The 72089-nt window shown below is 33.0% G+C and overlaps 3 protein-coding genes and 1 non-coding gene across 4 annotated transcripts; 1 reads left to right on the top strand and 3 right to left on the bottom strand.

Annotated features, from left to right (window-relative positions):
- Positions 1-29789: 29789 nt before the first annotated feature.
- Positions 29790-31252, bottom strand: LOC130942064 (uncharacterized). Its single transcript, XM_057870743.1, has 3 exons — positions 31018-31252; positions 30278-30915; positions 29790-30166 (listed from the first exon to the last, which is right to left on the bottom strand). The coding sequence occupies exons 1-3, from the start codon at positions 31250-31252 to the stop codon at positions 29978-29980; spliced, it is 1062 nt and encodes a 353-aa protein (XP_057726726.1). The 3' UTR covers positions 29790-29977.
- Positions 31253-32894: 1642 nt separating this feature from the next.
- On the bottom strand, positions 32895-35688 carry LOC130940372 (beta-hexosaminidase 2). The gene is made up of 2 exons (XM_057868485.1): positions 34811-35688; positions 32895-34019 (listed from the first exon to the last, which is right to left on the bottom strand). The coding sequence occupies exons 1-2, from the start codon at positions 35640-35642 to the stop codon at positions 33079-33081; spliced, it is 1773 nt and encodes a 590-aa protein (XP_057724468.1). The 5' UTR covers positions 35643-35688; the 3' UTR covers positions 32895-33078.
- Positions 35689-57262: 21574 nt separating this feature from the next.
- On the bottom strand, positions 57263-58684 carry LOC130939821 (hydroquinone glucosyltransferase-like). The gene has a single exon (XM_057867894.1). The coding sequence runs from the start codon at positions 58682-58684 to the stop codon at positions 57263-57265; it is 1422 nt and encodes a 473-aa protein (XP_057723877.1).
- A 3689-nt stretch (positions 58685-62373) lies between these two features.
- On the top strand, positions 62374-62446 carry TRNAR-CCU (transfer RNA arginine (anticodon CCU)). Its single transcript has one exon. It is a non-coding gene; the product is annotated as a tRNA-Arg (tRNA).
- Positions 62447-72089: the final 9643 nt, after the last annotated feature.

Raw genomic sequence — 72089 nt, 5'->3', positions numbered from 1 at the left:
AGAAATTAGCTCTGGGTGTGATGAATTATGTTTTCTCCTGGTCGGGCTCGTACATCGGGATTTGATTATATCCCGAGTAGGCATCCATGAACGATAAGTATTGATACCCCGAGCTTGAATCCACTAGGGTATCAATATTTGGTAGGGGATAAGGGTCCTTAGGACATACCTTATTTAAGTCGGTGTAGTCGACACACATTTTCCATTTGCCATTCTGTTTTTTGACTAGCACTACATTGGCTAGCCATGTTGGGTACTTGACTTCTCTGATGAAGCCAGCTTCCAGGAGTTCCTGTACTTGTTCTTCTACTATTAGGGCTCGTTCTGGGCCGAGCTTGAGTCTTCTTTGTTGTACAGGTCGGGATCCTGGATAAACCGAGAGCTTGTGGGACATGAGCTCGGGGTCAATCCCAGGCATGTCAGAGGCCTTCCAGGCGAAGAGGTCGGAATTATCTCTTAGGAGCCTAGTCAACCCTTGTTTTAGAGTTTCCCCTAGGTTGGCTCCTATATGAGTGTTCTTCCCTTCCTCTTTACCAACCTGTATCTCCTCGGTTTTTCCTCCCGGTTGTGGTCGCAGCTCTTCTCTGGCCCTTGCGCCACCGAGCTCTATTGTGTTAACTTCTCTACCCTTTCCTCTTAGATTTAGGCTTTCATTGTAGCATTTCCTCGCCAATTTTTGGTCTCCCCTTACCGTTGCTATTCCCACTGAGGTCGGGAATTTCATGCAGAGGTGAGGAGTGGATACCACTGCTCCGAGTCGATTGAGGGTAGCTCTGCCGATTAAAGCATTATATGCTGACCCCACATCGATGATTATGAAGTCTATACTCAGAGTTTTTGATTTTTCCCCTTTTCCAAAAGTAGTGTGAATGGGCAAAAATCCTAGTGGTTTTATTGGCGTGTCCCCTAATCCATATAGGGTGTCGGGGTACGCTCTTAATTCTTTCTCATCTAACCCTAGCTTGTCGAAAGCGGGCTTAAAAAGGATGTCCGCCGAGCTTCCTTGGTCCACCAGGGTTCTGTGGAGATGGGCATTTGCTAGGATCATGGTTATCACTACTGGATCATCATGTCCAGGGATTATTCCTTGCCTATCTTCTTTTGTGAATGAAATGGTAGGGAGGTCGGATGACTCTTCTCCGACCTGATAAACTCTTTTGAGATGTCTTTTGCGAGAGGATTTGGTAAGTCCCCCTCCCGCGAACCCTCCTGAGATCATGTGGATATGTCTCTCTGGTGTCTGCGGTGGTGGGTCTCTTCTATCCATGTCGTCTCGCTTTCTCTTTCCGTGACCGTCCGACCTTTCTATGAGATATCTATCAAGCCGACCTTCTCTAGCCAGCTTTTCTATCACATTTTTAAGGTCGTAACAGTCGTTTGTGGAGTGACCATATATCTTATGGTACTCGCAGTAGTCGTTGCGGCTTCCCCCTTTTTTATTTTTAATGGGTCTAGGTGGTGGCAATCTCTCAGTGTTATAAATCTCTCTGTATACGTCCACTATAGAGACTTTCAGAGGGGTATAAGAGTGATATTTTCTTGGCCTTTCGAGACCGAGTTCTTCCTTTTTCTTGGTTTCCCTTTCCCTCTCTTTTGTTGAGGGAGGGGGCCCAGGTCGCCAACTCAGGTCTCTTAGTTTGGCGTTTTTCTCCATGTTGATGTACTTTTCAGCTCTTTCCTGTACATCACTTAGAGAAACGGGATGTCTTTTAGATATGGACTGCGAGAAGGGACCTTCTCTGAGGCCATTGACTAATCCCATTATGACTGCCTCTGTGGGCAGGTCTTGAATCTCCAAACATGCTTTGTTAAATCTTTCCATATAGGCTCGCAAAGATTCTCCGATCTCCTGTTTTATTCCCAGGAGGCTCGGTGCATGTTTCACTTTGTTTTTCTGGATTGAGAACCTCATCAAAAACTTCCTTGAGAGGTCTTCAAAACTAGTAACCGACCTCGGGGGGAGGCTATCGAACCACTTCATCGCTGCTTTCGATAGAGTGGTCGGGAAGGCTTTGCATCGTGTAGCGTCGGAAGCGTCAGCTAGGTACATCCGACTTTTGAAGTTACTCAGGTGATGCTTTGGATCCGTGGTCCCATCATAGAGGTCCATGTCAGGGCTTTTGAAGTTTCTCGGAACTTTAGCCCTCATGATGTCCTCGCTGAAGGGATCCTCCCCACCTAAGGGTGGTTCTTCTTGTTCGTCGCGGGAGTTGCGATTTTTGAGGGAGGATTCCAACTGTAAGAGCTTTCTTTCTAACTCTTTTCATCGTTCCATCTCCTCTTTTAGGCTCTTTTCAGTTTCCTTTTGTCGTTCTCGCTCCTGCTCTAATTGTTCCAGCGGCTGTGGACTAATCCCATGAGTTCGGTTACATGGGGTGATCCTTCTTTTTCTGACTCGCGCCCTTCTGAGGAGTTTACCTTCAGATTCTTTATTCCGGAAGTGCCTTCCCTGTGTTGATTATCGATTTCTTGGTGGAGGGTGAGGTCCACATCATTGTTGCCTGTGTCCAGATTCTCTTGTTCAGAGTCTGTCTCCACATGGCCTTCTTCGTGGGATCTATCTGCCATCGTTGGATGATCTCTCAGGTCCCCGGCAACGGCGCCAATGTTACGGTGGGTAACCGGAGATCGATGGACTGGATGGAATTGGATGGTCCAATCGTCCGCGGATGGTGGCTTCTGAGCTAGTCTGCACGTTGGAGCCTCCTTCCGACTTGTGCCCATGAATGAATGGGGGGTGGTACCTGCAAAGACACTCCGATGCCTAAGTTAACCAGGGTGTGAGCAGGTCTAGAGAGTATTGGGCTTAGAGATACCTGAGGGGTGTCAGTGTATTTATAGTGGTGAGCCAATAACCACCGTTGGAGTAGTGCCATATTTTTAGGATGCTAACCGGCCCTTTATCTTAGGGAGGTTAAGATATGGTTCGAAGAAGTGGTTAGAGAGATTTTAGGAGCGGTTACTCATTTGAATGAGTGTTTACCTGCCAGCTAATCTCGTCCCGACTTCTTGGGAGTAAGTCGGGTTTAACACCGACTTCTAAGTATGAAGGTTGGTGTTTAGTAAGACTCAATCCTCTGGACTAGGCCTTTTATTTGGACCTGGGCCTTTATTAGTGGGCCAGAGTAGGAACAACATCATTTCTCTTTTATAAAATTTAACTGACCCAAACCATGCATTAAGACCCAAAACATGCGGAAAAGGAACAAAAAAAATCTATTGGCCCAAGCCAATTCCACTCGGCTCGGCTTCTGCATACCACGCCACTATAACTTCTCAGCAACAGCTCACCTTTGGACATAAATGCCAATTTATTGCTCACCGAATGAATAATTTTTCATCCCGTTGACACCTCACCGTGAGTACTGCAAACCCTTTTCCACCAAATACCACGTGCCCCTAATCTTAACCATGCCACTATTTTATACTATATCTGAATGATTCAAGAATGCGAAACATCACGTTCCGCACAAACGCACTGCCATATGTGAACACTTTCCTATAGGATTACTTTCGGTTAGCTTAGTTTTAAAAAATATTTTTTATTTTTTTTTTAAAATTATATTTTAAGAAGTTCTATTTCGTATTTGTATAATTTTTAAAAAATATATTCAATTATCAAAATACTTTAGTTTTATTTGGATAAAGAAATATAAATATTTTAATTTATTTATTAGTTATATTTTAGGAAAGTGTTCACATATGGCAGTGCGTTTGTGCGGAACGTGATGTTCCGCATTCTTGAATCGTTCAGATATAGTATAAAATAGTGGCATGGTTAAGATTAGGGGCACGTGGTATTTGGTGGAAAAGGGTTTGCAGTACTCACGGTGAGGTGTCAACGGGATGAAAAATTATTCATTCGGTGAGCAATAAATTGGCATTTATGTCCAAAGGTGAACTGTTGCTGAGAAGTTATAGTGGCGTGGTATGCAGAAGCCGAGCCGAGTGGAATTGGCTTGGGCCAATAGATTTTTTTTGTTCCTTTTCCGCATGTTTTGGGTCTTAATGCATGGTTTGGGTCAGTTAAATTTTATAAAAGAGAAATGATGTGTTGCATGGTTCTAAAAATGGTGCTTCCCAAAAATTAGAATGTAAACATGGTTTTATTGTTGTTACTATTTAGAAAAAGAGTACGTAAAATTGGCTTAGCTAGTAAGTGTTTTTGTACTGTTATTGTTTATTGTCTTGTAATTAGTTCTTAAATAATTATTAGTGCTTAAATAATTAGGAATATTTAAAATAGAGAGTGATTAGTACACAGTAAAAAAATTATTTCGTTGAGTTACCATCAAAATTTGAAAGAGATGGGTGTTAGTATGAGCTATATTGAATAGTGTGAGCCCATAATAAAAATATTTTGTTATTTTATGTTAAAGCCAATTTTTTGTAATGTAATTGTATTATGATAAAATTTGTGAGTGACTTATATATGTAATATGCCTATATGCATGTTAAAAATTTGGTTAAAGTTATGAGAGAGAATTTTTTCTTATGAAAATAATGTTTTAAGTATTGTATGGAAAAAATAAATTTGAAACCTAAGTTCTGTCCGCAGACACACACCGTATAGAGTCCGTCACGCATCAATAACCCTCCGCTGGACCAGCATGATCCCCCTCTCACTCTATTTCACCATCTCTTATTTTGGTGCTGCACAAATATTAAAACATTTGTGTTACTGGGCAGAAAAATAGTTTGGGCCCAAGCCTCCAGAGTTGCTCTATCATTATCCTTTAAGAAGCCACTCACCAAGTCCAAAAAAAAACAAAAGGAGCCACTCACCTTTTGTGCATTTACAGCCGGTTATTAATGATATTTCATAGTCATTTTCAAGGTTATATTCGTCTTTTTGTCCTTCACTAACAAACAAAATTCAAGAGAGCTACTTGATCGTACACTGAATTTTATGTTCCGCACTTTTTGACCGGCACATGGGATAACTTTCCTATATTTTAATAAAAATTAAAAACAATAATTATAAATATATTCATACATGAATTTAATGACTATAATAAATATATTATTTGTATACTATTTATTAGATTTAATTTTAATTATTTAAATAACTATAAATATATTCTCATATAAAAATATCATTTTCATAGAATACTATATATATATATATATATATATATATATATATATATATATATATAAAAGCTTAATAAATATGGTGACATTTACATAAAGAGCTACCCTCAATTTAGGATAAAGATTGTGGATGGAAGTAGGTGGCTATTGTTCTTAGGGGAATTATAAAATACAGATGCCAATTTATAAAAATTTACAGAGATTTCTTCTGCATACATATTCTGTTGACATGTGGATATTTGTTTCCAAGAAAGGAACAGCTTGACAGGCTTTTTGTGAAGAATGTGGCTGACTTGGAACCTTGGGTGAGCAAACTGACATTATGTGAGAAGAGGTGTAATAGTGTGAGTGTAACTGCTTGTGTTGCACTCCATTTTTTCCAAGTGACCCATTTAAGTGTTATGGGCTTGTCTATGGTATTTTGATCTTCTCTATTTCTTTCTAATGGACTATTATGGTGTTATGATCTATCCTATTTATAGAAAAGCTGAAAAAGTTGAATTTAGTTAACACATATAAAAAGAAAGAGAAAAAAAAGTTGAATACACTTAAAATATTGAAATTCTTCTTCCTTTATATACTAAAGGTCGGTCAATTACTAACTAAACAAAAAAAAAAGTTAATACTCACATAATAGGATTTTAAGTTTAATATTTATAATTTTATATATACAAGATCTAAAATTACATATTCAAATAGTTTTAATAATAATTAAAAATATAAAATAAAATGGATAATAATTAAAAAAATAGAATAACTTTAAACTATTTTAGATTAATTTATTATTGTCTCTTAAAATTTTTTTTATCAATGAACAAAATTTTGTACGTGTATATGTTAAATAAATTGATTTATTGTGCAAGAATTAATAAGTTGACAAATAGCACGCCAAATACTACCGTTTCTATAAGCATTAACTTTATTTTGTTGTGAGATTTATCTGCTCATTTTAGCAGCAAGGTCAGTTCCTTGATTTTGAGAAGATTCATGATATTATGCGATACCAGTAGAGTACAAAGTTGATGTTGATTCAGAGAACAGCGAATTGTGCGACTGATTATTTGGCCAAATATACTATCAAAGAAGGTGTTTATCATGCTGAATGGCTGGTGCCGTAGAATGGTCTTCAATTACTTCTTCTTCAGGACATAATGCCTTAATTGTTCCGTGATTTTTTAACGGTGTTTTTTGTTTTTTTTTTCTTTTTTTAGTTACAGTCACAAAAAAAAATCAACTTCATTAGTCAGTTAAAATAAATTTTAAGTAATTATCTAAATCAGTTTCTAAAATTTTTAAAATTAGACACTTCAATCTCTTAAATTTTAAAATATTGATTCCAAACAAACTTAAAATATTCTCAAGTGAACAAGATATTTTTTTCTTAGTATAATTGCTAAATATGATAGTACAAACAACTTTTTTTCGACACCACCATTATGAATTATATAAAAACTATTACAATAATAATTATATATTTTATATTATTATTTCTTGTTTTAATAATAAAATAATTACTATTTTGTATAAAAAATAATTATTAAAAAATATTTTAACCAAATAGAATAAAGTGTATGTTATTTAACTCTAGCATAAATATAATCAATTTTTAAATTATTTGACTAATATATCTATTAAAAAGAACTTAATAATCTAAAACAATAAAAAATTATTGAAAATTTATTTATTTTTTGTTTTATATTTTTAAAAATATAGGACAATTTTATTTTCAATTCAATAAAGCACTTTCATTTTAAGAAAATGATCTTTTAAAGAGAAAAAATAAGATCTCAATCACTATGAAATTTATAATTTTCATAACATGCGAGTTTGCTATTTTGATTTAAAATGATATTAGAATCTTATTTTTTCATTTTACCAATTTTTTCTCTTTAAAAAAAGTATAATCTTTCTTTCTATATATTATGTTATTAAATAATTATTTAAAAAAATATTCATTTTTTATACTATTACAAAATTGACTCTTTATTATAATATTCATAGCAAAAAATACTTTTAAGTTTTAACTATGATTGTCAAAATCAAAGCTAACTCCAAAAAAAAAACATTAACTTATAAACATATTTTTTTTAATCTCAAAAAATTAAAAAGACCACAAATTCAATTTAAGTTTGATTATTCATATTTTGATTGCACATATAGTTATCAAGTTGATTATTAGGTGTTAAACATTGAATTAAAAAAATAAAATTAAAGTAATCAAATTACCTTTTCATTATCAAATATTAAAAATAAAATAAATTAAATTAAAATTAACTTTTAAAAGGTATAAGCAACAACAAATGTGTTTGGAAAAATAACTTTTAAAATTAAAAATATTATAATATACGTTAATATAAGAATTAAATTTAGATATTAATTAATATATGAGGCCTTTTTAATTTTAACAATAAGAACAAGCCAATTTTTTTAAAAAAAAAATTAGGTGCTTTTAAAAGCACTCATAATTTTTAAAAGTTGCAAGCATTAGTACATAAACTTTTTAATTTATCAAATGCACAACGAGATACTTGTGCTTTTAAAAAATGCAAATACTTTTTAAAAAAATTTTACCAAATCAAATCTTAGTTATAATCCAATCCTTTTATATTGAAAATATATAGTCGAAAAAAAATTTAAAAAGATGAGATATTTTCGGTATATCTTGCAACCTAATTTCATGTTTTGTTACTTCTCTATGTGAAGAAATTTTTTTAAAATTAATTAATTAATTAATTTAACTTTATTTATAAATAAATAAATATATATATATATATTTTGTTTGGAACTGTTTTATTTTATTTTTGTTTGATATTCGACTGTAGATGTTTATCAAGTTTATATCAAAAAATCTTAATTCAGAGAGTAGATATAACTTCTCTATAGAAATGAGTTCGAATGGAGACTTATTAATTTAGTTTCTCTCTTTGTATGAATATGTTGACGGATTTAAGATATAAAAGACTATTTTATGTTATTTTGCATATAGTAATTTGAAATAATTATTTGTAATATAGTAATTAATAATTATTATTTTGGTATTGTTATTATATTTATCAAGATAATATTCAATGTAAGATGCAAATTAAAAAAATAGAATATATTGTTTCTGAAAAATAATTATTTTTTAAAATTTAATTCAAAGAATCCCAATTATTTTAATTTATTATTTGATTGTAATATGATATATCATCTAATTTTTCTAAATTGATATTTTATCTTTAGTAATGTTATGTGATCAAGTCATTTTAACAATAAAGTATTAATCTTTTTGAAGCAAAATTATAAAATATAATTTGTAATATTATTTGTGTATGTTCATCCCCTAATTAAAATAAAATAAATTCAGTTAATATTAAATTAGCTTTATCTTTGTCATTTTTTTTTCAGTTGTAATGTTAGAACAAATTTAAAGAAACGTCTTAACTGTTTTTTTAAAATATTATTCTTTATTTTTATGTACAATTATTTGGTTCTAAAAAATTAAAATACTATAAAAGATACTTTAATAATAAATTTCATTTAATAAAAAGAACACTCTATTTTTGTCTTTGAGCATCTCACCAGTGTCTAATATTTTTCCGCCAACCATGCTAGTTGTGCTTTTCTCCCGCACATTTATTTTTTTCCTTTATTGTTTTTCATTTTTTTCCTTTATTATTTATAGGCCATATAATAAAAGATTAAACCATCACATGACCCAATAACCAATTAGGCCCAAATCTCCCAGCTGACACCGACGAAAAGCGAGACAATGAAAATCTCGTTCGGCTCAGCTGATCCTCCCATGAGTACCCATATATTGCTGACATTCTTCTTCTTCCTGCAAAAGAAAAACAACAAGTGTCAAAAGGAGATGCATTGAGAATGAATATCTGTATATCTGTATAAATTTGAATCTGTATACTAGATCGACCCTTGTTCTTAACGCCATTCCCAAAAAAGCAACCCAAGTTTTTCTTTGTGGTAAACTAAGGTTTCAACTGCTAAGTGGATTTTAAATTTGAATTGAACGAAGTTTCTGAGGTTTGATTTAGTTTCAGTTAATTATGATTGTCTAGCTGAATAATTCGTGAATCTAGACTGTGAAATTAATGCGTGAACATAATCTGTAGATTGAATCTAATGTATTAGTTTTGATTAATTATCTGCAATTTATAGCAGATGCTCGGGTATAGATCAGAACTTTTTTGATATATTTTTAGGGAAGTTTGAGTGTATTTTAGGGAAGTTTGGGTGTATTTACAGTTTATGATTTTTCTTGTTATTTTTAATTGACTTGTTGTCGTTTGGATGTATATCAGGAGTCCTTGGGTGTATGTTACTTTGATTGTTATTTTTTTTTATGAGGTGCAGAAATTCTATAGTATTTTATTATTTTTAACATGTATTTTGTAGCCCCTCTCTGTTGTTGATGAGCAACTTGTTCCCAAGATTGGAATGACTTTTAAAAACCTTGAAGATGCTGCAAAATTTTACAAGAACTATGTCAAGGCTGCAGGTTTTTCTACAAGAGTTCGGAGTACAAATAAAAAGGGTGTATAGTTATAGAATATAGGTGTAAACCATAGTTTTTCCTGGGTGTATTTCTAAACTTTCTTGTGTTTGACATTTTACATACATACATACATACATATATATATATATTTTAGAATCTGCTGTTTATGGTATAAATTATTGTTTGTTTTTTTTATTATGGTATAGGGTTTAAGGTTTAGGATTTAAGGGTTTAAGAATTTACGGGTTTAAGGGCTTAGGGGCTTAGGGTTTAGGGTTTAGAATTTTAGGGGTTTAGGGATAAAGCATTAGGGGATAGAAGTCTGGTGTATATTTAACTTTTTTGGGTGTAAGATGAGATCTTATGGGTGTAAAAATCAATAATTTGGGTGGTTTAGGGTTTAGGATTTTAGGGTTTAGGGTTTATGGTTTAGGGTTTAGGGTTTAGGGTTTAGGGTTTAGGATTTTAGGAGTTTAGGAATAAAGCATCATGGGATAGAAGTCTGGTGTATATTTAACTTTTTTTGGTGTAAAATGAGATCTTATGGGTATAAAAATCAATGATTTGGGTATATTAGGTTAGGTGGTTCAAGGTTTAGGGTTTAGGGTTTATGTTTTAGGGTTTAGGGTTTAGGGTTTTAGGGTTTTAGGTTTTAAGGTTTAGGGTTTAGGGTTTATAGTTTAGAGTTTAAGGTTTAGGGTTTATGGTTTAGGTTTATTTAAGGTTTATGGTTTAAAGTTTAGGTTTTTAGGGTTTAGGGTTTAGGGTTTTAGGGATAAATCATTAGGGGGGATAGATGTTTGGGTGTAAAATGCCAGGTTATAGGTGTATATTTGGTTTGATGTTTTTCTTCATATTATAGTACCTGTAAATCAGACATTTTGAATACACCAGAGAGAGTTTAATTATGGAAAAAAATTTACTTATAATTGGATCAAATATATTTATAGCATGTGTTCAATTTCTTACAAGAGTATATAATAGTTACATTAATCAGTGACAATATCATTAGAATCTATCTGACATAATGGACTCAATAACAATGAGGATGGCCTGGACAGTCTTATTGCATCACTTCTCCTCGCTCATATTTTTTAATTTCTCACTCAACAGATGGGTTGCACACTTTAGGTCCTTGGTTTGCTGTAAACAAAGCCAAATTAGAGTTAGATATATTTCTATTATGAAAAACTGATTTGATCGAAGACATATATTTGTTCTTACATTTTTTTCAGCTTGGTTTTTGCCTTCCATTTTTACTGCAATAAAATATACACCGATAGATATTAGTCAGATACACCCATAGATCAACCACATACACACAAACCGATTTCATAAGTATTTAATGAGATCAGCTCAAAATGATGTTCAATTGACTCAAACATCGATAAATATACAAACTTAAACAATATTACAATGTCAAGCAATATACACCCAAGGACAAGCAGTATTAGAACATTTGCAACAGTTGACTATATTAAATTATATGAGTTTAGAAATATACACCCAACAAATTACGCCATATACACCCAACAATCAACCATATACACCCAACACATTACGCTATATACACCCAACAAATTACTCAATATACACACAAAAATCAGTTAGGAGAAGAACTAGAACAAGAAAAACAGTAAAAGCTAGAACAAGATGAACGGTAAAAACTTAGATGAGGCACATACACCCAAATCGATTTCATAAGTATTTAATTAGATCAGTTCAAAATTATGTTCAATTCACTGAAACATGGATAAATATACAAGCTCTAGCAATATTACAATGTCAAGCAATATACACCAAAGGACAAGTAATATTAGAACAGTTGCAACAGTTGATTATATTACATGATATGGGTTCAGGAATATACACCCAACAAATTACGCCATATACACCCAAAAATCAACCATATACACCCATACAAATTACTCCATATACACCCAATAAAGTAAGCAATATACAGCGAAAAATCAGTTACGAGAAGAACTAGAACAAGAAGAACAGTAAAACCTAGAACCATTTTGAAGAACAGTAAAACCTAGAGGAACTTACAAGAAGAGTAAAACCTAGAATAAGAAGAACAGTAAAAATAGTGATATGAGATTTAGAACAAAAAGATCAGTAAAACCTAGAAGAACATAGAAGAACAGTAAAACCTAGTTCCTCGATTTCGAAATCAGAAACAGAAATGTAGAAAATGTACAAGATGAGTAAAACAGTAACGTACCTTGAATAATATTTTGTTGATGGTTTCTGCTAATATTTGCAACGATTTTGAATGTCTCTTCGGTTTGGAATGTTACTCGAAACTTGAGGATTTGTGTTATCTTTGAAGGAGAAGAGGAAGAGTGAGTCATAACGAGCGATTTTTTCGAAGCGTAACCGTTTGAGTGATGCGCGTGGAATTGACACTCCATTCAAAGGGAAGGAGTGCGCATGAATTAAACCTGAGTTGGGCCAACTTGTAAGGGTTATATGCGCTATTTGCATGTTTGTATAGCAGGACCCATATATATTTTGGGTCAATACAACACACAACAGACCCATCCTACCCACACACACATTTTATATTCTTTTTAGTACTAAAAAAGATTCGAACCATGTGACAATTTTATAAAACAAATGTATTTGCCATTAGGACAAATTTAAGCCACAGCTACATAATTTTCTTTAAATTTTTCTTAGCAACTTTATTTGTACAACTCGCTAAGCTAATCGGACTGGATTCTTAAATGGGCTAAAAAAAATTTAAATTGAAATATATACTATACTCTATAAAAAATCATAATTAATTAAGTAGATTGGCCAATAGGTCAGGCCATTTTGTGTCCACCCCTATACCTACATTTCCCTTTTTTATTTAATGTCCAAAAAAAGGAGACTTTTAAATTTATTTCACATGGGTTATGTAATAAATACAAAAGAAATTAGACTATATCAATAATAATTCTTACATATATGTGCTTCCACATTATAAATGAAATCCTTTCAGGTTACAACAACGTACAAAGAGAATTATGATATTCTTCAATCAAGGCTCCACACTGACTCCAAAAAGAACTTAGTTCCTTGAAATCCTGTACTGATGCAAAGGTACATAGTTACATCTTTAGGATTTTTCTTAAATAAAATAAATAAATATTTTAATTATGGATACACATAATTTGGTAAGTATTTACCAATTTCCATAATGTTACTTATCTCATTTACACTAAAGTTTACAGTATAAACGAGATAAGGCATAAATACGTGTCAACATATCATGTTTACATATGTATTATGACACGACTCTTATGTTGTTTAATTTACAGTATAAACAAGATACGGTCATACTTATCTTGTTTACACTGTAAATGAGATAAGACTAGAGAATGCCTATAAATAAAACTCATTCACAGTGTCCCTTGATTCCACTATGCACCCACTAAATCATCATTTCTCTCTTTCTCACACGATTTTCTTGATATTTATTAGTTTTTCGGACGTTATGGCACGCGTGAACGCACGGGACCCTGACATCAACCGCCTGAATGGTAGTTGACACATTGCGGGAGCTATCAACTTTGAGGTTAGTCTTTTTTTATCGTTCAAATTAATAAGTATATGTGTTTTTATTTAGGGTACTTTTATATAGTCAGTGTTTTAACACATGAGTAGATCGGCAGATAGTTAGGTAACACAGAATAGATTAGTTGGGAAGTTATTAATATTTGTTACGTGTATAATTTACTTATAGTAAAAGTTAAATAACAATTTAATTTGATTTAATTAGTTAAGTAAATATTTTTATTAGTTTTTATCCTATTTATTATGTTGTGTTGTTTATCTCGGTTGTATTTTATATTTTTTAGAACAGATTTGAATATGCTAGAGAATTTAGTTTGAAATCAAAATTTTATAAAAAAAATATTCTTTTAAACAGAGGCCTCCACCTATTACTACCTAGGCGGGTTAGTCACGCACTTGCACCACCGGACGCCATCGTTCCTTACTTGAGGGATGTTGGGTTCGGCGACACAGTGCAATTTAGAGACTTTGTGTTTGATAACTCCTTGATCACTACATTCATGGAGCACTGACGTTCGGAGAGTTACACTTTCTACCTGCCATGGGGTGAGTGCACTATCACCCTGCAGGACGTTGCGTACCACCTCGAGTTATGCACAGACGGAGAGCCAGTGGGTGGGTGCTTGCGTGACTTCTAGATTTGGTACCAACGACCGATATGGGAGTACATGGAGGAGATCCTTGGTGCTAGACCCACACATGGTCCGCAGCAGGATGCCCGGAGAAAGGAGTCGTTTAGCATCAAGATGACATGGCTTCGAGATCGAGTCCGGCACATGCCAGTTACAACAGATCCAGCCACCCTGAGACAATACACTAGGTGTTACATCATGCTACTGATCGATGGTTAGCTGATGATTCATGAGCGGATACTTTATATGCTCTTTGACATCATTTTCATATAGTTTTTAGTAGTTTTTGTTTAGTTTTTATTAAGTTTCTATAGGTTTTAATGTTAAATTCACATTTTTGGATTCTACTATGATTTTTGTATTTTTTTGGAATTTTATGTAATTTCTGGCTGAAATTAAGGAGCTGGAGCAAAAGTCTGATTTAGAGACAGAGAAAGCACAACAGATGCTATCCAGATCTGATCTGCCTGCACTCGGAAGAGCTTTTATGGAGTTACAGAAGTCCAAATGGAGGGCTCTTAACGACTATCGAAAGCTGACTTCCAGAGCTTTTTAGTAATATATAATAGTTTATACTTTACTTCGGATTAGAAGCCTCAAAACTGGCGTCCAATGCTAGCTTTCTGCCCCCTTCCTGGCGTCCAGTGCCCAAAGAGCAGAGACCAATGTACAAACGCCCAAAGAGGACCCCCTAGCTGGCGTTCCATGCCCAAGAGACCTCATAGCACGTGGATCTCATCAAATCTCAGCCCAAACATTCACCAAGTGGGCCCCAAAAGTGGATTTTAGCACTAAATAGACTGTTTTACACTTACTAGTCATCTGTTTAGTATTTAAGGGATTAAATTTATGTAATTCAAACCATTAAGCATCATCTTTGCATACCATTCACATTTTGCATTGTATTTTATTCAGTATGAGTTTCTAAACCTCCTAGGTTGAGGGGAGGAGCCCTGCTGAATCCTATGAATTAATAAAAGTATTACTGTTTCTTCTACGATCCGTGTTTGATCTATTTTTTAAGATGTATATCCGATCTTCATCGTGGTGAATAGGATGATCTGACAAATTAGCTCTATTCATCACATTAAGACGAACGTGCCTGACAAACACCCACGTCTACTTGGGTTCGTGTGAATACTTGGAAGGAAAGCACGAGCCAACAACTATGTGTATACATCTCTCAAACGGTTAATTCATGACTTCATTAGGGACTTCTCGAGACACCAGTTCAGCCGATTTACGGGGAGATTAGGGTCTCCGAAGTATAGGCTAGAATCCAAAGAAGCAGCGTTCTCTGATCCGGAAGATTCGGCCAAGAGAGTGACTTGCTAAAGCTTCACCCTTCGTCAGATAGAATGACCACGGACAATGGCGTTCATTCTGTAGCAGAGGAGATCAATGACCACGGGTAATGGCTTTGATCACTTATTGCCTGCCATAGAAGAAGATCATTCACAAGTAAAGAAGACAGTAGTACTAAAGTTCATTCAGAAAGGCAAAGCAACTCCGACTCTCAACTATGTTCCTATTATTGCTTTAACTTTATCACAATTCAGTATTCCTTTCACAATCAACAACCTTCTGATTCCGCCTGACTAAGGCCTGCAAGACAACCATAGCTTGCTTCAAACCACAATCCTCGTGGGATCAACCCTGACTCGCTTAGGTATTACTTGGATGACCCAGTGCACTTGCTGGTACTGCTGCTGTACGGAAAGTGTGGGGTTTGCGTACACGCGCATCAAGTTTTTGGCGCCGTTGTCGTGGATTGTTGAGTTTGGACAAATTGAAGGTCTTGCTCCATAGATCAGGTAATTTTATTTTATTTTGTTTTGTTGAGTCTTTTATTTTTACTTTCTTCCTCTCAATTTTCGAAAATCATTAAATTTTTTTTCAAAAAAATTTTCTTTTCTTTGTTTGATCTTTGATTTTATTTGAATCTCTTTGTTTGTGTTCTTATTGAGTCTTTTATTTTTGTTTTGTTCTTTCTATTTTTTGAAAAATTCAAAAACCTTTTCAAAAATATTTTACTTTCCTTGCTCAATTGGTTACAGCATTGGCTTATGTTCTTGGTAACTGTTGTTCCTTTGAGTCTTTCTTTCTAAAATTTTTTCAAAAATAATTTTTCTTTGTTTAAATCTTGTTTCAATTTTTAAGTTTGGTGTTTTCTTGTTTATTTTCTTGTGTTTTTTCAAAAATTTCTTTTTAGTTTTCTAAAAATTTTAAGTTTGATGTTCTTTTTATGTTCTTGTGTTCTTTGAGTTTTTAAATTTTATTCTTTGTGTTCTTGTGAGTCTTCAAAGTGTTCTTAAGTCTTGTATGTGTTTTGATCATAAAATATTTAAGTTTGGTGTCCCTTGGTGTTTCCCTCCAAAAATTTTCGAAAATCAAGGGTGCTAGATCTAAAAATTTTAAGTCTTGTGTCTTTTGTGTGTTTTTCTCTTTCATCATAAAATTCAAAAATAAAAAATATCTTTTCTAATTTAATTCTACCTTAATTTTTGAAATTTTTCAAAAAATTTCAGATTTCAATTTTAAAATTTTATCTTATCATATCTTAGTTGTCAAGTTTTCAAAAATCAAAATTTTCAAAAATAAAAATCATATCTTTTTCAAAAATCTTATCTTTTTCAAAATCTTATCATATCTTTTTCAAAATTTAAAAATCTTATCTCATCTTTTTTAAATTTCTGTTTTAAAATTAAATCTTTTTCAAAATCAGATTTCAAAATCTTATCTTTTTAAAATCTTTTTCAAATCTTTTCTCATCTTATCTTCTATCTTATTTTAAAATTAAAATTTTTTTCTTAATTAATATCTTATCTTCTCTTTCTTCTTTTTCAAAACCTACTAACTAACTCTTCTCTTCCTTAATTTTCAAAAATAATATCTTCTTCTTTCTCTCTTTTTTTCAAAATCACCTAACTCTTCTCTTCTTAATTTTCGAAAACATATCTCCTTCTTCTCTCTCTTCTATTTCAAAACTACCTAACTAACTCTCATCTCTCTTAATTTTCAAAAATTTCTTCTTCTCTTCCCTCCTCTATTTTCGAAAATTTAACATTTAAAATTTAAATTCTTTTTAAATTAAATTAACTTAATTTTTGAAAATTAATTAATTAAATAAATAAAAAACAAAAATATTTTAATTGTTGTTTACTTTTCTATTTATACTTCTTCTCTTCTCATCTTTATTTATTCGAACTCTGCTTCCCTCTCCTCTTCTACCTACAATTCTTTATCTTCTTTCCTTTCTTCTTCACATCTAATTGGAAGCTCTTTGATCCAAGTGGCACAAAAAGCTTTCTTCTTTTCTCTTTTCTTTCTTCTTCTATTCTGACTCTAAGGAGGAGCTTCTTGCCTATTGTATAGAAAGTCATCTTCTTTTCTTTTTTTTCCTTTTCTTCTTGTTTATGACCAGGAACAGGGATAAAGAACCCCTCTTGACTCCTGATCTTGAACCTGAGAAGACTCTGAGGAGGCGTTTACAACAAGCTAAAGCACAACACTCCAGAAGAGACCTTTCAGAAAGTTTTGAACAAGAACTGGAGGACATGGCCGAACCACAAGAGGAGCCTAGAAAGGTCCTTGGTGACTTCACCATGCCTACCTTTGACTTTTATGGTAGAAGCATTATTGTACCTGCCATTGGAGCTAACAATTTTGAGCTTAAGCCTCAGTTAGTCTCTCTTCTTTAGCAGAACTGCAAATTCCATGGACTTCCATTGGAAGATCCACATCAGTTCTTAGCAGAATTTTTATAGATCCGTGATACTGTAAAGACTAATGAAGTTAATCCTGAATTCTACAAACTGATGCTCTTTCCTTTTGCCTTAAGAAACAGTACTAAGTTCTGGTTGGATGCCCAACCTAGAGAGAGTCTTGACTCTTGGAAAAAGCTAGTTAATACTTTTTTCGCTAAGTTTTTTTTCTCCTCAAAAGATGAGCAAGATTAGAGTGGAAGTTCAGACCTTCAGACAAAGAGAAGGTGAATCCTTCTATGAAGCGTGGAAAAGATACACGCAACTGATCAGGAGATGTCCTCCTGACATGTTCTCAGAGTGGTCCATCATAGGCGTGTTTTATGATGGCCTGGCTTGTCTGAGATGTCCAAAATTTCATTAGACAGCTCTACAGGTGGATCTCTCCACTTAAAGAAAATACCTGCAGAAGCAAGAAAGCTCATTGAGATGGTTGCTAACAACCAATTCATGTACACCTCTAAGAGGAATATTGTAACTATGGAATCTCTCAGAAGAAAGGAGTTCATGAAGTTAAGACTCTGAATGCCATCCTTGCTCAGAATAAGATCTTGATCCAACAGGTCAACATGATCTCTCAACATCTGACTGGGATGCAAACTGCATCTGACAGTAATCAGGAAGCTTCTCTTGAAGAAGAAGCTTATGATCCTAATTAACCCACCATGGAGGAGGTGAATTACATAGAAGAATCCTATGTTAACACCTACAATCCTTCATGGATGAATCATCCTAACCTCTCATGGAAGGATCAAGAAAAACCTCAACAAGGTTTCAATCAAGGTGGTAGGAACCAGAACAGGTTCAACAATAGGCCACCATTACCATCTTCTCAAGGGAATATGGAGACATATAAATAGAGCCTTTTTGACTTAGCCACTCTAGTCTCCAGCCTCACTAAGACCACACATAGTTTTATTAACGAAACAATGTCCTCTATTAGAAACTTGGAAGTACAAGTTGGTCAATTGAGCAAGAGGATCCCCGAGATTAGTTTAATTAGTTTGATGTGGTGTCATTTGCTTTTGTTTTCTGAATGTATGAAATAAACAGTGCATATCTGAAGTTAAAATTTATGAATGTTAGCTCTTGAGAGAATAAGGAAAAAGGAAAAGTATTATTGGTGATCTGAAAAATCCATAAATTGATTCTTGAAGTAAGAAAAAATAGCAAAAAGAAAAAGAAAAAGCTTGCATGCGAAAAAAAAAGAGAGAAAAGTGGTGAAAAATAAGAAAGAAAAAAAAGCAAGCAGAAAAAGCCAAAAGCTCTTTAAACCAAAAGGCAAGAGCAGAAAGCCAATAAACCTTGAAACCAGAAGGCAAGGGTAAAAGGGCCCAAGGCTTTGAGTATCAGTGGTTAGGAGGGCCCAAAGGAATAAAATCCTGGCCTAAATGGCTCAAACAAGCTGTCCCTAACCATGTGCTTGTGGCGTGAAGGTGTCAAGTGAAAAGCTTGAGATTGAGCGGTTAAAGTCGTGGTACAAAGCAAAAAGAGTGTGTTTAAGAACTCTGAACACCTCTATCTGGGGACTCTAGCAAAGCTGAGTCACAATCTGAAAAGGTTCACCCAGTTAAAGTGTCTGTGGCATGAATGTATCCGGTGGTAATACTAGAAAACAGAGTGCTTAGGGTCATGGCCAAGACTCAGAAAGCTGTGTTTAAGAATCAAAATAAGCTTAACTAGAAAAGTCAATAATATCATATGGATTCTAAGTTCCTAAGGATGCCAACATCTCTGAGTTTCAATGGATAGTAAGATGCCAAAACTGTTCAGAAGCAAGAAGCTACTAAGTCCCACTCATTTAATTGAAACTAAGCTTCATTTGAAACTTAGATATTTATTGTATCTTAATTTTCTTTTTCTATCCTACTGTATTTTAAGTTGCTTGGAGACAAGTAACGGTTTAAGTTTGGTGTTGTGATGAGTGGATATTTTATACGCTTTTTGACATCATTTCATATAGTTTTTAGTAGTTTTTCTTTAGTTTTATTAAATTTCTATAGTTTTTAGTGTTAAATTCATATTTTTAGATTCTACTATGATTTTTTATGTTTTTAGGCAACTTCAGGTAATTTCTGGCTAAAATTGAGGAGGTGGAGCAGAAGTCTGATTAAGAGACAAAGAAAGCACTGCAGATGTTGTCTAAATCTGACATCCTTGCACTCGGAAGAGCTTTTCTGGAGCTACAGAAGTCCAAATAGAGCGCTCTTAATGGCTATGGAAAGATGATCTTTAGAGCTTTCCAGCAATATATAATAGTTCATACTTTGCTTCGAATTTGAAGGCCCAAAATTGGCATTCAACACCAGCTTCTTGCCCCCTTCCTGGCGTCCAGCGCCCAAAGAGCATAGACTAATGTACAAAAGCCCAAAGAGGACCCCCCTAGCTGGCGTTCCACACCCAAGAGATCTCATAGTACGTGAATCTCATCAAAGCTCAGTCCAAACACTCACCAAATGGGCCCCAGAAATAGATTTTAGCACTAAATAGACTGTTTTATCTTTACTAGTCATATGTTTAGTATTTAAGGGATTAAATTTATGTAATTCAAACCATTAAGCATTATCTTCGCATACCATTCACATTTTGCATTGTATTTTACTTCAGTATGAGTTTCTAAAACTCCCAAGTTGAGGGGAGGAGCCTTGCTGAATACTATGAATTAATAAAAGTATTACTGTTTCTTCTTAGATCTGTGTTTGATCTATTTTCTAAGATGTATATTCGATCTTCATCGTGGTTAATAGGATGATCTGACAAATTAGCTCTATTCATCACATTAAGATGAACGTGCTTGACAAACACCCCCATCTACTTAGGTTCGTGTGAATACTTAGAAGGAAAGCACAAGCCAACAGCTATGTTTATACATCTCTCAGATGGTTAATCCACGACTTAGTTGGGGACTTCTCGAGACACCGGTTCAGTCAATTTCTGGGGAGATTAGGGTTTCCGTGGTATAGGCTAGAATTCAAAGAAGCGGTGGTGCACGAAATTGCAATCACACTTTTGCAATCCCACACAACTAACCAGCAAGTGCATTGGGTCGTCCAAGTAATACCTTACGTGAGTAAGGGTCGATCCCACGGAGATTGTCGGTTTGAAGCAAGCTATGGTTATCTTGTAACTCTTAGTCAGGATATCAGTAATTCTCAGGTTTAATTGTGAAAAGTAGAAGAACATGAAATAAATACTTGTTTTGCAGTAATGGAGAACAGGTTGAGGTTTTGGAGATGCTCTATCTTCTGAATCTCTGCTTTCCTACTGTCTTCTTCTTCAAGCACGCAAGGCTCCTCCCATGGCAAACTGTATGTAGGGTTTCACCATTGTCAATGGCTACCTCCCATCCTCTCAGTGAAAATGCTCAACGCGCTCTGTCACAGCACGGCTATTCATCTGTCGGTTCTCAATTAGGTTGGAATAGAATCCAGTGATTCTTTTGCGTCTGTCACTAACGCCCAGTCTTCAGGAGTTTGAAGCTCGTCACAGTCATTCAATCCTTGAATCCTACTCAGAATACCACAGACAAGGTTTAAACCTTTCGGATTCTCTTGAATGCCGCCATCAATTCTAGCTTATACCACGAAGATTCTGATTAAGGAATCCAAGAGATATCTACTCAATCTAAGGTAGAATGGAGGTGGTTGTCAGGCACATGTTCATAGGTGAGAATGATGATGAGTGTCACGGATCATCACATTCATCAAGTTTAGGAACAAGTGATATCTTAGAATAGAAGCAAGCGTGATTGAATGAAAAACAGTAGTAATTGCATTAATCCATCAAGACACAGCAGAGCTCCTCACCACCAACCATGGGGTTTAGAGACTCATGCCGTAGAAGATATAATAAGAAATGTGTAATGTGTCATGAGGTAGAGATACAATGTCAAAAGGTCCTATTAATAGTGAACTAGTAACCTAGGATATACAGAAATGAGTAAATGACGTAAAAATCCACTTCCGGGGTCCACTTGATGTGTGCTTGGGCTGAGCATTGAAGCTTTCATGTGTAGAGACTTTTTCTGGAGTTAAACACCAGCTTTTGTGCCAGTTTGGGCGTTTAACTCCAATTTTTGTGCCAGTTCCGGCGTTAAACGCCGGGAATTCTGAAGCTGATTTGCAACGCCGGTTTGGGCCATCAAATCTCAGACAAAGTATGAACTATTATACATTGCTGGAAAGCCCAGGATGTCTACTTTCCAACGCAATTGAGAGCGCGCCAATTAAGTTTCTGTAGCTCCAGAACATCCTCTTCGAGTGCAAGGAGGTCAGAATCCAACAGCATCTGCAGTCCTTTTCAGCCTCTGAATCAGATTTTTGCTCAGGTCCCTCAATTTCAGCCAGAAAATACCTGAAATCACAGAAAAACACACAAACTCATAGTAAAGCCCAGAAAAGTGAATTTTAAATAAAAAATAATAAAAACATGCTAAAAACTAACTAAAATGTACTAAAAAACATACTAAAAACAGTGCCAAAAAGCGTATAAATTATCCGCTCATCAAGCAGCATTCTCTGATCTAGAAGATTTGACCTTGTCTATGGCATTTTGAGTAGGATCGCCAAGAGAATGACTTGCTAGAGCTTCACCCTTCGTCAGATAGAATGACCACGGGCAATGGCATTCATTCTGTTGCAGAGGAGATCAATGACCACGGACTATGGCTTTGATCACTTACAGCCTGTCATAGAAAAAGATCATTCACAAGCAAAGAAAACGGTAGTACCAGAGTTCATTCAGAAAGGCAAAGCAACTCCGACTCTCAACTCTGTTCCTATTATTTCTTTAACTTGATTACAATTCAGTACTCCTTTCACAATCAACAACCTTCTGATTGCGCCTGACTAAGACCTGCAAGACAATCATAGCTTGCTTCAAACCACAATTCTCGTGGGATCGACCCTGACTTGCTCAAGTATTACTTGGACGACCTAGTGCACTTGTTGGTATTGCTGCTGTACGAAAAGTTTTGGGTTTAGGAGGTGTTGTGGTGTCTGCCCGAGAGGCAGATTCTAACCTTTCCCTACCAGTGAGGTTTTAAACCTTTGCATCATGAAAGAGTGTGGTTTTAAACCTTTGCTTATCCAGTAACTGTTCTAAACCGTTCTTTAAAATTTTCTTTCAAAACCATTGTCTATGCCAGTAACTTTGGCTACAGTTCTTATGTTTCCTTTGTCTTAGGTAAAAAACTGTTACCAATGAGCATTGGTAACAGCCGCATATACCACAAGTCAAAAACCGTTGCCAAAGCATTGCCTAAGGTTTTAGGAATAGTTTTTCGACCTATGGCAACACTTTTTGACCGTTGCGAAAACCTTTATTTGTTGTAGTGAGGTAACTATTATTGTTTATTATTTTTGTCGATTTCTATTGTACGACTTCTCCCAATCACCATATATCTGTGCAATTTTCTTTTGTTTTGGCATCCAAACCTTCCTGTACGACAGCTTGAAGTGATAGCTCTTCCTCACTGTACTCTGTAAGACAGGGATGGTAACTGACTGACTAGACTGTATGAGGGGAAAGATGATTCTACATATGAGGTTGTTGTCCAACTATCGATGATCCTGAGATATGGCGGGGCTAGACACGTGTGTGGTCCATCGAATTTTTGCACCTCCTTTACAATTTTAAATATAATCAAATAAAAATCTATCCAAAATCGCAACGACAAATAAGATAACAAACTAAAATGCTATAACACTCACTAATATCTGAGATTCAATTGGAGGGCGACACGGAGACTCCAAGGACAACCATCAGTCAATTTCCGGAAACGCACGTGGTACTTTAATCGATCTGACTTGACTACTCGATACTCAGTACTTCTCCGAACGATGTAATTCTCCATGCCTTGCAGCACTGTCTCTCTGCTTCTGAATCTGTGACCACCCCTAAACTCCACACCACCGTCGGTATTGTAATCGTCAGCCTCATATTCGAATATGGAGTTGCCTTGTACATGGTATCCAAATCCAATTTATGGTAGTGACTAGGTACAGATGATAACTCTGGAATTGGATGCGGAGCATGCAAAAGGTATCAAAATGATCCACCAACAAGAGTCTCTGGTATAAAATCATCCTCGTCATCATCGTCAGAGGAACCACTTTCGTGGCTATCGAAAACGTACTCTTTGTTGGATTTCTCATCCTCAACATCCATGTCTACTACTGGACTAGTACTGTGCAAGGGTTGTGGTGCAAGAGGATGGTCATCCTGTACAAAGTTCGAGCTGCCAGAAGCACCACTACCAACATCACGAGCCTCCGCAGAAAGCTCCATCACTTGTTTACCCATAATTCTCCCATGTACATCAAACATTAGGTGCACATGCTCATCGCCATCAAGGCAAAATAGACGAAACCGAAATACACCATTCCTCATCGGTGCTAGCGTCCTACACCCAACTTTACCGACCTCTTTTCTCTCCCCACTACCGACGTGCGTCAATATCATACTCTTTAACTTGGACAACGAATTTGCTCTTCGTGTTCGCAGCAGCGAAGGACTCTCTCACTCAAATATATTCCTGTTGTTACTGTTTCTCATCTAACAGTTGGGATACACCATCACAACAAAGAAACCACTGCCACTAAATATTTTTACTAAGGTTTTGGAAGAAAAATGGAAGAAAAGAAGGATTGAGAGTTTTATGAGGAATACCAATAGTTTGTTGATCCTTTTATAGCTTGTTGATTTTTATCATACTGTATTTCGTTTACTGTAAAAATATTTTAAATTACAATGTATCTTGTTTATAGTGTAATCAAGATAAGTATGGCCGTATCTTATTTATACTGTAAATAAGATACGTTTAACCCGCTATTTTTCACGTAACACGTATGCAAACGTGATACATTAACACGTGTTTGTGCCTTATCTTATTTACCGTGTAAACGAGATAAGTAAGGTTATGAAAATTAGTAAATACTCAACAAATTATGTGTATCCATAATTAAAATATTTATTTTATTTATTTAAAAAAATCCTACATCTCTAGTAATAATTCTAATTGATATAATTAACTTTATACATATTATTTGGCCTTTCACAATTTTCATTATTTGAAAATTCATGAATTATTCATAATGTCTGTTTTGTTTTTCTAGATATGGCTTGTAGGGGACCAAATTAATGGGTTTGAACAAAATATGGCACCAAAAGGATCATTGTTCATATCTTTTTCCCAATTCCCTCCAAAGAAATTGCGTAAAGATTGCTTCTATCATACCACACCTTCCATGATAACTCCCTCTACTTTCATGAATGTCGATTCTTGTGAGGTCTATTCAGAACTCTTTACCTTTTTTTTTTTTGGTATCAAGATAGAGTTTCATATTGTCCGATTCTTTAATTAGATATTTATATTTTTATATGACTTTCATTTTGATATAATAGGCTATCAAATTAACTAATTATACTAACATTACAGTATAAAAAAATAAAAGTTTTCGTATTATAATATATAGAATTGGCTGCCAAGAAGAGTGATGAGTGCACGGCGCATTATATTGTGGGAATATTGCATATATTAGAAGGTTGGAACGTTAACGAGTGTGGTGAGTTCATGTTTAGCATTAAGAAAGTTGGCAAGCAAGTCTTCAACATGGATTTAGGCCATTGAAGAGTAATCATAATCTTGCTTAATATTATACATTAATTACTATTTTCTATGCATCCGTTTAAAAAAAATATCTTTTAAGATAAGGCGATTTATAAAATGATAAAATTAAATAATATTTTAATCACTTATATATATATATATATATATATATATATATACCACTTGAGTGATACCTATAGTGGTTATGAGCTTTCAATGACTAAATTTTTATTTTGGTCCCTAAAATTCAAGTGATTACTCATTTTAGTTCTCCAGATTTAAAATTATTTATACTGGTCCTCCAGATTTAGTTTCGAAAACTAATGTGGTCTTTCAGCCTTTTCCGGTGATGACTCAGCAAACGGAGTGTCATGGTGGTACCCTCTCTGCCACGCTAGACCCTGCAACGGCTAGCTAACGTGGCGAAGATTGTATTTGTACCCAATTTAGTCCCTAAAACCCTAATTTTCTCTCATTTATCTGAGTTAGGTTCTTCTTCAATTTTCGTCTTTCTTCCTGTTGTCTTCTTATTCTTCGTTATCTTCTTCTTCTTGTTGTTGTTCTTCTTCCTGTTAAATCTTCGTCATTCGTCGCTATTAGTTGCAGCACCATTGGTGGGTGGTGGAAGTACCGCAGTTGGAAGCTCGATTCGCTCTCTTTCAAGCGGTAACTGGGCCAGATCACAAAGTCGGAACAGAAGTGCGAGGGTGCCAGAATGGTGTAGGTGTAGTTACCGTCCAGTTTTGCGATGGTCTGGAACAGAATCAAATCCAAACAAGCCATTTTTTAGATGTCCCAATTATAATGTAAGTTAAATATATGATATTTTGTTCATTTGTTCTTACCTGCTTCATTTTATCATCTTTTGTTGGTTCATTTCAGACAAGAAAAAAGACTTGGTGTGGTATGTTTGTTTGGGCTGATATTGGAGAAGAAGAAAATGATGGAATAGCAGATTCTGATAGAGTCAATGGTGGAATGAAGATGAATCTAGCATGGAGGGTTGGGAGGTTGAAAGATGATGTAAGAATTCAAAAATTGATGACCCATTTGTTGATGGTAACTGTGTTTATGATGGTAGTATTTTTGTTAGTGATGTGTAACAAATTTTGAAGAAAAAATTATGGAAGGATTCATGTGTAATATAATGTAATGGAGACACCATGCTCATAATACTTCAGGAAGTAAGACAACACTAGTATCACCTTCTAATACCTCAGAAAGTGAGACACCATGCTCATAATACAATTCAACCAACCCTTTGTTTTTTTTTAGCATGGTAACACATTTCTATGAGTTCATTATCGCTGTCTAGATTCCTCATACCAACTTCTAGGTTCCTCCCAGGCATAAGCCACTAGCACTTCTGTATTTTACCATAAACAAGTTTTTTGTAGTAGTTCCTCATGTAAAATACGTCCAGAGTGTCCACATCAAGATCGCCTAAACAAGCCCTATTATCTGGAGAATAAACCAGTATGTCGTCTTCATTTTTTTGGAAATTACTCCCGTGATGTATCATAATATCAATCAATTCAGTCATCTACATAATAAAAAAAGAGATAATATAACCTTAGTTTAAAATCATGTATCATTCAAATTAAAAGTCACAGGCAAATATTATATATTATACACCATTTTTTGCATACTTCAGACATGAAAAACATGGATAAAATACACTATTATACACTGTACCTTAGTTTAGAGGTGAAATACACTATTATATATTGTACCTCAGTTCAATTTTCATCGCACTACTTAAAGTATTTTTTCTTTTCTTTTTCAGCATACATTTAGTTATTTTTTCTAGTAGAACTGCCTCAACAATAAGAAGATACATGTAGTTTCAATTGGACAATATAATAGCATGCTTAGTCATGAGTAAAATTGTGGTAAAAATTTATGTAAATAAGTACAACAAATTTGATGGCCAAAATTATTGTGCAAATTTTGATTTTTATCAAAATTTTACTGCATCAAAGCATTACTGCAGTAGTAAATGATCACAATAATGAACAATGATTTTCTTCTAAGATTTTAACTGCAATTCTTTTCTTCAAAATGCATGTTGATAAATGTCCCCGTCAATTTGAATTTTCAGTGTAAGATTCAAAATTATTCAGAGATAAAAATCAAAATCCAAAAATCAGTTTAAAATTGCATAGCCCTAACCCTATCAACATCATCTATGTTCCATTCATACAAAAACATAGCACTCCAACAATCCAACTCAACGTATAAGCAATTAAAGAAATCTTAAAAATAATAGTTGCAACAAAGCATAAAGGATCTCCATTGATAAGAACACCAGCACCATAGAGTACAATCATACATGCATTTCAAAAATAAATTAAAAAAAATAAAACCATTAAACCCCAACATTAACAATTACCTTGGCTAAGAACGAAAGGGGAGCAACCTCCTTCCTTTGAAACACTGTGATTTTCCTCTAACTTAGTCGTGGATTAGTTCAACTTAGGTGATGAATGATTTCAGAAATTCTTCTGTGGCACCATTGATTAGAGATGAAGAAGAATGATGGAGGTAGAGAAGAAGATGAATATTTTGTATGGGGTAAAAATCGTTTCTTCTCCTTCATATACAAGCCACACGACATCTTTTACTTATTTGGGCGCTAAAGGGGTAAACGACGTCGTTTAGAGAGGGTCCAGCGTGGCAGAGAAGGTGCCATCATAGCACTCCATTTTCTAACTCATCACCGGAAAGGGTTGAGGGACCACATTGGTGTTCGAAACTAAATCTAGAGGACTAATATGAGTAATTTTAAATCTTGAGGACTAAAATGAGTAATTGCGTGAATTTCATGGACTAAAATGGGAATTTAGTCAACTTTTAATGTTCTATCACGATTCACAAAGATAAATGTTGGGAGGTTTGATGATGGTCAAGTAAATTGGACCGTCTCTAATTTTAGGCATTACACCCATGATTCACGCACCTACCCAACATACTCACACATGCTATATAGATATTATAGATTCTTTAAACAACATCCAATTTTAGCTGAAATTTGAATCCGAGTACAGCTTGGAAACCATTCGTGCTAGGTCTCCGCTACAGTTGTTATTGCTTTTAAGTTGCTTTAGTATTGTACCACAAGTGTTTAAACTTTTCTCTCTAACAAGTTAATGTATAAGGTCCAATAAGCAATAAAGTTTTCACGGTAAAATACGTTTGAACAAAATTTGCAGCCTTGACCCAAAAAAAAAATTACAGCAAAACTTAATCACATTAATGTGCATTTCCAATCAAAATTCAAAATCGCAACAACAACAATAAGAATTCAAGTTGAATATATACCAGTTCGCAACTGAAATTGCAACTAAAATCGCAAATACATTCACATTCAAACTACAATAAAAAACATACATAATTGACTAACTTTTAATTAAAATTTTTTCTTAGGTTGATATCTTATTTTTCAAATAATTTCTTATCTTATTCAACATCAAATAATTGAAGGAAAAATTATTGATATATGACGATACCAACTGTTTTCATCAAATATATATAAGAAATAAATTAAGATAAACATAAGAGATACTTAAAAAAACACTATTCATCATATATATAAATGATCTCTTGACGACTAAATCCCCATAGTGGTCCCCCAGATTCAGCCCGTGCACCAATTTAGCCCCTGAAATTCCAATTGCACTGTTTATGTCCCCCAGATTGCGATTTCGGCACCATAATGTTCCTTCGGAGAATTTCCGGCGTGACTCAGCGACGGCGTTGCTTAGGTGGCACAGCCACTGCCACGTTGGACACCGTAGTGTACAGATGACGTGGATTGTGTGGTTAAATTTCCCAATGTAGTCCCCTTCTTCATGTTTAAACCCTAAAATTTCGTTGGCCTCCCCTCAATGTGGTTCTCTCGATCAACGTCTTCTTCTGCCTCTCTTCTGCACACCAGTAGCTGTCCCCCATGAGAGGAAGTGGGAGCCATGTTGCAGGAAGTTCCAACCGGTCATCGTCGACGGAGAACTAGAGAAGAAGCACGACGCGAAGCAGGCAGGGACGGGTTCCGGACTGGTGCGGCTGTGGTTGTCGCCCGGTGCTAAGGTGGTCTGGGACGGAGTCGCATCCTAACAAGCCCTTCTTTGGTTGCCCCAACTATAATGTGAGTAAAGTTTAATAATTTGTAGCTGATTGAAAATTTTTTTTTGGTTGATTATTTTGGTTGGTTGCAGACAAGTGGGAAAACATGGTGTGGGTTATTCGTCTGGGCTGATTCTGTGCAAGAGGAGTTGTCTGAAGGAGCTGTTGCAGGAGATGATGATGGTGACAGGAAGATGAACTTTGCATGGCGGATGAGCAAGATGGAGGCAGACATTAGGAATCTGAAATTCATAACTCATGTTCTTGGATTTGGGTTCTTAGTAATTGTTGTTTTTGTAGGATTGGTGCTATTAAAGGGTTGAGAACATGTCAATGTAATGTAGTTCCCAAATTAATGAATGAAACTGTTATGTGGTAACATAACAAGATTTGTGTAAATCATCTTACTTTGATATAATATAATATCCTGTTGGATGAAGTAAAAGAACTTGTAAATAAGAAACAGCAAGATTGATCCAAACCATGGACAGTATTAATTGATCGATACCAAAATATGGCAAACCATTCATAGTTTTAACACATTACAACCATAAGTAATTGAACAAGTAGCATGACATACTTGATTAGTAATCAAGAAAATGAACCATTGTTTAGAGTGAGCGCAGTCACTATATCTTTTAACAAAAAAAAAACACTTGACAAGCAAAATGTCCTAATGTCCTAATATGAAAGTTCACTTCTTTCGGGGGTGCTTAAATCCAGGAGTCGGCACAAACTTCAGAAAATTTGTGAATCGTGAAGCAGTGGCAGAACTCGCACCCTTCATTGGGTCCAGTGCTGTAGAAGGGGTTGTTGGAGGTGACCTTCTTCTAGTAGGCAGTTTGGCAGGTCTTGTGGCTGGTTCCCCGGTTACTTCAGTGAACTACACAAATTTCAAACCAGAAATAAATACCAAACATTGTCACTCACTAAACCTTTTTTGGAGTTTTTACTCCATGAATTACAAAGGCTTATTATAGAATTAAAATTGTACCTTTTGAGAGTCTTCTGGTTCAGAACAAATTGGCTGTGACAGATCAATTTCTGAAGCTTGACCAATAGGAGCAGAATTGATGGTAATATTAGCATTAGCCGTAGCTGTAGCAGTAGTAGTTGCAGTTGCAGTAGCAGTTGCAGTGGCACTGGCAGATGCAGAGGCAGTTGTGGTGGCCTGGGCAGTTGCAGTTGCTTGTGCACTAGCATTTTTAGGGTCTTTAGCAGCCTCTGCTACCTTTGCAGCAGCCGCAGCATCAGCTGCAGCTTGAGCAGCATCAGCTGCTCTTTTCTTTTCACATCCTCTCTTGGTGTGACCTTTTTGCAAGCAGTACTTACATGTGAAAGGCCGAAGCTGTCTTTTCAAGGCTGTTACTGGCTTAGATTTCTTGCTAGAACTTGTGCCTTCATCGGAGTCCTTCCTCCTCTTTGTTTGAAGATTCCCTGGCTTCCTCTTGATTGGTGGTGCCAATGGCTTGTTAAACTGACTTTGTTCCCAGAAGGCTTGGCCAGGTATAGGATTGATGTGGTACTTGTATGTTTTCTTGTAAGACTCCATGGTTATCAACTTATGGCAGAAATCATCTGGGTGCTTGTTGACTCTGGCCAGTGCTGCACAAGCATGAACGCATGGAATCCCTACAAGTCCAGTTTACTTCCAGCTTAAGTTAAATCAAAAAATTATTTATAACACTAGTGTAAAATTAAATGAGCAAAGGTAAGTGGGTGGGAGAAAATAACCTGTTAACATCCAAAACTGGCAGGTACATAATCTTTTCCCCAGGTCTACCACATGGTTTGTTGGACGCCCATGGACCTCAAACTTCTCATATCCAGTATCTCCAGACCATATAGCATGCCAATGTCTGGACTCTTTCCTCACCTTTTCTAACCTACTTTTGATTACGGGTGGTAACAGCCCCAGGTGATTGTCCAACTTAACCTTGTTCTTAGCCATAGTTCTCATGACAAACATTCTCACCTCTTCTAGAAGAGTAAGTATAGGCTTGCCCCTTGCTTCTTTGATCTTTGAATTGAAAACCTCACTGCCTCCTTGAACTCCCACTTAGTATTGAACTTCATCTCGACTTCTAAATGTAGTTCCCCGAACCTAGCACCCTGTCTAAACACCGAAAATACCTCCTCTGAACTTTCTTCTCCAACCAGCTCATCCTCTGAATTAGGTGGTGTTTTCATCTCCAAAGAGTGCCACGAATTGCCACCATCCGATTCTGACCCCGGATCAAAAGCGTCATGGTTATCCCCTTTTAGACCTCCCCCCACAAATCCGATGTCCACATCTTCATCAGAAACGTCTTCCACAAATCCATCATCATCAACACATACATTGGCCTTCCCTTTTTCCTTTCCACTCTCAGCCTGGACCTTCTTCCTTGCATTGGGTTTCTTGACTTTCTTCTTCTGTGAAGGAACAGTATATCCAATGCCCGATTCATCTGAGCTATCATCCGGCTCTTGTGGCTTATAGGCCTCGTCCTCAGCACTCTCGTAGCTGTCATGATAGTCTGAATCAGAGGATAAAAGAACATGATCACTAGCATTTTCCTTTGCTTTTGAAATATCTTTCCCTACAGACCTTAGACAATATCTCCTAGTCCTAGTTACATTGTTCTGTCTGGCCATGGGTTTGGGTTTGGAAACTGTCTTAGGCTTAGACTTTGACTTAGCCTTAGGCTAGGACTCCATGTTAGAATTCACATTGCTCTTCTTCAGTAATGCCTCTTTAGCTTGGGGCTTGTATGTTACCATGCTTAAACTCCTAGGAGGGTCCTTCTCGGTGGTAGGTTTGACAGGGGGGTCTTTCACCATCTTGGCATTTGACTTGGCTTGCTCTCCAAGATCCCTCACCTGGTCATCAACATGCACAACAACATAATAAATTAACAATATATAATTTTTTATATACTCATTTCTATATACTCAAATTTTTATATTTTTAAAATAAATTTTTATATATTCATCTCTATAGCCAATTTTTAAAAATTCGATTATTTTTAATAATATTAAAATATCAACATATTTAACATTCATATTATTATATAAAAATTTAATAATAATTTACATCTTTATCTTTTAGTAAGAATATTGTTTATCTTAAATGTTTTTTTTAATAAAAATATTAATTTTTCTTATAATTACATAGATAATCAAGCAATTAAAACATTTAGAGTTGAGAATCTGTAACTGAATCAGGATTGTTTATCTCAATCTTTTCAAAATGATGTCTCATAACCAAAAAATTATAACTATTTCATCATTTGTCAAATTTGATATAACAAGGCTAAATTTTTTATTATTTTTTTTTGTACTCTTTATAGTTAGCCACAGTTGAAACCTTGGGTAAAGACTATGTTTTTTGTAATGTACAATCACTCGTAAAAATGAATAATTTTTTAAGGAAAAATACTCACATGATGACATCTTCATACGAATATGACATTATAAACTTTTAGATAATTAATCAAATATATTTAATTAAATATATCAACTCATCTAATGGTCTACAATACTATCTTCATGTAAAGATGTTATCATGAAAATATCCACCTTTTTTAAGAGGCCTACACAAAATATAATCCCCTAAATTTTATAGTCCCTTGTAACCATCAAAAATATTTTTCATTTCGCAAATCATTAATGATTTTGTCAAAAGACATTTTGCGGATCATAAGTACATATTGTTTAAGAGCCAAATTGTCATCAATATGAGCTTTTGAGGGGGCTAATTTCATGGTTTAATATTGGGAGGTTGGGTTCACAACAACAGAAGAAAATGCACACCTACAATGGTTGAAGTGTGTTGCACATGCCAGGGTTCCTAACACACCAAAGTGGTTGAATTGGCTCAGCACCAATGCCTCTACTTACCATTCTGCTTCTCCATTCATTGAGCCTATCCGTGGCCTCAGCATACCTCTTCATACCGTTTTCGTCGCGGTTACCGGACCACAAAGTCTCAGCCATTGCAGAAGCTCTGGGCCAAATTCTGGAATCCACAACCGTACCATCAGCTTGTTCTGACCACAATGCCACTTCCCCACCCAAAACCAACTTTGCTTCTTCTTCAAGCAACCCATATGTTATATCATAGTTGTATATTGTTTGCCATGTCTTAAATGGTCCACACCAGGATCCACCATTATTCGCATCGCTTCCAGTTTGGTTGTCATAGGCACTGTTGTTCCCAACAAAGTCACCATGACCACAATCCAAGTAATAGAAGTCTGCTGACGACACGATGGCTCTGTATCCAGACGAAACTATCCTCTTGGTGTTTTTGTGTCCGTTGTTCCATGTCTGCAAAATTACATTCTCCTTAGGGAGAATAGTTGAAGAAACATGGACTGAATCACTCAGAAGAACGTCTTCCCAATAAATGACGGTCCGGTTGAGAGACATAATGAAAGGGAGAGTGTTGTTGACAAATGTTTCAAGAATTTGGTTAAGAGTTCCACCGTTTGATAGGTAGTTCTGAATGGTTGGATCGGTTTTCCAACAACCTGGCACTACCTCATCGGCGCCGGCATGGTAAAAAGGTTCCGGGAACAATGTGGTCACGTCATGGATTACATTCTTCATAACTTGGTATGTCTTTGGGTTTAAAGGGTTCAAATGCCCTGTCCCTGGCTCTGCAGCCAGAATCTGGGAACCCGGGGAGAACCAGAACATGTTAGCACATGTTACAATTTCAGGGTATGCTAAAGCCCAAGATCCTGTATGCCCTGCAAATGTTTCATTTTTATGTTAATCACTATCTTCTATTGCTGAATTATGTGCGAGATCAGTGAGAATTCAGAATACAGTAATACTCTGAAAAAGACCATGCAAAAAGGCCTATTAATTTGTTAATTGTCTCAATCATTACAATTTATAGTCATTTTTCCGTTTCTTTGAAATTTAAAACTACATTATTTGGTTAACAAATTTGGTCTTTGCCCTGGTCTAAGGAGGTAAAGTTAGGTAAAAGATATACACTTGACATGGTTGAGTAGATTCATTTTATTTATAATTGAGAATATTAATTCCTAACTTGGTATTCGATATACCTTTTAGCCTAACTGTTCGGTATCAAAGTCCTTTCAAATGAACCAGGGTTTGCTTTTTGTTTAACATTTTATCTTCAAAGTCAATAACAATATTCTATTTGTTTAACTACTAGGCCTGTTTTCTCTGCAAATCATCTTCTAGAAATCAAACAAGATAAGACTAGTGCTATAATAGAAAAATCACTAATCATTAATAATTACAATGAAACAAAATACAACGACATGTATACAAAACTAGGTAGAATACAACGAATAGTTAGAACCTTTTTCGCAATTTTCAGAGTTGTGTAAAGGGACTAGAGAAATTAATTAGTCCGATAATACTGGTATATCGTAATTAGAAAAAGGACAATAAATATTATGAGGAGTTAACACTGTGCTTAATCATCACTCAAAATCCAAAATTGTGAAGAAAAAAATTGCTAGTAATAAACAATATTTCCGGAATTGTAAAATTGATGACTAACCAGGTGAATCAATCTCAGGAAGAACACGAACTCCATGGTCAAGCCCAAACTCCACAATGTTTCTAACATCATCAGGCGAATACACCATGTCACTATCATAAGCACCCTTATCAGCCAACCCAGGCTCAGATGGCACAACAAGAGGGAAAGATTGGGAGTCAGTTATATGCCAATGGAACACATTCACTTTGTTCATGCTCAGGGCCTCAATTGTCCTCATGATATCTCTCACTGGATAGTAGTTCCTTGCGGTGTCAAGCATGACACCGCGATGAGCGAATAGTGGGGCATCCCATACGTGAACCCCAACAGGAACACGTGTGGGAGTGCCCCATGCCAGCTGTGAGAATGTCTCCAGGCCTCTCATGGCTCCCCATGTTGTGGGAGCTGAGAGCGTTGCCGTGGAGGCATTCCAAGGAATTGAGAGCGTGTAGGACTCGTCGACGCCGTGGTGGAGTGGGGCGGAGGGGTTGGTTATGGTGATGGTGAGGGTGGAAAGCGGAGGGAGGTTTTTGGTGAGGTTTGTGACTATGGGGACAAGCGGACGGTGGTGTTCGGTTTTGATGAGGTTGATGTAACGGTTGATTGCGGCGGAGAGGTGGTTGTTGGTGTGGTGGTTGACGGTAGTGGTGATGGTGAATGAAGGGTGGAGGAGGGTGGATTGATGAGGTGGGCCCCATGTGAGGTTTCTTGGTTTTGGCCACACGTTGATGTTAGTGGTTGTAACAGTTTTTGTTATGCTACGGTGATACGTTGCAACTACATTGGCAGTACTACTAGATAGACATAACATTAGAAGTAGAAGTGATGAGAGCAATGATTGAATAAGCATCTTGGGTTGTGTACTTTGTGGTAAGATTGGCTTGATTCTTGGTTATGTGATTGGGAATTTGGGATTGATATTAGGATGGGGTAGCATTAATATAGCACTATTATCGTACATGTGGCGAAGTTGACTTGAAGGGTGAAGACTTCTATCAGTTCTATCTGATGTGTTTCTCATGATGACAGAAATTCTGTAATGTTTGCGCATTAAAAATGTATTTTTATATTCGGATTTAACTAATGGTGATTGCGCATACAAATATTGGTCTCATAATAATTTTGTAAAAATACAAAAATTTAATTAATATGTGTCTTAATAACACATTAAAAATATATTAAAAATTTTAATTTTTGTATTTTTTCAGAAATAATATATATATATATATATATACTAGTCAAACTTATTAAATATATTGTAAATGATGTCCATATGTGAGATAATAACTATCAGATAGTATAACTTGATTCCATTCTTTTAGTTAAAAATCTGATGAGAATTAATAGGAAAGTCCGAAAGGGAGAATGAGAATAGATAGGTGTCATGGAAGGGTCAGCATGTTTGAACAGCTAGTTGTTGTTTCGTTGCTTGTTGTTTGCTTCTTAATTGGACTCTGCGCAATAGACAAATGACGATTCTTTGCTTCAATTAGACAAGTCTATAGTCGTTTTGTGACATTGACTCGTGTGGAAAACTAATTAAGAAGCATAGAATATATTCCATTGTAAGAAATAATAATGCATCCGGCGATAGCAGGCTCGCCAACTAATTAAAGTGGATCCGTTGGAAGATAAGAAGAGCAAAAGCTGTATTTATTTAGCCCAAAATTGTCACAAGAAAAAATCTGGCAGACAACATCAAAATCAGCTAATGAATTATAATTGGTATTTTTTATTTTAGAATCTTGCTAATATATATTTTACAAGTATATTTGAAAAAAATGATTTCTAACTAATTTTTTCATATATAGAGGATAGATTACTTGTTCAATTGTTATTGGAGGAATTGGTTTATGTCATCATAGTTAATGTTAATTAGTAATTATCTTTTTAACATAGGTAATTAAACCAAATTACTAAATCATGGTAAACTCATTTTCCGAATTATAATAGTTTTCAAAGAGCGATCATTTTCAATTTTTTCAATTTTTTCAATTTTTTCAATTTTTCTACTCTACCTAATTGTTTTAATATGTTCCAGCCATTAATAAAATAAAATAAAATCAAAAGCTAAAAATAAAAATTAAAACAATTAAAAAAATGAAGTAGAAATTGAAAATGGCAAACACCTTCAAACGACGGAGATGTGTATAGTTTGAAACAGATACTTAATTAGTTATGATCAATATCTCAAAGATGTTCATCACTCCTATCCCTCTTGTTTTCACCATCAATTTTGTTTTTTTTTTTTTTGGGATTAGAACACGTTAAGAAAATTGGGTGGATTGAGAAATTAAAAAAATTGCAAAACGATACTTTTTAAAACTATTGTAATTAATTTACAAAATGGATATATCATGGTTTAGTGTAATTTTGTTTAATTAACTAAGGTCAGAGACGTGGTTAACATTAATTAGGATAACATAAATAAATTCTTTCAATAACAATTAAATAAGTTATAGAGGGTATTTAACCCTTTATTGATGATAGAGTTGGCTACAAACCACCTTTAAAAAATATCATAAAAAATAAAAAAATATTTTACAAAAAAGTTGTTTACTTAATAGATAAACTTTTTTTAACTTTTCAATGCATTAACTAGATCAAAAAGTTAAAAATTTTCTATTATTATACATTACTAAAAGTGCAAAAGTTCTCTACCCCGTTATTAATTATTCTTACCATTTTAATATATTTATGACAATGATTGACATTAATATTTAAATAAATATTATTAAAATAGTATTTGTATTTATTGCTTAAAATTTATTCCATTTATTTCTCTTTTTTCTCGTCACAGTTGCTTTATAATGATTCAATTTAAAAAATATTTTATGTTTATATCTGTGCATATATTTTAAATGAACTTTAAATACTAGCTTTTTTAAATAAATATTTATTTATGTCTAAATCGTTCATTTTGGTTTCAACTAAGAGTTTAATTTGTAGATTAAACATTTTAATATATTTTACATTAGTATATATTTTGGATGCTCATTTTTTTATCTCCAAAATTCATTCAAATAAGATAAACAACATTATTATTACTCTCACCAATATGTATGTTTGCTATGCTACATTAAAATCACGTATCTCCAAAAAAAAACTGTAATTAAATTTGATAATAACATAATTCAAGTGTCACACAAATGAAATGCTAGACACAAAAATCGTATAACATCCGATATTAAATGTTTGGAACATCTAAAAGATATCAATAATAATATCCAAATTATCAAATTGCACAATTTCTTTAAATTTTTTCATCTTTGTTTTACAGATGATCTAGTTTTTTTTGTACAAATTAACTGAAATTAAGTTGGTATTGTCAAAGAGGTGCTAAAATTTTTTTATGAATTTTCAGAACAAAAAGTCAACTTCAATAAGTTATGCATTTTCTTTTTTAAAAATGTAAACCACAATATCAGAGAAGAGCTTAGTCGGGAGCTAGAAATACCTCTCATTAGCAATTTAGAAAAAATATTTAGGTGTTTCGTTGATCCACGAAATATATGATAAACAACATTTTTAGCATATCATTGACAAGATGAAAGTCAAACTCTCTAGTTAAAACATGAAAACCTTATCCATAGCAGAAAGAGCTACATTTGTTCAATTTGTTTTGTCTTTTATTCTAATTATGAAAATTTCGAACGAGGCCTGCAATAAAATTGACAAAATTTGTTAGGATTTTTTTTGGAGTTCAAGTGATCAAGATAAAAAAAAATCACCCTCTTAACTAGGACAACCTGTGTAAATCAAAAGATCAGGGACGGCTAGATATTTGCAAAGTTCAAAAAATAAATAATATTTTTCTTATGAAACTTGCTTGAGAATTATGACAAAATATAATACTTTATGGGTTAAAGTTTTTAAAGGCAAGTATAATTGGGGTGAGAACGAATCTGATTTCCAAAGTCCATCAAAAAGTCAACTGCTCAAATGTTTGGAAAGAGATCGTGAAAGTCTGGAACCAATTTCAAAGGAATATAATCTAGATAATTGGCGATGAATAGTCTATTGCAGTTTAGACTGATCACTAAGTTCTTGGAATTACCAGCCTAAACGATATTTTTTTGTGTCCTATCGCTGCAGAAAGAACATTTGAAAAGCTCTTAAGTTTTACTAATGGGAATGGCGAGTAGAATTGGAAGATGATAAACAACTATTTTTCGGAAGAAATTACTAATATAATTTGCACTCTGAAAGTCTCTGATGATCGGATTTTTGTGTGGTCTAGAATTTCACAATAAGTTCTCGTTGAAAGTATAGCTTCTAAACCAACAAGAATCCTTTCATACAAACATTTGGTTGTCACAAGTAACAAACCCTATAAAAATAAATCGAAGTATTCAAACCTCGAGTCGTCTCTCAAGAAATTGCAAGGAAGTGTTCTTATAATTGGTTATGTAAAGGTATATTTTGGAGTTTTTGAATAAGAGAAGAGGAAAAGTAAATTGTAAGGAAAATCAAATGACAAAAAGAGGTCTTGACAAAATTTGGTGGTCAAGGATCTCTATCCTTATCACTAACCACAACATGATAATTGTAAGGATCAATCCCATTAAATCTAAACAACCAATTGCAACATCAATGAAAACAAATGAAGGAAAAAGCATTAAACATAAAATACCTCAAATTGTATTAAATAGAAAATCAAATCTAACATGAGAATTTATAAACTAAAGTGGATAAATAAATAAATCACCAAGAGAAGAGAAACTAAAGTGTTAGAATAAATAAGAGTAGAAGAGAAACTAAATTAAAGTAGAGTAGAAACTGAAATTGAAAATAGCTAAACCTAAGAATCCTAAAACCTAGAGAGAGGAGAGAGTTTCTCTCTCTAAAAAACTACATGTAAAATCTAAATTGTGAATAATGAGAAGTGTATATTGATTCTGCTCCACTCCCAGCCTCTAATATGTGTTTTTGGGCTTGAAACTGGGCCAAAACAGTACAAAAATCACCCCAGCGATTTCTGATACGTACAGCACGTGCCTCCGTCACGCGTGGGCGTCACCCACGCGTACGCCTCACTTGTCTGCCGCACTATCCATGCATACGCGTCGTGCACACGTACGCGTCGCCTAACAGCAAGGCAACTATGACAAATTTTATATCATATTGAAGCCTTGGATATTAGCTTTCCAACGCAACTAAAACCGCCTCATTTGGACCTTTGTAGCTCAAGTTATGGTCAATTAAGTACGAAGAGGTCAGACTTGACAGCTCAGCAATTCCTTCAATTTCTTATATTCCTTCCACTTTTGCATGCTTCCTTTTCATTCTCTAAATCATTCCTGCTCTATAAACCCTGAAATCACTTAACACACATATCAAGGCATCGAATGGTAATAAGAGAGGATTAAAATTAGCAAATTTAAGGCCAAAGAAGCATGTTTTCAATCATAGCATCAATTTGGAAAGGAAAATGTAAAGCATGTGAATTCTATGAATAAGTGTGACTTTAGTGGATAGAGTCCACTAAATTAAGCACAAGATAAACCGTAAAATAACGGTTTATCGGTCTCTCACTATTTTCTTGGTGTGGATTGTATTAGCTAGTTACCCTCTACTAATAGGAAGTTTTCTATTAAATCAGCGTATTCTACTTATTACAATAGAGATGGAGAATCAGACATTAATTTTAAATTATGTTGGAAAATAAAAGTTCTTCAAAGACCAAGAACTTTTACTTGGCTAATCTATCACAATTCACTTCTTACAAATGCTAAGAGAATGACAAGAGGTCTTATACTTCGAATCATGAAGAGGCTCTGCTCCATGTGTTTGCGACTGCCCTTATGCCGCAGTGTCTAGACTAACAAGTCAACTAGTATTTTTTCTCGAGGTTTTTTTAATCAATCTTTGCAAGATTGGTTAAGGATAAAACTCTTCAATGTCACTTAAAAAAATTAGTGGAACTCCTTGAGTTACCTTTTTTGTTACTATCTGCAACAATATTTAAAAATTCCAGAATGAATTAATTTTCAATAATAAAATTCTACCAGCTTTCATGTGCATAATCTATCGAGTTATTTGACAGAGCAGTATAAAAATAGGATAAACTTCACAGAGAGCAGTACAAAAATTCTCAACTCCACCAAAGTTTATCTAGACAGATTGGAACCTCCAACGAATATGTGCATAAAGCTCAATTTGATGGCTTAGTCATCCAACCTAGGGTGTGTCTGGATTTGCGTTGGAAAAGAGAGAAGCTCGTTTAAATTTTTTGAACGCTTCATCTTCATGTTTGGCAAGTTTTTAATCTATAAATATAGAAGTGATTTTTGTCTTCAACCTATGTTTACCGAAAGCTAAAAATTGTAGCTTTTCTGTTCAGCCTTTGATGTTAGATTGAACTTTATATTCTATGTACCAATTATGTCCTTTATTATTTATATATTTTTTATAATATTTTTTTAATATTTTCTTATGCATATTATTTTTATAAAACTTCTATTTTTTTATATGAGTTTTTTTTACTGTTATTGTTATTTCTTTTTTGTATGGAATATTTTTTTTATTTTGTATTATGATTCTATTAATCCTATTAAAATATTAAAGAATACTGAGAATGCTAAAAAATATTAAAATTTATTTAAATATTTAAAATAAAATTATAAGATAACATAAAATAATTATTTAAATTCATGTCTTTTTATGTATTTTTTTTTATCTAAAAGTGATTTTGAAGAATATAATCCAAACAATATTTAATTTACTATAATCCATTTTGAATAAAAATTATCAAACACAAACCCCGTTAATACTAACTCACCTTTGATCAAAATCACTTTTACAAAATCAATTTTATCCAAACCTCTATTTGCAAACGTAATCCAAACACACACCTACTAGTTCAGGAACATGTGGCGGCCTCCTTTGAAATGAAAATGGTAATCTCATGGCAGACTTTATGATGAAAATTGAAAAAGTTACCATAACATATGCAGAATTTTAGACCATCTACACTGGAATGAAGCTAGCAGTTGAGCTGGGGAACAACAGATTACAAATTAAAATTGATTCTTTCAGTGCGTTAAAATTAATTGACAGATCATCTAACGGCCACCGTCACACTTTTTCTCTGATAAGAGCCATTAAAAATTTTCGTAACAAAATGACTTATGTGTCATTTAAGCGTGTGTTTTGTGAAGCTAATGTCTATATAGATGCGCTGGTGAAACAAGTTCAATTGATCTCAACTGATCTTCAATGTTTTGAAGCTCCACCCCCTTTTCTGGTAGCACTCATTGTTGATGACAAAGATAAAAGGAAAGTGTAAAGATATTGTCTGTGTAATTTTTTGTCCTTGGGCCTTTGGCCCTCCTGTTAATAAAAAAATATTAAGGCATAATCTCTCTTTCATCTATATTATTTACATAAAATTTTAAACACAAATCACTAAGATTATTTTATTATTTTTGTTAGATGTTATGAACATGTAATAATTCTTCAATGACTTCAAAGCCTAATTTCTTGTGTTTAAATTTTATTTTCAATTATTATATTTATGAATCAATATGATTAATTAGATTTTTTTTGATATAAGATAAACTATTAGTTAAGGCATAAGATGCTATGACTACCATCAAGATGGTTATTGAATGGACTGAGAGTTCATTCATTCTATTTAATAAAGTTGAATTCATGTATATATTGCTTTCTTCCTTGGATTATTCATGTTTAAGATTTGAGATTAACAGTTTATTCCTCTCATTAGTTTCTCTCTCTTTCTATCATGTTTGTGAACGTGTGCATTCTTTTTAGGAGAATGCTACCATGCTAAAGGGATTTTGTTTTGCAAGTGAAGAATAGACGTGGAACGTTTAGGTATTGGACGCGTGTATAGAAATGTGGGTACGCGTCAAAACCATTAGAGCAACTCCAATGCTAAGAAATAGAGTTCCTTTTCTGACATATAGGGACTCAAGTACCATTGGAGTGAAAAAGGAAGGAGGACTCTTCACGTGGATCAAGGTTGAGAGTCCCTCTAAACAGGGACTTGCAACAACCAATAAAATCATGCCATGTGGTAAGTTAATAAAAAAAATAAAAAATATATTAAATATATATTAAATAATTAAATTATAATTAATTTATTAATAATTATAATAATTTATTATATTAAATATTTATATATCTATTTAATTAATTATTTATATTAATTATTTAATAATTAGTTATATTAAATTATAATTAATATAAATAATTATGTTAAATCAATATCAAATATTATTTATATTGTTATATTAAATTATAATTAATTAAATTTATTTTACATAAAAAATAAATTTAATTTTTACATATTATAAAATAATTTTTAGTTGGATTATTTATTTTTATTTATAAAATTTAAAATACTAACCAAATTTAAGTTATTTATTTTAATATTTTATAATATTAAATTATTTTAAATTTATAAATTTAAATAATATTATTATAAAAAATAATAATTATATTAATTTTAATTACTTTAATTAATTAATTATGTGGGACCACAATAGGAACTAAAGTTAGTTCCTTCTAATGGAGGAGAGAGAGATTTTTTGAGTTTCTATTTACTGGTAATGATACAAAAGCTGACGTGGAGTTACTTTTTATGAGAGGTGGGCCATAAATAGGGACTAGAATGAGTTCCCTACTGGAGATGGTCTTAGAGCATCTCCAACGCACCAATTTTTCAAGGTTCCACTTCTTCTTTCTCTGACACAATAGAGTCCCAACTATTGGAGAGAAAGAGAATAGCGTCCCTGCTCATGGATCGAGGAAGAAGAATCTCTGTTCAGAGGGACTTGTAATTTGCAAAGGATAACTTGTCATGTGGCAAGTAATCCTTAAAAAAAAATAATTATATTAAATTATAATTAATTAAATAATTAAATAATAATTAATTAATTACTAATTATAATAAGTTATTATAATTAATAATTAATTAATTATTGTTTAATTATTTAATTATTTAAATAATTATATTAAATTATAATTAATATTATTTAAATAATTATATTTTTATTTAATTAATAATTTATATCAGTTATTTAAATTATAATTAATATAAATAATTATAAAAAATTAATATTAAATATTATTTATATTTTTATATTAAATTATAATTAATTAAATTTATTTATATAAAAAAATATATTTAATTTATACACATTACAAAATAATTTTTGGTTGGATTATTTATTTTTATTTATAAAATTTAAAATGCTAACTACATTACAAATAATTTTTTTTGAATTTTAATATTTTTAATAGTGAATTTTTTTAAATTTATAAATTTAAATTACATTATTGAAAAAAATTAATTACATTAATTTCAAGTATTTTAATTAATTAATTAAGTGGGACCACAACAGGGACTAAAGTTAGTTCCTCCTAATGGAGAAGAGAGAGATGTTTTGAGTTCCTATTTACTGTTTATGACGCAAAAGCTGATGTGGAGTTACTTTTTATGACAGGTGGGCCATAAACAGGAACTAGGATGAGTTCCCTACTGGAGATGGTCTTATAGGTTGACTGAGACGCAGTAGAAGTAGAATCTGTCGGTAGAAAGTAAAATGATTTGGTCCGTTTGGGAAACACCAAAAAGTTACTTTTTTCAACTTTTGACTTATAGAAAGTTACATTAATGTGTTTGATACAATTTTTTAGATAAACTTTTAACTTTTCAAAAAGTTATTTAAGAGCTTTTGAAAAAGTTAAAAAATGTGACTTCTCCTATTTTCAAAAGCTATTTTATCACTCTTATTTAATGCACAATTTTAAAACAAGGACTTTTATAATAATTATTCAAACTCAAAATAACTTATTTAAAAGTTATTATTAATAAAAGTCCTTATATTTTAAGCTCTTTTTCAAAAGAACTTATTTAAGAAGTTTAGCCAAATTTTAGTGGGATTAATGTGAGTATAATTATTATCATTAAGATATTTAACTTTTTTGTGTGTACATGGACCTGTTTTTTGTTTTGGTTTACAAAATTATAAAGATGATGAACATGTGTGGCTAGAGCGTTATTAGGATCATTTTTTAGATGAGTTAAAAAAATAAAATTAAAATAAATAAAATTAAGATAATATTCTATTTGTGAGAATTTAGGCAATTGTAAAATTAATTAATAAAAATTTTCATTTTTAAACTAAAAAAGAAGTTATTATTATTATTATTATTATTATTATTATTATTATTATTATTTTACTGAAAATAGAGAAATTCGAATCCATAACTTTTTAAGTGAGTATGAAAAGACTGCCTTTTAAATTATAGCTCGTTGACATTATTATTATTATTATTATTATTATTATTATTATTATTTAGATCCATGTCATATTTTTTCATGATCCATATATAGTCCATAATTTTATTATCATATCGTATGGTTCACATCATGTTCAGACCAAACCGAAAAGGTTAGCCCAAACTCTATATACCAAAAATTTTATGGGACTGTAGAAAAAAGTTCAGCAAATTAATCATGGGATTACCAATTATTCTACAATGATAATTATCAATATTTTTAAATTCAAAAATTACATATTTTAAATATTTTATTTTTCAAATTTTTAATAATTTCAAATTTTAAATTCATTTTGTTACCTTTGTTTATTTTAAATTTTCTAATTTTACACTAATAATACTATTAGGTTTATATTTTAGTTTAAAAAATTACAAACTAAGATCAACTTTAAAAAATTCTAAACAAACATCAATTGAATAAAAATTGTAAAATCTTCAATTAACTAAAAACAATCTAATTTATTGTATTTTTAAATTACAATATCAATTTTTTAGAGTATTTATTTTTAAATTAATTTATACTAAATTTTTGTCTATTTTAAATTAATATTTATTAATTTAAAATTTATAAACTAATTTTTTTAAAAACTAAATACACATCACTAAACCCTAAATCTTAAACCTTTAAACATAAACTCTAAACCCTAAATTACAAACCCTAAATTCTAATACATAACTTCTCAACCCTAAACCCTCAATAATATATCATAAATTCTAACCACAACCAAAATACCTCAATCATAACCTAAATTATAAACCTAAACTACAAAACCTAAACACTTAATATTAAATAAAAAATACTAAATAAATAACACTATACCCTAAACCTTTTAACTTGCTCATAAATTCTAGTCCATTATTTTAAATCCTAAATTCTTACCCCTTCAAATCTAAACCAAAAATTATAAACCATACACTAATAATAATAATAATAATAATAATAATAATAATAATAATAATAATAACTTTTTTTTTAGTTTAAAAATGAAAATATTTATTAATTAATTTTACAGTAGTCTAAATTCTCACAAATAGAATATTATCTTAATTCTATTTATTTTAATTTTATTTTTTTTAACTCATCTAAAAAATGATCCTAATAAATAATAACGTTCTAGCCACACATGCTCATCATCTTCATAATTTTACAAACTAAAACAAAAAGCAGGTCCATGTACACACACAAAAATTCAATATCTTAATGATAATAATTATACCCACATTAATCCCACTAAATCATTCTACTTTCTACTGACGGATTCTGCTTCTACTGCGTCCCCGTCTCAATCAACCTGTAATGATTTTGGTGCATACCCACACCTCCATACACGCGTCCAATACCAAATCGTGTTCCACGTCTATTCCTCACCTGCTGAAACAAAATCCCTTCAGCATGGTAGCTGTTTCTTTTTATCATTGAATCTGTTTTCGAATGAATTAAGTGGTGATTGAAATTTTTTTTATTGTTAAAGACAGTACACAAGATCTCGACTCCACTTAGAGAGGAGAGTAACAAAACATGTTTGAGAATTTATGAAGGCTAAAGAAGTTTATGTATATCCTCTAAATCACCTAAATATCTATATTTCCTACCAACTCATAAGATTAGGTAGTTACAGCTACAACTTCATGCAATCATTCAAGGCCCTTTTTGCAATACCATTAAATCGAAGAGACCTGCAAAATTAAACACATCTCCAAACAAACAATTTGGTATCCTCTGATCCACTTGTTGATTAGCCATTTCTTTAATTGTTCAAAATGTGTGAATTCCTTTCGATCTGTGTGTTTTAGGTGTATTGTTCCCAACTGTTGGAGAAAATTTTTGAACTTGTTCTTTTCAAAATTGAGATTCCATTATGCCTTGTTACTTTCACCTTGCCAACTGATGAAATGTTGCTAACTGGCTATGAAGTGACTCCTCGAGCACGAATTGGATTGATACTTTCACGTCTTCCATAGCCGCCTATAATCTAGAATCTGCATTAACAAGTTCACATAACAACACCAGCCATTTATGGTTTTTATCAATTAAATATCCTCCTACTTTCAGAACAGAACCACCATGTCCTCTGACTTGAGACAATTGATCCTGTTTGGAGCTTTGTGTCTAGTATTCTTCAACTTCTCTAACTGGTTCTTAAAATTATTCAATGAGATCTCCCAAGCTTGTTCCCATGCTACCACCTTATTCTCAAATAGCATTAGGTTCCTAAATCTCCATGTTGACCATATTATAGAAAAAAACAAATTTAACCAGCTTCTTCTTGTCATTCCTTTTGCTTGTTGATTGCGCCATCTGCTGGATTTACCCAGGATATACCCACTAAATTCATAGCACTCCACCACAATTTTCCAACATAATCACAATGTACAAATAAGTGGTTTTCGTCTTTCTTAACCTGTTTACACACTTGCATCTATGATATTATGCTTAGAGAGCCTTTGCTTGGCGTTCAATCTGCTAAGAAATGCAATTTCCACCCTCGGTGGAACCACTCCTCTCCAAATTTTATCAAACTCCTAGCTTTACTCCTTCGGCCATTTTTATGAAAGACCTTACTGAATATCCTTCGTCTTCAGAGAATGTCCACACCAAATCATCCTTTGTACCTCCACATAATGTTAAGATCCTCACTGTGATTACATTCCCACTCAAAGAAGCGTCTCCTCCACTTAAAGTTCTAGTTCCCATGCAGCCTATCCCAGAAACCACACTCAGAGATATCTCAAATAGCCTCAGAAATTTCTCCCTGAGATTACCTTCGCCCACCCATGCATCTTCCCACCATTACCTACACACATTTTCAGTCCTTTAAGTACCATGCCTTTCAAGCTCGGATCTTGGATGATGGCTCCTATGATGTACCCATTTTGGTACTAACAAGTCACCATGTGTTTGTTCATTTGAATAGTAAAGCCGCATTTTTTATTGTTATATATATCCCTCACTCCTAGGCCACCATGCTCCTTAGGTTTTTGGTAATTCTTTTCTCCCATTCTTGGTTCCCTAGAAAAAATCTGATTGTGGATCTATGATTTTTCTTGCCACGGTCTTTGGTAATTTGAACAAACTGAGGTAGTAGAGTGGTAGATTTTTTATGACCATTTTGATCAGAATTAATCTGCCCGCTTTAGAGAGTAGCCCAACCTTCCAAGTTTCAATACTATGTAGGTTAGCACCTAAAGGAATCCCCAAGTAAGTTATCCAATGGAGCATCTTAGAACCCCTGCCATTCTAGCAGCTTCCATATTTGAGACGTCGATCGAAATCAGACTCGACTTTCGGTAGTTAATTGTCAGTTCATAGCATGCAAGAATTCTTCTCTGGTTTTTTAGCGATTTACATCCTAGCGGGCAGAAAATTATTATGTCATCTGCGAATTGGAGGTGTGTTAGAACAATTTTATCTTTTCCAATCTCCAATCCATCGACGAGTTTTAAATCTCTAGCCAAAAATATCATCCGGTTTAGTACTTCTGCTACCAAAATAAAAAGGAAAGGGAAGATTGAATCCTTTTCATGCCAAATGGTTCTGTTAGAGATCCATTGACGATCACTGACATAGCCGATGTGCTTAATAATCCCTTAACCCAGCTTCTCCAAGTTAAACCAAAACCTATCATTTCCAAAATGTGATCCACAGAATGACCATCAGACTTTGTCATAAGCCTTTTTGAAGTCGAGTTTCACTATTGTTCCTCTCTTCTTCTTCTTTTTTAGCCAGGATACCGTTTTGCATGCTATGAGCGCCCCATCAAAAATCTGTCTTTCTTGAACAAATGCCGCTTGAACTTCCCCCACGAGGTTTGGCATGAACTTCATTCTTTTGATAGTTTTAGGGCTGCTATGATGTGAAAGAGAAGTTTTGGGATATAAAATTGTTTCAAGGGTTGACGGAGAATTGGGGAATGAGAAGTTGAGATAGGAAAGGCTACTCTCGCCTATTATTTTTAGTGATCGAAATTTGGAGGGCAAAATTAAGGTGAATAGATGGGTAGAAGGTAAAAATTCAGTTAAATGTTAAATAATTAATTAATAATTAATAAATTAATTAATTATAAATAAAAAGAGTTAAGAAATTAAAAAATTATAATTTGAAAATTTTTGAATGCGGATTTAATTTAAAAAATAAAATTAAGCATAAAAATATATTAATTGTGAAAAAAAATGCATATCAGCGTTAAAAATTAACTATATTAGCTTAAACTTGTTTAGTGGTACGAGTGAAAAAACTAAACAGTAAAAATGACAAAAAAATATTTATAATAAAAACTCAAACACTTATCTTAAAGATTTTGGTCTCAAATGAGGCCAAATGGGCCAAACATTTCATTGGCCTCACTTGAGCCCAAACCCATGACTCAAATATTTAAGTTATTTAACAATTCATCTCGTCTCCCAAAAAAAAGAGAGAGCCATAAAAGAAGACAGAAGAGGAAGAGAAAGAGAAGAAAGCTGCCCTAATAAAAATATACTAGTTAAATTAATACAAATAATAATATTACTTAAAAATTTGTAATATTTAATATTTTTATTTTAATATAAAAAATCAATTTATAGAACTTTATTCTTAATTTTCAAAAATTCTGTTTTAAATCTCAAGCTTGTTAAGTATTTTACTTTTTAACTCAATATTTTAATAAATTATTAATTTTAACTTCATATTTATAAAATTACTATTTTAATTTTATATTTCTAAAATAATTCTGAATTTTTATAAAATATCCGGCTTACTCCAAAACTTATATAATTACTATTTTTAACCTCAATCTTTTATGAAACTACATTTTCATATTAAAAAAAATATTTGTATTGGTCACAAACACTCTTTTCAAAACCAAAATCTTCTCTTATGATCTTTCAAAATATATAATTGATTTTAAATTTGTTTTCGAACTTTTTGGTATCGATTTTTCGTAGCTTTTAATTTAATCTTTCAACCACCAAACAACATCAAATTTATCAATATTTCAAACTTAAAAACAGTCCAAAAATACCCACAATAGATCTATTTTGGCAGCCTCATCAAAACCGAACATAAAATACTAAGGCAACAATATTTCATTGAAATTCAAACATAAAATCATTCAATTTCAGGCCACAATCACCCAATCAATAATCATATATCAAGAGCACATTTAATTATTATAAAATTATCAAACTCTATCTTTGTACAAGAACCACCAAACCGAAACACCATGAAAGCTTTTTGAACGAGAAATCAAAGAAGAAAATATCAAAGTTGACTACTCCACCTCTGGGACTCCCACTTGGCCAAACCATTCATCAAAGATCAACGGTGATACTGTTAATTTTTTTTCGAACAAAAATAATGTCAACATGAAGATGATGAAGATACAAATACTTTAATCAAATTAGATTTTTTTTTATCAGAATTACAAAACTTTAAGAAGTCAAGCTCAAAAACTCTCAGGTTCCATGGAAGCTTCATGTTCTCTCTCTCTTTTTGTTTCTTAGTTCGGTGGTTAAATGAGAAGATAGGATTAGATGATGATAATTAATTATAATGGTGGCTAGGTGTCACAAGGGGGTTGGGTGTCATGTTTTAGGACTATTGAGTCAGTGATTTAAATTATAAATATTTTAAACGAATAATTATGAAAGTTGGATATATTAAAACACAAATAATAATATATATAGGGATAAATATATATGATTTACTAGTATAAATGACATTAGTAACATAATAATAAAAGATACACGATAAAACATTAACAAAACTAAGTTTATCGAAGAGTACTGATATTTACTCATATCAGCAGATTTTGAACTTCATAATAATATTAACTAAACTTTATTTTAATTAAATTGGGTAATAATAATAATAATAATAATAATAATAATAATAATAATAATAATAATAATAATAATAATAATAATAATAATAATTTATCAATTTTTAAAATATCTCGATATAATAAAAATTATATAAAATTCTAATTAATTTAAACTCTAGTTAACATAAAATCAATTATGTAAAATATCTTATGATAAAAAGAATTATATAATAATCTTAATTAATTCAAATTCAAATTATAATAATAATTATAAAAATTAATTTTACTTTGCCTATTCAAATAATTTTTAATAAATAATTTAAACTGATAAAATAAATTATAATTAACTTAAATTTTAATAATTATAAAAATAATTTAATTATTCTTAATAAATTAGTTTTAAAAAATAAGGAGCTCTAATTAATAAAATAAATTATAATTTATTTATATTTAAATTTTTAAAAAAGAAAATTATTACATTTTACCCATTTAACAAAAATTTTCGTCATCGAAAATTGATACAAGTGATAAACCACAATTTTATAGTTTATCTTGTATTAAATTAGGTAGATTTCATCAACTTTTTCTATATTTATTCATTGAAATAGCAGAGTTTCATGAATTCTTCCTAATTTGTGCTTAAGAGTTAAAACATACTTTTTATATTCTTAATTTGCTATATGTTAAAAATTAAAAATCCATGTGCATTGATATGTTATGTTTACTTAAAAAAAAGGAAAAAAAAAGAAAAAGAATATATATATATATATATATATATATATATATATATATATATATATATATATAATATAAATAAATAAATAGGGGACAAAATTACCCCAATATTAAGCTTAAATAAAAGATCAATGCATATGTGGTGAAATTAAAGAAATATTTGGTACATGAGTATGTGATACAAAAGTGAGAATTATGGGTAGCTAGGCATGAAATTAGAGTTACATTTGGTACATGAGTATGTGATACAAAAGTGAGAATTATGGGTAGCTAGGCATGAAATTAGAGTACATAGAATGTGTGTGTGTTAGGTGAGAGCTTAGGTTAGTCAAAGATTCATATTATAGCTCAGTTGGCCATACATATATCCTCACCCTTACCTTAGCCCCATTACAACCTTGAAAAGACCTCATGATATTTGCATTGGTATACTAAATATTTGTTGATTTAGTTAGATGAAGAACAAAGTCTAAAAAGCATGACTAGAGAAGAGTAGGGTGAATCAACCCTAGACACTTGATAGAGTTAGAGTGATATATACTACCAGTGAGGGTTCAATGCTTGATTATATGTTTCCTGCTTTCATGAACTATCTTCTTACAAGTTTACTTGTCTTTACTGTATGATTTGAATCAGTGAAATCTGGTTTATGTGTGTCTTGGAGAACTTATTTCCTTTTCACCAAGTAGGTAGAAGCATCTTTGCATGTAGTTGCATTCATATAGATAGGTTGCATCTCATGCTTTCTACCATTCCTCTTCACTCTTATAGTTTCTCTTGAGCTTAGCATGAGGACATGCTAATGTTTAAGTGTGGGGAGATTTGATGCACCACTATTTTGTGATACATCTTGTACTTAATTGAGTGGATTTTATCCACTAATCTCACACTTAGTCATAGAAATTGCATGTTTTACATTTTCTTTCCTGATTTTGTGCTATGATTGGAAACATGCTTCTTTGGCCTTAATTTTGCTAATTTTAATCCTCTCTTAATACCATTCGATGCCTTGATATGTGTGTTAAGTGATTTCAGGCTTTATAGAGCAGGAATGACTTAGAGGATGGAAAGGAAGCATACAAAAGTGGAAGGAATACAAGAAATTGAAGGAATTGCTAATGTTGTCAGCCCTGACCTCTTCGCACTCAATCGATCATAACTTGATCTACAGAGGTCCAAATGAGGCGGTTCCAATTGCGCTGGAAAGCTAACTTTTGGGGCTTCGAAATGATATATAATTTATCATAGTTGCCATACATCTAGACGACGCGCACGCGTGCTTCACGCACACGCGTCGCATGCACGAAAATTCAGCGACCCAAAAATCGTCCCCAGCAATTTCTGGGCTGTTTTTGACCCAGTTCTCGACCCATAAAACACAGATTAGAGGCTGCAGAGTGGAGAAATCAAGGACACTTCTCACTTTTAATAATTTTAGATTTTAGATGTAGTTTTTTAGAGAAAGAGGCTCTCTCATCTCTCTAAGTTTTAGGATTCCTAGTTTTATTCTTTTGAGTTGGATATTACAAAGAGTTACTACCTCCGTGAAGTTTTTATCATTCTAATTTGTTTTCTATTTCCTTACTCTTTTATTTCCTATTTGATTCCATTATTTCTTGATTATTTTCAATTGAGTTTAATTGCCATGTCCATGTCTTCTTTCTACTCCCTTCACATGAATGTGAATTTGGCATCCATGTCAATGGAGTAGGCCCCCAACTTGACTTTGGAGTTGATTAATATTTGAGACCCTTGAGTTGGAATACTCAAGAGTTAATTGGTAATTGGAAGTTGTTGGCCAGCTCTATAGTTACTAACGCTAACCCTTCTCAAGGAAAATGATTATTTTCTTGTGAATAGAAGTTGGCTCTCAACTTGACTTTCATTTATTCAATGAAGGATAACCAAGTGGAACAACAACCTATTACTAATTAATCTTGGGAAATCCAACAAGGATAGAACTTCAGATTAATCTTCTCCTAGTCAAGGCGTTTTATTTATGTTAATTACATAAAACCTCTTGTTAATTTTCCTTGCTTTAATTTATAATAATTTATGTGCCCATTGCCCAAACTCCAAATTTCCCAGAAAACTCATAACCAATAACAAGAACACTTCCTTGCAATTCCTTGAGAGACGACCCGAGATTTGAATACTTCGGTTATTATTTTTCAACGAGCTTTTATTTGTGAATTTCTAAACCGTCAAAAGTCCTTTCGTCACGTACTCATTTCAGCAAGACAAAAACAGACAATCTTAAGTGACGGATTTCAATAACAAATTCAAGTGATGATTTTTAGCCAAAAAAAAAGAAAGAGACATTCGGTATATTTTTCAGCAAATTTGACTATTACCAACAAATTCAAGGTGCAATAACTAAAATCTTTTTACATGAATTTTTCAATAACATAACAACAGCTTCAATTTTCAGTCATGATAACCAATACAAAACTCCAGTCAGTCATTATTTTCAACAATAAAAAATAAATTAAATCAATCATATTTTCAGCAACAACATCAACTTTCAGCAACCAAAATGAAGTTGCATAGATGAATTATAACGACAAAATTCAGCAACAAATATTAGGAAATTTTGTTGGAACTAACCACATCGGAGACTGGCTGCTGTTGACGGGGCTCCACGCAAGCAGACGACATTGACGTCCGTCTCGGGGTCGTGCTGCTTCCAGCGAGGATGAGCAAATGGAAGGCACGCAACTGAGTGCTTGACGGTGACACACAAAGAGCAACGACGACAACAACAACCTCGGGACCTGCTGCTTCTGTCGCCAGTGGCCTTGAGCGCAGCGAACGATCACGCTAACTGTGACACAGTGACAAGACAAACAACGACGACCACCTTGTGCGACATCGGAGGCAGTGCACTAGGCCTGATACAAGAGACCTTCAGTTCGACTGCGACAGTAACACAGATGATAGAGTTAGGGCTTACTCAGATAGTGACGTGAAAAAGATAATGACAAATGACCTGGTCGGTACGAGACGAAGCTGAAGCATACATTTACCGTTCTCCGATGACCAGAAAGCTTGAGTTCCACACCAAAACTTGCCGTGAGAGAGGTCAGAGAACTAAATGGAGACATTGGCGGCAACAGAAAGAGACGTTGAAACTTTACAGCAAGGGGTTTGTGATCACATATTCGATTAGGATATTTTAAAAGTGCGGTGGGAGAGGAGTTATTGGAGAACAATGCCATTTTTAATTTCTCTTCTTCTATAATAGGTGGTTTTTTTCTTTTAATTTTTCCTTAAAATTTTTAAGGATTAAGAAGTCCAGGCTCAAAATGAGAAAAAAAAAAGTTATACACTTAATTATTTCTCATCAATCCTAACGACGATTATACGCGTGATATGACACACTGTAAATCTACTTTTTAGTGGGATCTATTGTTACAGAATTTATTTTCTTTCACATTATTTTTATTATAAACCTACACGTGTCATCTACATATGTAGATAATATTTTTCATCTACATGATAGCACTTGCCTTATTCTTATTATTCTTTGCACAGTATATGACTATCTATCATGTTGTTTTTGTCTTTTTCTTTTTTCCTATTATTTAAGGAACATGGAACTATAGGAATTAGCAACTTTAATTTATGTACACGGTGAGAGTATAATAATTCATCATGTATAGTAGCAGGTTAATCTTATTTAGATCCCAATAATAAAGTTGCTGCAGATAAAGAGATATATTTCAATTTGTTTGAGTGAATTAACCAAAAAAAAAAAAAATCAAAATATCAAGTAAGAAGAGGTGAATGACATTTAAAAAAATCGGTTATTTTTTTAATTATAACACGTTTAAAATATACAATTACATACAATGTGTGCTTTTTACACATTCAAAATCATACAAATAAAATTTAATTTAAAAATAAAATGTCATATCTTATTTTATTATTACTTGACTTTTTTCATCGTTTATTGAACACTAACATTTATTCATTTCAATTTTTTTATTTTTTGATTGTTTGGTATTTAAACTAATTTTAAAAATTAATTAATTAGATAAATTTATAATACATATAAAATAATATAATTACATACAAAATACTTTTTTATTATATCCAAAATTATACAAATAAAATTTAAATCTCAAAAATAAAATATTATATCTCATTTTATTATTAGTTGATATTTTTCATTATTTATTTGCACACTAGCATTTAAAACTGATTTAGAGATTTAAAATTGATTTTTTTTATTTTAATCTTACTTAAGCTGTTTTTTTTAATTTGTATTTTAAATATTAAAAATATTTTTATTTAAATGTCTTTGTTTAAATTTTTTTAAATAATATAATAAAAAGTTTATTAAAAAATAATGTAAAGAATATCTAGCTGAATTTAAAAAAAAAATTGATTTTTTTTTTAGTGTAAAATAGAGAAGATTCTAATAAGAAAGATATGGTTGAGCCTTTCAACCGCATGTCCTAACCCCTAACAAAAGTGTTATCTGTTGCCAACAATTTTGCCCATTTATTATACCGAGCAATAGAGATTACGTCTATATATGCAAAATTGCAAACCACCTCATTTTAGAAATGATCAAATTGATACTAAACATAAAGAGTAAACTATTGAAATAGAATTAAAAAAACGTATCACTGATAAAATAATTTTTGAAAGATATTAATAATAAATAAGTCTTTAATAATTTAAAAATACGATAAAAAAAATTAAATATTAAATTTATATTTTAAAAAATAATTTTAGAAATTAAATTTTGATACAAAATTTTACAATTATTATTAAAAATAAAATATTTTTATCTATAAAATTTGATAATTTTTTGTGAATGGTCACATTTTTGTCAAGTGATTTTAAAAAAAAATATTGTGAATGACCACATTTTTTAAAAAAAATAGAGATCAAATTTTGCTTCAAATTTTTTTATGTACCTTCTAAATATTTATTCAAATGTTGCCACAAAAATTTAAATTTAATAAATAAGTCGTTTGCTAAATATGAGTTTTTCTTTTTGTTAATTATAAAAACTATAATATTTATTGGCTCCTTTTATCGTATTTTCAAATAATTCAAAGGTTGTTTTGTCGATAATATTTTTAAGAATTTTTTTGTTGGTGGCTTAATTTTTCAAATACAAAATTGGTTCATATAGATGAATACAAGTTGTCTGACAAGCATACCAAAATTATTTTTTATCAATAATTAATAATTAATATTTAAAAATATATTATTAAATTATTAAACTAATGGAATTAAATTAATAACTAAAAATAATAACAAAAAATAATAAATTTTATTAGTCTTTGAACGTTTTTCAAACATTTATATAATGGTATGAAATCTTTAATGCATTTAGAACAATTATATATTATTACTTGAATATGTGGAAAATTTGTCAGGAATGATGACCATAAATGCATAGCAAACAACCCAAAATCTGCACTTAAAATATGAAACAGAATCAATTATATTGTCTTCTATATTTTTTATTAAGGGAATACTCATAATGTCATGTACATATTGAAATTATATATAGGATATAGAGACATCCATTGTCAAAATAAAAAGAGAAAAAAAAAAGAAAGAAAGAAAAGGACCCATGTGATTTTCCTTTCTCTCGTTAAATATGCTATTCTAAGTTTTTCCATTTCAGTACCAACTGTGTTAGTGTTCTTGTCGAGCTTCCACCTTCATTGATTGCATCTTCTGCACTTCCTTTCAATTCTCTCATTCTTTGGCGAATTTCCTTACCTTCATCACCAATCATTAAATTCTTTATAACCTCAGCAACCTCTCCTCTTTCAACTATTCCCATCTCATTAATCTTAGCCCTAATTGCCACTTTCAAACCATTGCAAAATAAAGCAGCATTCATCCTTTGTTCAGCAAAGAGTGGCCATGCAATCATTGGAATTCCATGAGCAACACTTTCAAGAATTGAATTCCATCCACAATGGCATAGGTACCCGCCAATTGCAGCATGACCAAGAATTTTGATCTGGGGTGCCCAGTATGGAACAATAATTCCTTGTTCTTTTGTTCTCTCCAAAAACCCACTTGGTAGATATTTTAAAGGATCCTCACTAAAATTCCCAAAGTCAAAAATAATGTCAAATTTGCTAGGTGGTTTTAGTAGCCACAAGAACTTTTGACCACTAAGTTCTAATCCTAATGCAAGCTCAATGATTTGTTTATGAGAAATTGTCCCACCACTCCCAAATGACACATACAAAACAGAATTTTCTTGTTGCTTATCCAACCAGTTTAGGCACTCCAAGGTATTATTGTCATTTCCCTCAATCATACTAGACTCATGTTGTACAAATGGTCCAATTGCATGAATACAAGGTACCATTCCTCTTCTTTCTTGTTCTTGCAATTCTTTTATGGTGCTTGCTTCCAAATCAAAAAATGTATTAACCAATATACCATCAGCTAAGAGAAATCTCCTGCTACCTTCAAGAAACTCCTTGTATGTTTCGCTAGTTCGATCGTTGAATGGGTCAGGCAGATCCGATCCTTGAACCGGAATGCAACCCGGAATCTTTATAGGCTCTAATAAATCTTTGTACTCAGAAGTTGTTGTCTCATCTAAATTTTCTGAATACAAGCATAGTGCTAGTAACATAGCTGAGGAGGGAAAATATGTATAAGACAACACATTAAGATCTTTGACTAATTCTAAAACTTGGGTTATTATACCATCAGAAATTATGGCAATAAGCCTCGATTTTGAAATTAATTTCTTCACTTCGTCGTGAATCAAAGGCACAGATCTGGTTATCAAAGTTCGAACTAGGAATGCAGGGTGAGTATCTTGTACCTCATCCTCCAAGTTTTTTGGCGAAACGAAAATATAGTCTATGGTTGGTGGAAGAGACTGGAGAAGCGCTTTGGTTTTGTTGCATGGAGAACCATTAATAGGAACTAAGCAAGTTACATGAAGATCTTGGTCGAGTAGAATTAATCGTTTAGCAAATTCAAGAATTGAGCGAAGATGGCTGTATACAGGGGCTGAAACTAAGGCTATGCGAATTGTTTTGGACTCCATTATGAGAATAGTGCAATTCTCTAGTTTCAGTTCTTTGTGGTTGTATATACTATAATTTTGAGAAATATTGATTAATTATTTATAGAAAAAACGTCATAGTATTTTCCTAGTGAGAATAATTAAACTGAAGGAATGTGAAATTTAACCTTATAGGCAATAGAAGTTGTTATGCTAAACTGAAGGATGTTACGATATTCCAGTATTATTTGGAGTTTTGAAACTTCTTTATATTATTAATAGTATTCTATAAAGTATTTTATTAATGGAGTTTTTATTGTATATTGATAACATCATTAAACAATTAATATCCAAAAATTATATTTTTTAAAAAAGTTAGTATTTAAAAAATTAACACTAACTTAAAATTATACTTATATATAAAAAATATAAAATAATCATAAAATATTAATTTTTCATCTTTATTTATTTATTAAGTAATTTTTTAATTCTAATGTTTTATTAGTGTTAATCTTTTTACTGAAATAAAATAAAAAAATTGTTGTTTCCCAAAACAATTTTTTATTTTTATTTTTTAAGATTTATTTTGTTTTAGAATTTCATAAACTCATTACAGTACGATTTAGATCATACTAGTATATTTTATTTTTAATTAATCTAATTTTATTCACATAATTTAAAATTTTAAATTATAATATTTTTTAATTAAAATATAAATAGATATAATTTAATTAATAACTTAATTTAATTTAAAAAAATAAACGTATTCGTATTATTATATTTATATGATTAATTATGTTTATTTGGTTAAAAAAAGTAACTATTTAAAACCATTAATTATAAATTAAAAAATTAATATACTCGTATTATTTTTAATACGACTCCGTTTATAATACTCTCTAATAGTTTGGTGAATCAACCGTCTATAAAACCTTTAATTATTTAATGAATCAATACTCCATATATCTTTATTTTTAAATATTTTTAAATTAGTTTTTCGCAGTCAAAATTTTCATTATTTTCTTTATATTTATTTTACCTCTTCTCTTCTGCTTTAAATTAAAAAGCCCTTCATATTTATTTTACCTCGGATTTGGATCCTCTAAAGTTTGAATTTCACTTTAGAGAGTAAAGTGTAATCTTCTACTCTTAAATAGTTTCTCTTTCATATTTATTCTTGGTCCCACTTATAAAATAAATGGTGAGAGATCACACTTTACTTTCTAAAGTAAAATTCAAACTTTAGAGGATACAAATCCTTTTACCTCATAGCTCTCTTTCTCAAATCTCACTTCTAACCAAATCTATCACCGCCATTCATCACTGTGATCTCTTTCCTCATCGGCGTCTCGTTCAACGTCACATCTCCTTCATCGTTTCTATCGTCACGTCGCCGTCTCGGAGCCACTTCACCTCACTGGCATAGTGCCGCAACCATACCCGCATCGTAGCTGTACTTCTTTTCACCGTGGTTATTCGCCGCCTACTTCTCTCCTGTGGTGTGAGTGGTGATGCTGTTGTGCTCCTCTGTTCTCGGCACCTTCAGCATCCTCCATTCTCGTACTGTTGTGCTTCTCTACTGCTCTTCTGCTCTTACTTTCTTGTCGTTGTTCCATTAGTTCGAGCCATGTTCCCATCTTTTAGTTGCTCGGTTTAGTTTCTCTTGGATCTATTCCTGTATTTTAGATATGTTCTTGTTCCTATTTTTAAAATTTTTGTTTCAAATAGAATATTTTTAGGATATTTTGAAATTTTTATCCCCTATTTTAATTTGTTTGTTCTTCTGGATATGTTTCTAAACTGTTCTTTAATTTTTGTCCCTATTTTAATGTTTCGATATTCTATTTTTCTCCTATTTTAGTGTTTTAAATTAAAATTCAAAATTTTACTTTCTAACTCATTTAAGTAATTTAAGTAATCTAATCCTAAAAGAATATCTTAATATTTAAACTTAATACTAAATAATATATTTGATTCTATTAATTAAATTTAAATTCACATTCTTGTGTTGTTTCTTTTAGTTACAAAAAAAATTTCAAATTCAAATTTTTATTTTTAATTTAATAAAACAACTTTAATTATTTAAAGAGTATTTTTATCATTTAAAATTATATAAAAAGTATATTTTAGTCTTTTAAAATCAAATTTAAATTTTAACATTATAAATTTATTAAATGATAATAATTTAAAATAGAATTAGATTTTTAAATTAAAAAAAGAAAAAAAATTTTCTGCAACGAAAAAAAAATATGAATAAAAAGGAGGTGAATGATAATTAAAGTAAGACTAGAGTTAGATAAAAGTTATATAATTTATTGTTGGATTGATTGTTCGAGCTTGTAAGTCCATCCTTAATTTTTATAAAAGTATTTTTGTCTTTATAAAATTATCTATAAAGGTATTTGATAAATTAAAATTTAAAATTATGTTTTCTAGTTCATTTAAACAAATTTAATTCTAAAATAATTTTTATTGTTTAAATTTCTAGTTTTTTTTTATGCATTTAAACAACGTCAATACCAAAAATATTTTTTTCTCTTTTTATTAATATTTAAATAAATATTTTATAATTTTTAAATTAATCTTTAAAAAAGATAATTCTATCTTTTTAAATTTAAATATAATTTTTTAGTTTTACCCTTTTTAAAATTAAATTTCTAATTCAAATTAAATAACTTCAATCTTAAAAAATTTTTTAGTCTTTTAAAATTAATACCAAAAAATATGTTTGACTTTTCAGTTTTTTAAACCTTTTATAATAATGTTATAATAGTTTAATATGAGGAATCCAAAAATATAATGGCTCAAAATGGCCCAATTTGAAATAATAATCTTAGTCTAAACAAATTTTAAATAAAAAGAACAAAAAATAAATATAAGTATTAACTTTTGTTTAACTTTTTAAAATGAATTTTAATTTTCCAAAGCTCTAAAAAGCATTGAATCAGGTGCTGTACTATGGGCAGTTTAACTAAATTTTTTAAATAAATTTTTTTAAAAAAGGAACTTAAAATATAAGTACTTTTATTAATAATAACTTTTAAATAAGTTATTTTGTATTTGAAAAGTTATTATAAAAGATCTTGTTTTAAAATTGTGCTTTAAATAGAAGTGATAAAATAACTTTTGAAAATAGGTGAAGTCAAATTTTTTAACTTTTTCAAAAGCTCTTAAATAACTTTTTGAAAAATTAAAAGTTTATCTAAAAAATTATACCAACCACTATTAATATAATTTTTTATAAATCAAAAATAAAAAACAAATAACTTTTTAATGTTTTCCAAACGAATCCTATATCTAGAATACTCATCAAAAAATCAATAATTCTTGAAGAAAAGTCAATATATCTCTATCATATATCTCTATTCTCTTTCTTTCTCTCCCACTTTTAACTTTTCTAGAAGAACTGTTGATTGTTTAATGAATTTTAGTTGTGTATAATAATACTGCCTTAGTACTTAATTCCCACAATTAACCTTTCATGTTTATATTACTACAATTTTGGTCTAATTTGTATAGTTGCTGAATTCATATACATGTCCCTGATTGGGGATTAAGTTACTCTTCCATTTAAATCTTTTTCAAACTTTATTTAGTTGGGTAATCATAACGTACACAGTTCATTCACTTCATTGATAAGAGATTCATATAGTATATATGCATGAGATCTTACGTTGAAATTAAACTTAATAATAAAACAAATAAATGAATGAATACAGGGTGTTTGTTTAGCGCCTGTAGCTCAGTGGATAGAGCGTCTGTTTCCTAAGCAGAAGGCCGTAGGTTCGACCCCTACCTGGCGCGAATTCCTTTACTTTAACCTTTAAAAGGTCAATATACATTAAGGGCTAAGTATAATTTTGGTCTCTCTAAGGTAAGGGCAGCCTTTTTTTGTTACAAAATGGTCCCAAAAGTTTAGAGGCAGAAAGAAAAACAGAAGCAGGAAGTAGAATCAACAACATCAACAATGGTGAACAACAATGATAAATCAACAACAACAATAAAACAACAACAACAATGGTGAATGGTGAATCAACAACAACAACAACAAAAGCAAAAAAGAAGCAGAAGTAGAAGAAGAAAGCAAAAGCACAAAAAACAAAAACAGAAAGTAGAAGCAGCAACATTGTGAGATCTGGAACCCCTCCCGTCTCCCGTTAGTGTGACCGAACGATGAGGAGCGACAACGGCGGTGGCAGCGGCGACCCCCCTACGAAGCTCCCCCCTTCCCCCTTAACCAGTTTCCTTTTTTTAATTAGGGATATTTTTGGAATAAAAATTAAAATTTTGGAAAAAGGACGATTTTAAAATTAAGTTAAACCTTCGGGACCATTTTCTAGGAAAAAAAAAAGGTCGAAGATAAAAAAAATTTTCAACTCCTACCTTAGGAACCAAAATCGTACTTAACCCATGCATTAACTTTTGCATGTTTAGGATATACCCTACTTTGATTTCAAATGGTTATTCATTAGATTAGATATTTTCATATGAGTATACACATGTAGGGCAAGGATATATCGAAGAAGACTATTATATTATCAATACCAATTTTAATTCTTAACAAGTACATACAATTTTTTATGCACTCGAAAATTACATTATATATATCCTAAACTTAACTAAAAAAGGAAAGAAGAAAAAGAAACGTATGAATTTTTCTATCTAAAAGCAATATATTTTTTTATTGATTTGTGCTACAAATAAAATAGAAGTTCACCAACTGCCACAAATTAAACAAGTTTGATGATATCTATCTTTTAAGGCCATGACATCAGCATATGATTGTCTCTTTGTATGTGAAGCTTTAGCATTTTGGAAGATCAAGAGTAGGTGGAAGCAATGACTCATTTGGTCCTTTCTCCATTGTCTACCACGAATGCCATCTTAAGTCCCCAGGTTGTGTGTACTTCCAAGTGGCAACGGGGAACCAAACCAGTGAAAAATCGCTAATTAAAAAACCAGTAAAAAAATCGTTGAATTGGTCGATTTTTTACCCAAATTGAGAACCGGCCGGTTGAAAGAAAACGACGTCGTTTGCTAGAAAAGAAAGGGAAATGTCTTTGTCTCATCAGTCATCACTCTTAATTTCTCACTTTCTCTTCACTTCCCGCTCAAAAAATCAAGGTTCTTCTTCTTCCCCCCAAAAAATCCTAGCCTCCTCCATCGCCGCAACCATTCTTCTCACTGCCGCCATCCGCCGCGCCCAAGAACTTCGTCTGTTCGTCATGCTCCAACTTCTCTCCTCATTCCCATATTCCTAGTCTATTCTTCTCGCTGCTCAGTCGCGCCTTGCTCGCCGTCCTTCGTCTTGCTCGTAGCTTGGTCACTGTCGTGCTCGTCCCTCGAAGGTCATGGCTGCTCGTTTGTCATGCCTCGTCTTTTTTTTTTTTCATTTTTTTCAGTCATCATATTAAAATACTAAATGATTAGCTTTAGCTCTGTTTACTACTTTAGTTCTTCATTTTTTTTTGTTCAGAAATCATATTGACAATCTTTATTGCTCATTGCTTAGTGTTCATTCCTCATTCTTCAATGTTCAGAAATTATTTTTTGTTCTTCATTTGTAAAATTTTTAATGGTTACTATTCCAGACCTGGGTCCCCCTTGAATCAGCTACAACCCAGATACCGGAGCCTAGGCTATAGTCGCGATCTGAATCAGCCCAGCAAGCCTGACCACCTAACTGATATTCAAATTCAAATACTTTTCTTATCTTAGCTAATAAGATGAGATAAGATAACAATAGCAAACTATATAAAAGGAGCCAAGGGCTATTTCAAGTACGACACTTATTCCTAACCCTCACATAGACCTCTCAAATCCATTCTGACTTGAGTGTCAGAGTGTCTTTGCAGGTACTACCACCTGCCGCTCCAGAAGTTCGACCCATCGCCATTAAGACCGGCCTAATTGAATGGTCTGACCATGTATCAAGAGACAATCTTCACTAAAAAAGAAGATTCCATCGGAACAAAGCTTTTCTTATTTAAGGATACTCTATCTCTTTTTTGTAGGGATCAATGACAAAAAAGATACCGGAACATAATGTTGGAACAGATGATGGAAGCGGGAGTTCATTTTGGCCATGGTACTAGAAAATGGAATCCCAGAATGACACCTTATATATCTACAAAACGTAAAGGTATTCATATTTTAAATCTTAGAAGAATGGCTCATTTTTTATTAGAAGCTTGTGATTTGGTTTTTGATGCAGCAAGTAAAGGAAACATTTTTTAATAACCTCGTTTCCTCTCACAACCCGTATGAGAAGCATCTAGTACATTGGGTCGTCTATGAAGACCAGCCAAGCCTTGATGACATGACGAAGGAATTTGAGGAGCGATCCTCGAGTCATCACCATGAACCCAACCCACCGAATTCGACTCAAAAAACATAAAACGATACCCCCACCAAGCAGCAGGAAAGTAACCAGTGCAGTGCATCGCCAATCAATCTCTGAAGAACAACGAGCATGGGAAGACGGGATTCCTAAAAATACCGATGGCCTAGGAGAAAAGGCCATCAAACTAATTCATGAACTGTTCGAAAGGCTACAAATCCTAGAAGGTCAGATCGCTTCCAAAGAGCGGTACCATCTAGAACACACGAGTTAAGCAACCTCCCGTAGCTGATCATGCGAGAAACCGGGAACAAAAAATCACTTGACCGACGTCATAGCAAACACCAAAATTGTAGTGCCTCTCACGAACCAGAACACCAATGACACAATGAGGACGGGAGGCACCGCCAAGATCCCAAACAGACAAGGAGTGAACACGTCATAATAGGAGCCACCCCATTCACCGAGAAGATCCTAAAGGCCAAACTACCAAAAGGCTTTGACAATCCAACCAAAATGAAATATGACTGTACGACAGACCCCAGGAACACCTGACAGCCTTCGAAGCCAAAATGAACCTGGAAGGAGCCACCGATACAATCAAGTGGTTTTACGCTCTCCCGAATGGCTCAATCACGGTTTTTGATGATATCTCCAGGAAGTTCATGCACAATTCACCACTAGGATCGCCAAAGCAAAATACTCGATCAGCCTACTGGAAGTCACCCAAAGACTAGACAAACCCACGAGGAAGTACCTCAACAGGTTCAACGACAAGTGCCTAATGGTCAACAGGCTCACAGATTCCCTGGCCAGCCTCTAGCTAACCAACGGACTCATGAATAAAGACATTTAGAAGTACCTAACAACCAAACCGGTGTGGATAATACAAAAGATTCAAAACATGGCAAGGAAATACATAAACAATGAAGAAGTGAGCCAAGTCGTGGCTGCCAATAAACGGCATCATGCTAACACGACACCACATAGTAACCCCCCACTCAAAGAAACCCCAAAGGAGCACTTCAATCTCGCCTCCACCAACCGGCCACCTAGGGTAGGAAATTTCATAAACTACACATCTCTGCCAGTCCCAATCACAGAGATCTATCACCAGATAGTAAAGTGAGGTATCCTTCCGAATGCACGATAACTAAAGGAACGTACAGGCAGCAACAAGAGTCTATACTACGAACACAACCAAGGATACAAACATAAAACCCAAGATTGCTTTGTTATGAATAATGCTCTCGAACAAGCCATCCAAGATGGCAAACTCTCCAAGTTTGCCAAAATCATCCCATAGCCCAGGAAAATTGAAAGAAGAAGGTCACAAAATCGGGAAGGACGCAATTCCGGAACGATATGACAGGCACCCCAAAAAAGCCCGTAAGCTGACCCTTAAACATAATCACGGGAAGAGACGCGCTGGAAAAGTCAAGATTTGCAATAAAAAAAGATCTGAGAGTCCTAGCTGTAAAAAGCCAAGCATCAACTTCTCCCTCTCCAACAGCAATCATGTTCTCCCCCGATGACTACCAACACGGCATCCCGGCAGAAGGCACTCCCTTCATCATCTTAGCAAAAGTCAGGACCGAACTAGTGAAAAGAATGTTCATCGACACTAGGGCTGACTTTAACATCCTCTTTAGAGGAGCCTTCGATAAGCTAGGCCCCCAAAACCAAAATCTGCAAAGCCATCACAACGGGGTGACCATATAACTTCCTCAAATCGGACGGCTCCATAGTGTTACCAGTAACCATCAGAACCAGAAGACAGAGGAAAATCATCCTTTCCGAGTTTGTGGTCCTCAAAGATTCTACAACCTATAACATTATCCTAGAAAGGAAGACGATCAACGACCTGTCCACCATCATATTCACCAAGTTCCTTATCATGAAGTTCCAAGCCGACGACGACACCATACATGGTGACCGTAAAGTCATAGTAGAATGTGACAACCCCAGTCTAGCTCTCCGGAAGCGATCCCGAGATGTGGCAGGGATTTTCCTAGCCGACCTTGATGCACGACAAGACGACCAGCAAAGACCGGAACCAGAAGGAGACATGGAAAAGTTACAAATAGGACAGACCAAGGAGGAATTCACATTCATCAATAAAAACTTATCCTTCATCCTAAAGGGTGAACTTGTGGAGCTCCTAAGGCAAAACAGAGATCTATTCGCCTTTATCATGGTCGACATGCCGGGAATAGACCTAGAACTAATGTTCCACCGGCTAGCCGTAGACCCTAAGGCCAAGCTAGTGGAACAAAGAAGAAGAAAGATATCTTTAGATCGAGTAGCCGAGGTCAGAAAGTAAGTCAAGAGCCTACTCAAAGCAGGCTTCATTTGATAACTCCCCTATACGACCTGTGTAAGAACCGAAATCGAGCTAACCACATAGATAAAATATAATAATAATTTAATTTTCCAGAATAAGTTTTAAAAATTTAGAAATAATAATTAAAAAAATATAAAGGTAAAATTTAAATTCAGTAGATTTTTCTAAATGGGAAAATGTATCTTTCTGCAAAAAGTTTTGTAAAAACGCGTACCGGTACTTTAGCCGACAGTACCGACTTTAGTTTATCCAGTACCACGTATGAAAAAAATATATTTTGAAAATTGAATTTATTAATTTGGAAAGACAAAAAATAGAATTGAAAACTGGGTACTAATCTTAAAGATTTTAGTCCAAAGTTGGGTCAAACAAACCTAAAATGCTAACGGGTTGGACCGATCCCAAGTTGGGCCCAAGCCCAACATATATAAACACAACTAATGAGCATTTCAGCTTATTTCAAACCCTAAAACAAGAAAGGGGCGCTGCTGAAGCGAGAAGAGAGGAGGTAAGGGTTTGCACTATTCACTTTCATATAACTTGAGTTACGGTGCTCTGATTTGCATGTTGTTTGCGGCCACGCGAAGCTCTAGTTGAGCTATTTGATTCTATCTAAACAAAATGGTGAAAATCTCGAAATCCATGCTCCAGTTTCTTGTCCTAACAGTTTTGCATTTTTGGTTATAATTATTGAGTAGATTTTGTGATTTTGGTTGTTTAAGTGTGATCTAGCATTGGATTATTGTTGGATTTTGTCCTTAATATCGTTGGGTAAGATAAGTCTCTTCAAACTCTTGTGGTATAATATTTTGGTTAGCCATAGTGTTGATCTTTGGTATATTATATGATGATTAGATTGAGGTTTGGTGTTTGTTGTAGTTGTTTTGGCTGCTTAGAGCTTTGAGATTGATTTTGAAGCTTTTGAACTAAACTTGGTGACCTTGTTTTGGTGTTTTGAGCATGTTGAGAATCGGCTAAGGTATGATTTTGGTTTCCTTTAAGTAATATGTAACGTTTTGTAAAACTTAGGTTAGTGAACCATAGGATAGGATTGAATTGGATATATGGTTGTTTGAATTGTGTTTGTACTTTGTAGTATATGCATATTGATGGAGATTGAATAAATTGTGTGTATTGAGGTAGATTGTGATGAATTTATGATGGTTGTTGATAATTATTATTGTTTTGATGATTATAAATGATGATGGTGAATATTGATGGGAATGGATGTAGATGAGAATATGTGTTGATATGTGATGAATGGTGCTTATGATGAGTTGAGTTTGTGCAAATTGTTGAGATTGAAATCTCAGTTTGAGTTGTTAGTTTCGTTGAACTATGAGTGGAAGAGCTGGGAAATTGAGTGAACTAGGTGTGGATATACTTGAAGTGTATTTGAGGAGTAAAGTATAGTGAGTAGTAATATTTTGTGATGATTTTGGGTTGTTTTGATGTATGTTTAAGTTGGTTCGATTTTGGAGTTTGGAAAACTAGAGGCTTTTATAATATTTGGTAAAACCTTGTTTTTAATGAACTTTGACAAGACATAACTTGGCTTCTGGACTACCAATTCAGATTAAACTTAATTTAAATGAAATTTACGTCCGAGAGCCTTAAGACGTTCGGAGAACAGATGGAAAATATTTTAAACCAAAAACGTTATGGGCGTTTGAAGTTCGATATGAAATCAAAATTCTGCAGCTTTTGAAAATTTTCTAAGTCTGTCACAGCATGCGTACGTGGACCTATGCGCGTGATGCGAGCATTGGCCACTGCCAAGTGCTTTCGCATACGCAGGCACTAGTATGAATACGCGGGAACGTGATTTGGTGGCATGCGTACGCAAGAATTTACCACGCGACGCAGGAATTCCATTCAGTTTGGGACACTCGCGTATGCGGGCGTGGTGTCGCGTACGCAACCACCCAGTTTTACAACTATGCATACACGGGCAGGGGGCATGCGTACTCATGACCCATGTTTTGCTGAAAACTTAATTTTTAAAAAACACTTTAATGGTCTCTCTAGCTTTTTAAACTTCCTTAATTACTATTTAAAGCTTATAACTAGTGACTAGGCCTTGAGACTATTGAGGATGAGTTAGATGACTTAAAATTTGATATTTCTATTATGAGTCTAGAGTGGGTGACTTAAGTTTGAGAGAGTTGTAAATGAAATTAATGTATGAGGAGGTATGAAGTATTACTTTGAGGAGATTTTGAGAATCGAGAATGATTATGATGAATTTGAGAAATTGAAAACTGATGATGGTTGTGATGAGTTTGGAACTTGAAAAAGAATGATGAACTTGTTGGATATTGGAAGTGTGCTAGGCAATATATCCTTAGAACGATAGTGTGAGGGCACTATATCCCTGGGATGAATCAGTGACGGATCCAGAAAATTTTGATAGTGGGGGCAAAATATATATAATATAATAATAACTTTTATAATAAAATTATTATGTGTATATAAAAATTAGCTATTAAATTATCTATTAACTATTATGTATATGTGTACATACATGTATTTTTTAATTTATTTTCAATGTGTATTTTGTATTTCAATATGTATTCTATACAGGTAGTTCTTTTTTACGAACATATAGCATGATTATTATAATTATATTTTGTTATTGTAAAATATGATTAATCTCTGAAATATCTAATTTACAAATTAAAATACTAAAATAGTAATTTAAACGTTAACATATAATTTAAAATTCTATTTTTTAGATTTTTATTTTAAAAAAATTGAGAAATCTTTTTCTTAACAATACAATCAAAACATCTTTATATATATATATATATATATATATATATATATATATATATATATATATATATATATAACTAAACAATTATTTAAAATTTACTTTTTATACAATTAGAAATCAACTCTTACCAATATTCATAATTGAGAAAGTTCTTTCAATTAATGTAGTTGCTATGAAAAAAAAACTAATTTTAAAAGAAGATAAATAATACTCTTTCAAGTTGATTTCTAAGAAAGAACACTAATCTCATTTAAATTGATAATTAATTATTCTAATAGACATCTAATATAAAATTCTTAAATTAATTATTATGTACCAAAAGTTGAGTAAAAAATTATTGTGGGGTCAAATTTAATAATTTAGTGGGACAAATAAATATTATTATCATATATTACTCAAAAAAATTTCAAATTGTAGTGGGGGCGCTTGCCCCCGCACCCTATAACATAAATCCGTCCCTGGGATGAATTATGATGTGAGGGTTGAGGTAGTGTTCCGCTCGCATAACCTTCTCTGCCGCATGAGTCTGCAGGGCATTATATCCCTGTGATGCGCATGATAGTGTGCATGACACTATATCCCTGGCGTGGTAGAAAGGCTACATCCGAAAGGATATGTCGGATTGGCAGCTTATAACCGACAACGTGATATCACAGCCAATAGGACAAACATTCATCATATGCATCTTCTACATGTTTGTTTGCTTTCCTTAACTTCTGTTATGCCTAACTAAATCACATGCCTATTTGCTATTTATTTTACTTGCTGTATATGTATATTACTTATGCTTTACTTGTTTGTATTACCTGTGTTTTCTGCGGGGATTAAGGAGGCTCGGTAGGCAGCGGCGATGGGATTGCATGGAGGATAGGTTAGCGAAGCTTGTGAGATAGCGGTGACTAGTTTAGTTAGAAATTCCTTAGATTACCCTATTTATGGTTTAAGTTATATATTTTTTAAGCTTGAATATCTTGTATCGATGTGAAATTCTAGGATTGCCTTTGACTTCCCATAACCTTATATCTTATCTATTGAGCACTGTTACTCTTCATACCCTGGGTCGAGCAGTCCGATCCAGGATGTTCTACTAATAAGACGACCGATCTCTTCAGGACAGGACAATCCGACCTCTCCTCAAATAGCTCGGCCAAATCACCAGGAAAAGCCTAAAAAGGGCCCAATGGAGGAACACGACCCAAATCCAAAGACAGCCTAAGCCTATAGAGATAAGAGCGATTCCCTTGAAGACAAGATGACCTCACTCAAATATAAGATAAGATAAGATAAAGATAACTAACTTATCTTATCTAAGAAGGTCGCTCTATACCATTATAAATACACTGGAGCACCCAGGTATAACTCATACTCTGATTCTACCAAAAACCTGCTTAATACCTTTACTAACTTAAGCATCAGAGTCCCTTGCAGGTACCACCACCCTCCGGTGATGAAGGATCAACAGCATTGCCAGTCCAACAAGTCGGACACGACAGCTTTGGCAGCCACGCACAAGCCGGACATGTCATCTCCGATAAGTACAGAAGATCTCATCCGAGATCGACCTGGGAGCCCTTGAGACGCTTGAAGATCGTTTCAAACAACTTGAGGAAGAAGCCCAACATCAGCGAGAAGTTGGGAAGGACCTACAAAGGGAGGTAAGGCGACGCTGGGAATTGGAGGACAAACTCCAAAAACTCGAAGCCGATCTCAAAGCCAAAGTGACTCGATCCACTCACGAGGACAGCTCCCGCAAGGATCAAGATCCATTTACCAAGGAGATCATGAAGACCAAAATCCTAAAAGACTTTAAACTCCCGGATATGGCTTGGGCAGATCCCATACATCACCTCAGTAATTTCAGAAGTCGAATGTACCTCACTGATGCCTCAGACGCAGTCCGCTGTTAAGCCTTCCTGACTACCTTAACAAAAACGGCGATTAAGTGGTTCGACAATCTACCCCCTAGGTCCATCTCAAGCTTCGACGA

This window comes from Arachis stenosperma, chromosome 7 (genome assembly GCF_014773155.1).
Source record: "Arachis stenosperma cultivar V10309 chromosome 7, arast.V10309.gnm1.PFL2, whole genome shotgun sequence".
In the NCBI taxonomy this organism is placed as follows: Eukaryota; Viridiplantae; Streptophyta; class Magnoliopsida; order Fabales; family Fabaceae; genus Arachis; species Arachis stenosperma.
The sequence above is the reverse complement of the archived record's forward strand: the minus strand, read 5'-3'. Positions and strand labels throughout refer to the sequence as shown.

Excerpts from the sequence above, each read along its gene's own strand:
- LOC130942064 (XM_057870743.1), bottom strand. The coding sequence starts at position 31,252 with ATGTTTGTCATGAGAACTATGGCTAAGAACAAGGTTAAGTTGGACAAT. Across the intron at positions 30,916-31,017 it reads CCAGTTTTGGATGTTAACAG|GGATTCCATGCGTTCATGCT; the intron begins GTTATTTTCTCC and ends CTGGACTTGTAG. Across the intron at positions 30,167-30,277 it reads AACCAGAAGACTCTCAAAAG|TTCACTGAAGTAACCGGGGA; the intron begins GTACAATTTTAA and ends AAATTTGTGTAG.
- LOC130940372 (XM_057868485.1), bottom strand. The coding sequence starts at position 35,642 with ATGCTTATTCAATCATTGCTCTCATCACTTCTACTTCTAATGTTATGT. Across the intron at positions 34,020-34,810 it reads TCCTGAGATTGATTCACCTG|GGCATACAGGATCTTGGGCT; the intron begins GTTAGTCATCAA and ends AAACATTTGCAG.
- LOC130939821 (XM_057867894.1), bottom strand. The coding sequence starts at position 58,684 with ATGGAGTCCAAAACAATTCGCATAGCCTTAGTTTCAGCCCCTGTATAC.